Source organism: Phascolarctos cinereus, unplaced genomic scaffold (genome assembly GCF_003287225.1).
Source record: "Phascolarctos cinereus isolate Bilbo 61053 unplaced genomic scaffold, phaCin_HiC Scaffold_3;HRSCAF=262, whole genome shotgun sequence".
Taxonomy (NCBI): Eukaryota; Metazoa; Chordata; class Mammalia; order Diprotodontia; family Phascolarctidae; genus Phascolarctos; species Phascolarctos cinereus.
The window spans coordinates 190,071,543-190,134,872 of NW_027555736.1; the positions used below are offsets into that span (position 1 = coordinate 190,071,543).

The 63,330-nt window shown below is 44.0% G+C and overlaps 1 protein-coding gene and 3 non-coding genes across 6 annotated transcripts; 1 reads left to right on the forward strand and 3 right to left on the reverse strand.

Moving 5' to 3' along the window:
• Positions 1-342: 342 nt before the first annotated feature.
• SHF (Src homology 2 domain containing F) lies at positions 343-28,653 on the reverse strand. Of its 3 annotated transcripts, none has more exons than XM_021009370.2 (7): positions 28,078-28,645; positions 11,357-11,498; positions 9,686-9,892; positions 7,750-7,893; positions 5,840-6,008; positions 5,473-5,592; positions 343-1,564 (listed from the first exon to the last, which is right to left on the reverse strand). In XM_021009370.2, exons 1-7 carry the CDS (start codon positions 28,576-28,578, stop codon positions 1,378-1,380), a joined length of 1,470 nt encoding a protein of 489 aa, XP_020865029.1. In that variant the 5' UTR covers positions 28,579-28,645; the 3' UTR covers positions 343-1,377. The 3 variants fall into 3 exon arrangements, with proteins under 3 accessions (XP_020865029.1, XP_020865030.1, XP_078007514.1); XM_078151388.1 differs by lacking the exon at positions 343-1,564 and adding an exon at positions 2,400-2,511 and having other exon boundaries at positions 28,078-28,653; XM_021009371.2 differs by lacking the exon at positions 7,750-7,893 and having other exon boundaries at positions 28,078-28,639.
• Positions 28,654-38,793: 10,140 nt separating this feature from the next.
• On the reverse strand, positions 38,794-38,865 carry TRNAH-GUG (transfer RNA histidin (anticodon GUG)). Its single transcript has one exon. It is a non-coding gene; the product is annotated as a tRNA-His (tRNA).
• A 1,371-nt stretch (positions 38,866-40,236) lies between these two features.
• TRNAH-GUG (transfer RNA histidin (anticodon GUG)) lies at positions 40,237-40,308 on the reverse strand. The gene has a single exon. It is a non-coding gene; the product is annotated as a tRNA-His (tRNA).
• Positions 40,309-41,717: 1,409 nt separating this feature from the next.
• TRNAH-GUG (transfer RNA histidin (anticodon GUG)) lies at positions 41,718-41,789 on the forward strand. Its single transcript has one exon. It is a non-coding gene; the product is annotated as a tRNA-His (tRNA).
• The last annotated feature ends 21,541 nt before the right edge of the window (positions 41,790-63,330 follow it).

The following is a 63,330-nucleotide window of genomic DNA, read 5'->3' on the forward strand; positions in this document are numbered from 1 at the left end:
CACCCCCGCCCCGGGCCGGATTTCCCCCCTCCCCTGGTGCTGGGCTTTTCGCGTGTCAAGGTCTCCTTCCTTTCCCCTCCTGCCTGCCTACCCTCCTTCCCTCTCCCTGCGTGTCTGTCTCCGGCTCTTTGTCTCTCTCTCCAGCTCCCCCTCCTCCCTAACAAATGATTCTTGGCAGGAAATTGAACGTGCTCCTCGGGGAGTCTTACTCTTACGCGCAGTATCGGAGGCGCGGGCAGCGGGGAGGAAAGGGGGAGCCCCGACACGCCGCCGCCATACGCCTCCCCGACCCCAGCGCAAGCCAGGGTGGGGGCGGCGAGAGGGTAATGTTTTGACATCTAGTCAAGGAAGAACTTGATGCTTCGGGAAAGTGCTTTTCACAGCCGTTCAGTGTCGGCTCCAAAACTGATTTATCAACAGAATCTGTTTGCGCTTCGCTGCTTGCGGATCCCTTCCCACCCCCAGCGCCGTAGTATTTCTTCTCCCCCAAAGTCCTCATCCTAGGGGCGGGAGGGTGCGGATGGGCGCGATGCCCGGGGGGTGGTTAATAATGCTGGAGCTGAGCCAGGGAGGACAACCCGCAGAACTGGCTCCCTCAGTCCCCCCCTCAAATCCTCCTCATTTCCCCTGTCCCCAGGGCCAGGCATTACCAAACACCATCTTCTTCATTTCTGCTTCTTTTTTTCTCCCCTTCACCTCAGAGACTTGGCAAGGGACCTCTTTAGTTTGAGGATGGAGATGAGTGTTGTGGGAGGTTGAGTTAAGACAGAATGCGATGGCCACTTAGTAGTCTGAAAGCCTGCTCCATGCCCATCCCCATCCCCCAACAGACCCCCAAGCGCCTGGGAGCTTCTGCAGGCGCCAGGGCTGAGGTCTGAGGACCTCTTGGCCATTCAGGTTCCAGTCTTGGAAAAGGGCGTGTAGTCGTGCATCCTGGACCTCCTGAAACCTTATCAGGGTGCCATGGAGGCCCAGCACCCCTGATTGCCTGTGAGGCCAAAACTATCCTAGCAGCAGGAGGTGGAGGCGCTTCCAGCTCCAGAGGACCTTAGAAAGGGAAGGATGTCCTACTCATTGCCCAAGGCATTTTCTCTTCTCTCGGGGCATCACCCCTACCCGCAAAACCCGACTGACTTTCCCTTTTAGAATAAATTAAAGAAGCTTTCGTCTCAGCCTCTGGGAGAAAATGGAATGGGAGGGGAACAAGGGGAAAAGAAAGGGATCCCTAGGGGCCGCATAGGTTCTGATTAGGTTCTCTCCCAGGAAGAAACTATAGTTCAACAGCTGGTGGGAGGGGGGCCAGAGGAACTGAAAGAGAATCCTAGGTGGGGGCTCCTTTTCAACCCTGGGTCTGTGATGGCTGCTGATCCTCTGGCCCTACAGAGTTCGAATGGCCACAGGGTAGAGCAGAGACATGTGCTCGGCCCCCTTGATGGGCAGCTTCCGGCTGGCGTAGTGATGTACGATCTCTGGGACGCTGCTGAAGGGCGGGCTGTTCTGGCCCAGCACGTACTTGTGCTCCTTGGTCCGAGACAGTTTCATGTGCATGAAGCCCTGGCTGCTCCTGGAAAGAGGGGAGGAGAGCTTGGTAAACTCCAGTGTGGCTGGCGGGGCCTTCTTCCTGCCCCATGGCTAACAGAGTAGGTTGCTACTCTGGGCGAATCACCTGATCTCCCTAGTCCCAGGGGACTGTGAAGAAGGGGGAAAAGCTGAGAAGGAAAAGAGGTTGGAGAGAGACCTTTGGTCATGGGTCCATGCTGTATGCACAGGTGGTGGAGAAAGATGGGGAAAAGGTGTGAGCGGAGTAGGAGTAGGTAGAAAGAAGTCCCAGCTATGCTCAAAGTTTTGGGTGGGACAGGAATGTGTGAGTATGCAAGATGTGCAAGACCTTAGAGGGTGTGACTAAATGCAGGAAAGACCCAGCGTCTCCCAGCATGGCCACCAGAGAACCAGAACCTCCTCTGCCCTGACCTGTGCTTACAATAGTTCTTTGAGGAGAAAAGGTGAAATAAAAGCTGGGGGTGGTGATAACCAGGAGAATGCTTTGGTGAGTCAAATCAAAACAGGGTTTCTAAAGCTGTTCATTTGTGTCTCCTAGGAGCTGGCACACTCCTTGGGGCTGCAATCAGATGAGACAACTAAACCCTAACATGTAGGAATAAGTCAGAAATAGCTAGCTCTCACTGAAAGACCTGAGCTTTGGGGAAGTTGCTGCATTGCACCCTCCCCCTCCTTCCCCTAGCTTCATGGTCCTGCTATTCCTCTCCCCACCACCTCTGGAGCATACTAACCCTCCCTCCTCCACAGCTGCTCAGGCCCGTCTGCGGCCTCAGATAGCTCCTCCCCACACCCTCCCACTATCTGGCCTGGCCAGGCAGAGAACCTCCCCTGGGCCTCTGTCTACCTCCCCCCCCAATCAGTCTGGGATGATGTCATCTGTTCTCAAGGCTGCAGCTCTTCTCCCTCGGTAGAAGACATACTCCATTGCCTCTCCTGAATCCTGGCCCCAGTCTAGGAAACAAGCAAAAGGAGTGATTGGGGCCTGGTCCCTCATCTACTGCCCTAAAAGAGGAAGAGAGGAGTCCAGGCCTGGACAAGCAACTGAGTCACCAGGAAAAGCAAGGATGCAAAAGTCTAAGACACCATCCTGGAGTTTGTTTTCAACTCTCACTTGAACTTGGCCTGCCCCTGTGTTAAGTACCATGCCTAAAACCCAATGGCAAGAACCCCATAACAGCCTTATTCAGCTGTTGCATGATGTTTTGGGAATGTTAGCATGATGGGGAGGGGAGAAGATATAGTGTACTCCAACCACTGTCATGCATGTGTGCACCAGACTACCCTGGTTAGGATTCAATGGATTTAGAGATTGGAAGAGAGAAAATATAACTTCATCTATCCTCACCTACCCCATAGCAGTTCTGCCCCCTTGAATCTCTGCTTTACTACTCCTTCAAGATCCTTCCCTGGAAGGCTCTATGGGACCAAGGACCCTTTAGTCCCTGGACCCTAATCACCCTTCCTTGGTGAGGTCCAAGGCCCAAAGAATGCCACCTTCTTCCCTCTTCTCCATATTCCCTCCCCTGTTATGTGGAGGTCAGAGTATAAAGTGGCTTCTCTTTAGGCCCCTAACTAAGAAGGACTTCTGAGGGGAGAAAGGAAAGAGAGAGAGAAGGTAGGAAGAAGGGAGAAAGAATAAAATGGAGGAAGAAAAAAAATTCCCTGCAAGCCTTAGTGACAGCTCACCCCTCTCCCCAATCCCACCTCTTCTACTGTGCCCTGAGGCTTTTGCCAGCAGTAAGACAAGTACTCCTGTCTGCCTCAGCTGCCTGTGAGCCTTCAGGACCAGGTGGAGGGGGGTCTTCCATCTGCTAGTTTGAGGAAGACAATGATTGGACCCAGGCTCCAAAGGGGAGAAGCCCAGAAGAAAATAAGGAACTAGGAAAGAGGCTGGTGGTTGGCAGAAGGATGAGGTATATGAAAGGGTGGGAAAGAAATAGAAATAACTATAAACACTCTATTCTGTCCCTAGGACCAAAACACCCTGTTGTTATTCAGGTGTGTCCTATTCTTTGTGATCCTATTTGGGGTTTACTTGGCAAAGATACCGGAGTGGTTTGCCATTTCCTTCTCTAGCTCATTTTACAAATGAGGACACTGAGGCAAACAGGGTGAAGTGATTTGCTCAAAGCTACAGTTAGTAAGTGTCTGAGGCCTGATTTGAACTTGAGTTTTCTTGATTCCAGCCCACCTAGCTGCCTGCCTAAACATCCTGGCCTCATGAGATAGAATCGTTCCTCTCCCAGGGACAGAGTTAATTCCACTGAGGTGCCCCTGACCTCAGCTTCCTTCAACGCCTGGACTGACCAGAGTGAGCTGTCTGGTAGCTGGTGCACTGGAATCTAGGCTCACCTACTGATGCAGTGATGACCCAGCACCTCTCTTGGGTCTCAGTTTCTCCCTTCTGTACAGCATGATTCCCTCTCAGAGACTAAAAGTAAATAAAAGGGAAAGTAGAAGGAGCCTCAGGGAGAAAACCTCCAGGGACTATTACCATATAAATGACCTAGCCCTACCCAGTCCACCTTCTCCTTAGGGAACCAGACCCAGGGAGACTCTGGGACCCCTAGCCCAGAGGCTGGGGATGGCTTTGGGAGGAAGCTTTTTTAATTACCAAAGAAGACCCTTCCATTACAGAGAGTTGGGAAAACCACAATTATATTTCAAAGAAGTCCATATGTATGCAAACGAGGCTCTGTTGGACAGATGCTATAAGGGTCAGATCAGCAACCCCGCCACTACTAACATCAGGCAGCCCCCAGCCAACTCACTCCTACCCTGGGTGTTTGACTCCCAGAAATACCCCTCCCCCAACTGCATCTCCCCCCACCCCAGTCAATAGAGTAGCATTGTTAAAGGGTCAAAGTGTTTCCCTCTCCCCTCCCCCACATATCCCTGAGTTCAGTTCTTCACTTTATGGGATATGGTTTACAAGTCATAATTTTGTTAAGTGCACTCCTAGCCATTGAAATGGCACTGGAGATTGGGAATCCAGGCTCCCCTCTGCCAGAGCCTTGCTGACTAAGTGGCAGTGTTCAGACTAGAGCCCACATCTCTCTGGGTCAGTTTCCTCATCTATATAATGAGGGGGTTAGACTGAAAGACCTTCCCTTCCAGTGCTAAACCTGTGACCTAGTGTTGACTCTACCTGTATGATCTTAGGTGAATGCTTTTGTAAAGCAAACATTTATGTATTTGGTAGATAGGAGTTTTCGTATCTTGTGTTTACTTATAGTAGAGGGAGTATGTCTGGACTATTACTGGGAGTAGTCAGTCTTGAGGAGGGGGTGAGGGAAGACAATGGATAGTGCTGATTAAGTGATTCATCCTGGGCAACTTTTCCTTGATGTGATGTTCTTATAATGGTGATATGGGGGTGGGCAGCACCATCTTCTTTTCTGGCACAGTTTGGCAACTTCTCCTGGTATATGGGCTCTGCCAGGCTTTTGGAGGCCTGGGGCCCAGGTTTGGTGGTCAAAGCCCTGCTTTGACCCTAGATGCCTACCTTCAAGGACTAGTTGTTATGGTCTGCCTTCATGATGACAGGGGAACCAGAGGGAGAAAGAGGGCCAGGTGTCGTCTGCTGCTCACCTGGTACCTCTTCTAGGCCTCATCTTCTAGTGATTAAATGCAAGCTCTTATGGCACCCAGCCATACCCCCTTTTTCTGAGTGAATGAGGGCCCTTTCTTTAGCCCCATGGACACTGCCTTGTGCTTCATCTTCTGGAATTAGAAGAAGGAAAGGTACACCCAAAACTTGGCCTGGCAATGGAGGTAGAAAATTTAGAGACCTTTCCTGCCCCCAATTTGAATGAATGTCAGAGCTGCTCTTTCCTTGAACCCGCCAGGCCCCCCTCCCCTTGCATCACCCTATTATTCACTCAGCCAGCCCACCCACCCACCTACACTCACTTGAGGGAGAGAGAGAAGTCATTCTTGCTGGTCTCACTGTTTCGTACCAAATAGCTGGCTTCCTTGCATAGCCTCAGCAGGTTCTCGGCATCTGTTCGGCTGATGGCCCCATGGTACCAACTGAGGGAGAGAAGGAAGGAGAGCATCTCTGCTTGTCTCCCTCTGGTTACAGCCATCTAGGGAGTACCCACTCAGGGCGCCCCATCCCAAGCCATGCCCCACAGGCTTAGACCTGTTCTCAGGGACCCTGTGGAGGCCTCCCATTTCAGGGTCAGGATTGGGGGGGGCCAAGTACCCAAGTCCAAGAGTCTCGGCAAGACATGAGGGTGATAGTGGGAGGGAGCCCCAATGGGACACAGACACTCACACCTGGTTTTCCAGAGGTAGGGCTGGGTCTGTCCACTCCCCCAGGGGGCTGCTGGGCTCAATGCTCAGGGGCTTCAATGCCTTAGAGTTTCCTCCAGGAAGACGAGGAAGGGGCCGCCCCTTCTCTTCCTTGCTGGGTGACAAACAGTTCTCGGACCCTTCAAACTGGGCTGTGGAGAAGAAATAACACCTATTACAAAAATTGGCTTTATCCAGGTCTGGATGGATGTGGGCAGTATCTCCTATCCCTTAGACTTCCCCCAGGCAGTATAGGGACACCAAAGAACATGCAAGGAGCCTCATGCAGGTCAGGGACCCCATGGTCTCTCCTAGCTGCATCACCAGCTGAAAGAAGACCCTGAGAAAGCTCCTTCCCTGCTCCTTGCCTCAGTTTCTGTATATGTGACATAGGAAAAGTGAGCCTGCCCCCCTTCCAGAATTTGATGGTATTTGATATTATTCCATGCAGGGCCCCCAATTACAATGTTAGGTGGAGGAAGGAAGTGGGGGAGAGGAGAAGGTGGGAAAGAAGAGAAAAGGAACACAAGAAACCACTTAAGCTCTTCCCTCTAGGGTGTCCAGGCAGCCTTCTCTATCCATCCCCCTAAGGGTGGCTTCAGTGCTGATAATACTGTTTCTCTCCCCTTCTCAGAGTTCATTACCGTTCCCCACATCACCCTGCCAAGCCACTCTCCAGAAATGACTTATCGATCTTAGAACAATTACTAGATTCCCTTCAGGGCCATCCTGACAGGCTAATCCTGCCCAGAGCCTCTGTTTGCCTGCCTGCCCTCCCTCCTTTCCCCTGAAGAACTGAAATCACTTTCTTTAGTCTCTTCAGCTCCTCCCCCACATACACATACAGCTGCCAGGGCTGTCTGGTCTGCTTTCTCTTGTCCCAGATCAGGGCAAGCCTGCTGGCCGAGGTTAGCCAGTGTAGATGCTGGTTATACACAAACGCGGATGTCGTGTAGTCTGAGCCACACTGGCCCGTCCTTAAGCACTCGGAAGTACACCTGTCTCTCATGAGATGTGATTCTATTCAAGCAGCGAGTACACAAATGTGTGCACAGGGCAATATTATGAAGGAGGTCACCTCGAGCCTTGGGTGTTCCCCACCTCCCCCTTCTGCCTTCTTTAGCCTCCTCTCAGCAAATACCGGCACTTCTCTTCTCTCCTCAGTCTAGAGGAAGGGTCCAGAACCTTTTGTGTGTCAGGGATCCCCTTTGGCAGGAAGGTGAAACAGACCCCTTCACAGAATAATGATTTTAAATGCATAAAATGAAATACATAGGATTACTAAGGGGTAATTATATTATAATGTAATATAATCATAATAACTATAATATAGTTATCAAAATATTTAAAAAGCAAGTTCATAGGGCCCAGGCTGAGAACTTCTACAATGTGCCCCTCATTCACGATAATTTAACTGGATAAATTCATTCACACATTAAGTTAGGGTCTCAATATATTAGCCCTTCCTGCTCCTCAGAAACATATAGATTTTAAAGGAAGATTTATAATGTGTAACCCAGACAAATGAGTTGGGAGAGGAGTTGGATACTTTTTGTAGTAAGGGTAAGGGTATGTGCCTTGGGCCCCTTCAAAACACTACAAAGCCTTAATGGCTGGCTCTGGGCCATAACAGAGACCTGCCCCTCCACCCAAGGGGGAAGAATTTTGGATCCCTCCTTTCAGCCAATAAATTCCTAGCTGCCTGGAAGAAGGGGGGGATTCCCTATTCACCCTCTATACCCCTTTTCAATACATAGTCCCCTTCTGTTCTATTCTTCCCTCGTCCCCTCCCCCATTCCATATGCTGTTCCAAAGGAAGCAGCCTTGGAACCCTGAGACAGAGCCTACAGGAGGGCCCACCCTTCCCAGCATTCCCCCAGTCTCACAACCCACCACTGCTGTCTTCCAGGCTGGGCTCAGGGAGGAGGGGTGAGACCGGAGCAGAGATGTCCCCATCCCCATCAGGGAGGGAAGGGCTGCTGTCCAGTTGTCCCACAGGTGGTGGCCAAGGTAGGTCTTTGATGACCTTAATGTCAACTGGAGCCAGAGGCAGAGGTAGGGAGACAGAAGCAGACAGAGACAGAGAGAAAGAGAGGTTGAGACACAGAAACCCAGAGTACAGGACAGCCTGAAGGAGGAATATGCAGAGGGCTGAGTGGGAGACAGCCAGAGCATGTGGGCGCAGAGACAGAGGGATTCTCAGGATGGCCTCCTTGATAGAATGGGAGGCCCACTGACTGGGGAGCAGCATTAGTACAAGCTCCTTGGAAGTCACTGGCAAGTACTTCAAGGACTGGTCTGGTCTGTTAGGCTGGAGGTTCAGGGAAGAGGCAAGACATGGGGGCTTTTTGCCAGCCTCGGTTTTCCTCTCTCTTCCCTACCCTACTGTTTGCAAGCCTTTGGGGCTCTGAAGGGCCCACCAGCAGGAGCAGGTAGAAGTATTCAGGCTCAGGGAAAGAGCTGTCTAATCTAGGCACTGATTAATGACTAGGAAAAAAATGATCCAAGGACAAGAGAATGAGGGGAGTCCTCCAAAAGAGGCTTTTGTAACCCATCTCCCTCTCTTTATAACCTCTGCTTTCCCTCTCCCCATACTTAGTTCCAAAGAGTGGGGTTAGGTATCCCAGCCTGTCACTAATACCTGGACTTGGGGAGAAACACATTATTAAAATTTAACTTCCCCCTAGATCCAGAGCATTGCCAATTAGAGGAGTGATGCCACTGGCAGCCACGGGGTTGCTAATGAGGTTTCCTAATGACGAGCATAGATTTTCCCATTAAGCAATACAAACAGTATTGATTCTCCAAGGAGACTTCAGGAGATAAACTGGCTGCACACACACTTGGGCTCCTAGGAAGCAAGTTAGAAACCTGTGGTTTCCCAGTCTAGCTAAGGGCTCAACCCCGGGAGGGTAGAGGAGAAAGAAGGGTGCTGGGCCCATTCCCTTTGGGCTGGGGAGGGGCTGAGAGGAAGAAGGGTGAGTGACAGATGGCTAACAGAATTTAAAGGGCTTGTGTCTTCTCCATAAGTTTAGGACTTAGAGTATACCCCCTTATTCCTTTCCCTTCTCAGGACCTCTTCCCTCCCCCATCCCCCCACTATTTCTCCCTAAGACAGATTCCAGGGTCACTCAGAAGTTAGAGCACATCCGGGATCCAGGAGTCTTCAGCCTCCATACTCTGTGTCTTCTTAACTACCATCTTTCCCTTCGATAATCTTCCTCACACCAGATAAGCAAGCTTGGAGTTCTACAGAAAAACTTTGGAATAAATAATTCTAACATACCTCTAACACCCACTTATCCTCCCTGCCCCCCCCCACTCACACATACCTTTCCACCCCACTATGACACACACTCTGTATTCAGTAAACATTTTCACTGATCACCTTCTCTTTCATTCATTCCAGAGCCCAGCCCCTTTGGCCTCCTGAATCCCTCCATTCCCATACTGACCCTGGCTCAAGGCCTCAGAGTGGTACACCTGATGTGCAGGAGAGAGGAAGGGGTGCTTTTGACACAGCAGTTTAAGAGTACAGAGGCTAGAAGAAAGTGCTAAGAAAGTAACCCCTAACACCCAGAGCTGCCCAACAGCCAGTCTCTGGGGTGCAGGAAGACGTCTCTGCCTCCCTAAGCATCTCATCTCCCCACCTCTCAAATTAAACAGGTGCCCTGCATTGTGGGGTCCTGCTCTGTGCATCTCCACACGTTGGGGTCAGGTAGTAGTTGAGGTTCCAGAGGTTAGCTTTCTAGGAGGGTGCCCACAAGACACCTGAGAGAATACCAAGTCTCCCCTCCCAAGCCTGCCCTTTCTTTGTCCCAGGACTTACCAGCGAAGGCCTTGGAGATTCTCTCCTTTTTCCATTCCCAGGGCTGGTCATACTCCTCAGGTGGTCTCTCATCATCCTCAGGTAGACGGGACTCCCGGGGCCGACCAGCCCCCTCACCTTCAGGGGTGAGCCCTTCCTCTGCTGGTTCATAGGGTGTGTCATAAAGGGGCAGGGGCTTGGCAGTTGCTTCCTTGGAGCCTCGTATCTCTGCCAAGGTGAGGCAGTGAGAGGAAAAGAAAGGGGTATCAAACCCTAGCTGGCTTATAGTCTCACCTCTGGCAGCTAGCCTAAATAATAATAATGATAACAACAACATTTATGCAGCACTTATGATGGCCAGGCACTATGCAATTCTGATCTCGTTTGAGCCTTACAACCTTGGAAGTTGGGGTGCTCTATTATCCCCATTTCACAGATGAGGAAACAGAGGCAGACGTTAAGTTACTTGCCCAGGGTCACGTTGCTAGTAAGCGTCTGCACCTGGATTTGAACTCATGTCTATCCTAACCCTGGCCTAATGTTGCCATTCTAAGGAAGCGATCAAAGTCTCCCACAGAGAAGAAATGGAGTTGGCTCTAGGGTAGAACATCAGAGATACATATTTCCCACACATGGGCTCTGGGAGATTCAAAGAAGGAAAGCCTAGAGAAAAAAGGGCTTGCTGATTGGGTGAGGCGGTCATAGGACCCAGAACTGTCCAGCATAAGGATGTGAAGTTGAAAGCTCCACTTCTGTCCTCATTTTCCTGGGGTACAAGATAGAACCACTGTCACTCACAACCTAAGAATTCCTTGTTGACTGCCAATTGCTACTGCTGATCACCCCCTTTTCATGAAGTTTTTTCTTTATGATGGGAGACAAGAAACTACACCTGTGATTTCACTGGCAAAGAGAACTCCCAGGTGAGGAAAAGCCCTCTCCTAGTCCAGGTTGGCACCTTCTAGTCTTAGAGAGTCAACCAGAGCACTGAGAAATTGAGTGGCTTAGACCAGGGTCATATAGCCAGTCTGTGTCATAGGCAGGATTTGAATCCAAGTCTTCCTGGCTTCGAGGTCAGCTTCCTTTATGCATTTATGCCACACTGGCTTTTCCCCCTCTTGATTAGACTTATATTGATTCTCCCACCTCTCTAATGGCCTCTTCCATGTCTCTTTCATTGTCTTGTCCTTTCCTTCCGCACTCCCAGCAACTATGAATATCCCCAAAGGCCAGACCAATGCTTCTTATCAGTACTACAGCAATTGATTATATCCTATCTTGCATTATTTCTGATGGTATAAATCTCATTTCCCTTTCAAAGGTTAGTGCCAAGGGTCATGTCCTACATTTCTTTTGCATCCCTAATTATCCTAGTACCTGTTGGGCACTGCTACCTGTGCAACTGGGCAAATCAATCAACAGACATTTATTAGGCACCCACCATATGTTAATATGCTATATTAGCACTGTGCAGATCACTTAGCCTTTCCTCATCTGTAAAGTGAGGGGATGAGGCAATGTAAACTTTATGGCCCCTTCCAGCTCTGGACGCTACGACTATGTTACTGTACAAGGCTGGGATAAAGGAGACATAAGGTGCTAAGAACTAGGAAAACCTAGTCTCCCTCAAATCTACTGCCTAACTTGTACTACATCTCTACCATCTGCTGCCCTGCCTCCCCTGATGCTCACCAGCCATCATCTTCTGAGCTTCATAGGGCTCCATGTAGCCATCATTCTCTGGTATCTTCTCTGGTGGCCCTGCTGGCACCACTGTGCCCTCACCTGTTTCTTGAGCATCGAAAGGGTCAGCATAATCCTCTAGGATTGCCAGCTGCAGGGAGAAGGGGGACAGGAGAAGTAGGACAAACAGATTAATAAAAGTAGCCTAGAGAGGCCAACATGCAGACTTATATCATTGGTTTCTTATGTGATCCTATGTATTTTCTGTATTGTAAAACATAATTCTGAAAAGGGTCCACAGGTTCCACCAGATGGCCAAAAGCGGTCTGTGACACCCAAAAGATTAAGAATCGCCTGCTTTAGACAACCACCTAAGCATCTAAAAGTCATTGTGGTACAGTGGAAAGAGCCCGGGGGCACTGAGTCAAGAGAACCTGAGTTTGAATCCTGGCTGACCTTGGGCAGATCACTAGAATTTTCTGGGCTTCAGTTTCTTTCATCTGTAAAATGAGAAGAAGCATGTAAGGACTTCCATGGGACCTTCCAGTTCTAAATCTATGATCCTGACTTCCTTTTTCCTTCCTTCCTCTTCCCCATAAAGCTCCAGACTCCCGGGACACTGGTCCCTTCAGTCCCAGAATCTGCTCCAGCTCCTACCCTAAGCTCAGAAGTACAAGTGCCATTAAGCTCCCACTCCTCCCTGGACCAAATAGTGCTGGGCCATTCCAAAGGGGCTGGCAACCTCAGTGCATCCTAAGACTCTGGGCCTTGCCATGTGCTCTGCAGCTGAACCCTTGGGACTTCCTCGGCCTTCCTAGCTGCCCTGAAGCTTCTACATGCCTTGTCTTTCCCAATTAAGAGTATGAGCTCCTTGAGAACAGGGGCTGCATTCTTTTTCTGTTTATGTCCCCAGTGCTTAGCACAGTAACTGACATTCATCAAATAAGCACTTAATAAATGCTTTTCATTCATTCATTAAGCCCTAGGCCGTGGGCAGTGGATGAATAATAAATACCAGGTTGTAGCCTAAGCCATGTGTCTTTCCTGTCATTGTTCCTGTCTATGATTCCTCGACTCTATCAAGGCCAAGAGCTAGGATATAACTAACTAGCCAGGAAATGGCTATCAGTCTCCATGGAGGGGTAGACAAAGACAGGACTGCTAGGAGCCACTTGTTCAAAGGGGCCATTGTCCCAAGGTTCACTGCTGTCAGGGCCCAACACAAACCACAGGTAGATTCCTTTCGCTTGCTTCCGTTCCTGTTCCCAGTGGCAAAGCTCCACCTGCCCTCTGTCGCTTCAACAAGGGAATATTCACCTAGAAACTGACTCCCAAGAACACCCATGAATTTGCTGCTTGGCCTTGAGGCCACCAGCATCTTAGACCTTTAGGAAGAAACGGCTTTTCTTTGTTTAAGTACTGCTAATGTACCTGGGTTTCTGAGGTGCAACAGCTCCCTCCAGCAGCACAGATTGTAAACCGGGAAAGCCTCCACACACCCCTCCCCACCATGCCTTACTTAGCAAACTGTTACAAGAGTTGCTACAGCCAAATAAATTCACCACTTGGTCTCCAGCCTTCTGCTGAGGAGCCTCCCTGAGCTGTATCATTGGATGACAGTTTGTCATTGAGCCTGTATTTAAAGCCTTTCTACCTTGGTAGGGGCTTGTGTTTTGCTGGCAGGCTTTAGAGGGTCCAAGGTCACTCTCATGACATAAGGCACTGGAACAAAACTTTGAGGGAGGAAAATTCATCATCATCTTCACATAGTGCCTGATGGTTTGCTTTCCTCATGAAACCCTGTAGGTGGGTGGGATAAATAGTATTATCCCCATTTTATAGATGAGAAAATTGAGGCTCAGAGAGATTCAGTTCTTTTCTTCCTAAAGCAAGAAATTTAATAACTTAAACTGCACTAAGATCTTTGGGATACCCTATCTTACATCAATACTATATTAAAAATGTAATATAATATAAAATGTAAAAAATGAGCAATTTTGAAAGATTTAAGAACTCTGATCAATGCAATTATCAACCACAAGAGAAATGATGAATAACACTACCTATCCCCTGACAGACAGGTGATTGACTAACATGCAAAATGAGATACACATTTCAGGAAATGGCCAACATGAGAATTTGTTTTGCTTGATTATACAGATTTAGGGTTTTTTAAATAACATTTTTTCCCAATTAGATGTAAAGACAATTTTTAATGTTCATTTTTTAAAACTTTGAGTTCCAAATTTTCTCCCTCTCTCTTTCACTTCCCCCCCTCCCTAAGATGATAAGCAATTTGATATAGGTTATATATGTGCAATCATGCAAAATGTATCTCCATATTAATCATGTTGTGAAAGATGCGACAGATCAAAAGAAAAAAACAAAAACATAAGGAAAATGAAAAACTGTATGTATGTATTTGTGTTACAAGGGCTGTGTTTTTTCTTTTCTTTTTCAGAGGTGAGATAAAAAGGAAGAACAAATCTTTAATAATTTAAACAAATTTTAATAAATAAAAGAGAAAAAATACAGCAGAGGTTCTTAACCTAGGACCCATGGATTTATTTTTAAAATATTTTGATAGTTGTTTTTCAATATAATTGTTTTCCTTTGAAATTCCAAGTACTTTAGTTTATGCATTTAAAAAGATTATTCTGAGACAGGATCCATGGGATCCACAGGCTTCAGCAGACTGCCAGGGGGTCCATGACACAAAGAAGGTTAACAAATCCTAAGAAAATCCGGTAATCTGCTGGAATGAAGTTAGTAAATGTAACCTGATAAAGGTGCAGGAATATAAGCAGACGTAACCTTTCTGAGGGCAGAGACTATTTTCCATTTTGCCTTTGTATCCCCACTGCCTAACACAATACCTTGTACAGAACAAGTGTTCAATAAATGCTTTTTTAAAAAAGTTGAATGTGTAACAATTTCTTTCACTTTATGAGAGCTCCAAACAGAGTGTGCTGATAAATGTTTAACAACAGGCTCACCTAAGAAAAAAGAAACGTATGTAAGATATATTTTTAAGCTTAATCTGTGTTATAAACATTTTTTCCATGACTTTGTTAAGTCCAGATAATCAACAAATCAATAAATAAATACCTGATTTTAGCATTTGGCAATTTCTGAAACATAAATACTCACAATGAAAATTTAACAATCAGCTCAGAGATAGCACAAGCTGGCTCCAGCGTATGCTGGCATCCACACTGATCATTCTAACAACCAGGGTGGATGTCACTGGCTTTAGCACCAAGTTGGGAGGAGTTGGGAAAGACAGAAGAAAAGATAAAGCGGGAGTTTGGTCGAAGAACTTGGATAGAAGCTGACAGCTGAAATAGAAGTGATATATCTACTTTTACATTAACTTTACCAACTTAAGCTCTAAACTTTCTCTTGTTGTAGGTGACTGGTTCTTTAATTCCATAACAAAATTTTTCAACCCTGACCTTGCTGTGGTTGAATGAAAAAAATTAAAATTAACTGAGTAGCCAGGGAAAAGGAGGCACTGGCCAGTGTTTCTCAGCATCTGGAGCAGAGGAGAAAGGAGACAAGGTCTAGACTACTGGTACTGGTTGTTGTGGTTCAGTTGTCTTCAGTCACGTGGGCAAAGGACTTGCTCCTCATTCATTTCAGTCGTGTCCAACTCTTCTTCATTCCATTTGGAGTTTTCTTAGCAAAGATATTAGAGTGGTTTGTCATTTCCTTCTCCAGCTTATTTTACAGATGAGAAAACTGAGGCCAACAGGGTGAAGTGACAGCTAGTGAGTATCTGAGGCTGGATTTGAACTCAGGTCTCCCTGATTCCAGGCCTGGCACTCTGCTGCCCATTGGCATTAGTAGAGAAGCAAGAAGAAACCCTCTAGTTCAGGGTTTGGGGTACAGACTTTGGGGTATAGTGGTAGGAAGGTGTTCCAGGGCTCTTTTGAGTGTTCAACAAATATTTGTTAGGTAAATGAACTAAGGGACGTGACTCTGGCAGAAGGGGGCATTGGCCCCAGAGAACATGAAAGTGAGGATTAGGGGTATGTATGTTATAATAAATAAAAGAAGAGTTGAGCTTTGCTGATACCTGTTACTCTCACTCCTCCCTCCCTTCCACTCTATTTACTCTATTCTCTGGAGGTTCCAGGGGCAGCTAGGTGGTGCAATGGATAGAGTGCCAGGCCTGGAGTCAGGAAGACTGGAGTTCAAATCTGGCCTCAGACACTTACTAGCTGTGTGATCCTGGGCAAGTCACTTAACCCAGTTTTCTTCAGTTTCCTCATCTGTAAAACGAGCTGCAGAAGGAAATGGCAAACCACTCCAGTATCTTTGCCAAGAAAACCCCAAATGGGATCACAAAGAGTCAGAAACGAATACACAACAACTGGAGATTCCTTTGCCCACATCATCCTTCTTTGTCCCCTACAAAAATGACCCACGATGCCTCTTCTTTCTTGAACTTCTCACACCTGCTGGTCCCATCACCCATCCTGGGAGGAGCTCCATGTTCTCTTCTCAGGAGCCCCAGGGAGAGGCGGGCAGTAGGGCGCAGTCTGGAGTACAATGAAGCCTTTCTGAGAGAGGGGCATAGGAAGGAGAGCAGAAGAAGCAGTCGCACCCAACCCTGCTCCTAGGGGACCAGTGGGAGGTAGAAACAAAAGTGCCTATCCCACCTTGTGGCTGCCAATACCAACAAGCAGCATAAAGAGGGGAGTGGGAAGGGAGGAGAACAAAGCAGAACAGGAAGTGGCTTCAAGGGGCCTGAGGGAATATGAGCGACACCATTCACTTTTTTAGTGGGAACTGAGGCCCAAGGCCAACTACTGGTTTTGTGTCTTGGACAGATCAGGGCTGCATGATCCAGCTGGGTTGGATGGAGGCTTTGGGTGTGATTCAGATTGTACCAGAGTACAGGAGCTGGGATTCAGGTGTCTCTCCTGCCTCTTGACCTCTCTCAGTGGGCCCTCAGCTGGCAAGAGATGGAGAAGGAGATCTCTTCAATTCAGATAGCTCCTCTTGGTTCCTGGACTTCCATAACCTGCCCTTCTGGGAGCTCCCTCAGTGCTGAGGCATCCTGTGCCATAAGACAGGGTTGTTCAGTAACCATAACTCCTGGTTTTATTTTCCCAGGAAGAACTGGGTCTAAGAGTCAAATGAGCTAGTTCTACATCCTGGCTTTGCTACCTAGTAACTATATGCACCTTTGGCAAATCACTTACCTCTCTAGTTTCCTTCTCTAAAATAAAGAGGTTGGATGAGATAACATCTAAGGTCCCTCCCAGCTCTAAAGCCATGAACCCACGAACCTACTCTGTTACATTCATACCAGTTTTAGGCCCTTCAGTTTCTTTATCCCCCCTCTCATCTCTGCACTGAGCTACTCTTTGCTTAGGAAATTGATAGTAAAGGCAAATTTGCCCTAGAAGCTCAGACTGAGTCATACCTCCTCCTCTTTCTTCTCCAAAGAAGCCACCTATCTACCCAGGAAATAGTCCCTATTGTCAGTAAGATAAGGGCCACCCATTGAGAGAAATAGCAGGAGAACATTGTACATAGTAGGAGCAACATTGTATCGATGATCAACTATGAAATACTTGGCTACTCTGACCAAGACCATGATCCAAGACAATTCTGAAGGATCCATGATAAAAATACTATCCGCCTCCAGAGAAAATTGATGACCTCTGAGTACAGATTGAAGTATACTTAAAAAAAACACCCTTTCTTTATTTTTCTTGCTTTTTTGGTGTGTTTTCTTTAGCAACATGGCTAATATGGAAAAGTTTTGCATGACTTCCCATGTATAAGCAGTATCACACTGCTTCCTTTCTCAAGAGCTGGGGGATGGATGACAGGGAAGGAGAGAATCTGGAACGCAAATTTTTTAAAAAATGAATGTTTAAAATTGTTTTTCCTATGTAAATATTTAATGAAATAAATAAAAACAAAATTTTAAATGATAAGGACCATTGAGATACTTATCTCCAGTATGGTGCTTTGTATATGGTAGGTACTCAATAAACATTTGCCAAATAAATGACTCAGAATTCCAATTTAATTTAACTCAGGATTCCCCTCCTATCAAGTGCCTACGGTGAATAGCTTGGTGCTAAACCTTGAAGATACAGATGCATACATATATACATATATATACAAACACACACATATATGTATGTACATATATACATGTATATGTGTATGTGTGTGTATGTGTATGTGTATATATACATATATATACACACACACACATTAGATAAAACAGTCCTTGCTCTCATTGAGCTTACAGTCTATTGGGTAGAGATCATATAAACATAGATAATTATGCAGATGCACACAAGTATTATGTGACAGATGGGTAGTTGTGGGAAAGTCCATTACCAATTCTTCTGGCTGAGGGTGTGGCATTAGGGCTTAAAGTTTCATGACATTTAAATCTGGCTTTAAAGGATATTTGAGATTCTAATATGCAAAAAAAGGGAAAGGAGGTCATTCCAGGCACAGGGAACTAGATGGGCAAAAGTAGGGAGGCAAGAAAGTACCAGATATGTTTAGTAGAGTAGCCCAGCTTGGTGGAAGCATAAAATATGTAAAAGAATGTAAAATGAAATAAGATTGTGAAAGTAGAGTGGTGCCAGATGGTGAAGGGCCTTGAATGCCAAACAAGAAATATGAACTTTCCTTGGTAAGCAACAGGGAAACGGAAATTTTTGAGCAGAGAAGTGACATGATTGGTCAGAAAGAAGACAAGTCTGGCAGCAGCAAGTACATGAAAGAGGCATTGGCTGGGTTGGGAAGAAAATAGAGACATTAAAACTTATTAGAAAGATGCTGTAGAAGTCCAGGAAGGCCTTCATAAGGCCTTTCTCTATTAAAAGGGAAGTTAAGCAGCACAGTAGAGACAGTCTCAGGCCTGGGGTCAGGAAGACCCGAGTTCAAATCCAGTCTCAGATGCTCACTAGCTGTATGACCCTAGACAATTAGCTTAATCTCCTTTTGTTTCAGTTTCCTCATATGCAAAATGGGGATAATAATAGCAGCATCTACTTCCCAGTGTTGTAAGGATCAGATGAGATAATAATTGTAAAGTATTTAGCACAGTGCCCAGCACATAGTAAGAGTTACATAAATGTTAGCTATCGTGATGATGGGGCAAAAAGGAGAGGGTATGAGAATCCCAGGGTGTCAAAGACGTAGATTTCTCTTGAAGACAGCTTATACTTTAAGACATGCATATGACATGGAATGTGAGAAATTTATTTCTCCTCTATTCAAATGAGATAATATATGTAAAGCACCTCACAAACCTTAAAGCCCTATGTAAATGCAAGCTATTACTATCACTACTCTGAGAGCTAGGGCCTCACTTACCCTATGCCGGGGCTATTACTGGGTTTGGAGGTGGAGCTGAACAGAACTGTGGAATGGCAGAAAGAACACTGGATCTGCAATCAAAAGTCCTGGACTGAAATTGTGGCTCTGCCTCCTTCTAGAGGAAGGACACTCTGGGGAAGGTCCCTCATTCCTCTAGGCCTCAGTTTCTTTACCTGTTAAATGAAAGGTTGTACTGGATAAAGCTCTTTCCATTTCTAAAATCCAGATTTCTAGGATAAGACATCAATCCTCCTATTGGATGGACCTCCAATTGTTGTGGTTCAGTCGATCAGGCTCGTCCAACTCTTGACTCTGTGGCCTATCGTGTCAAAAGATACTGGAGTAGTTTGCCATTTCCTTCTCCAGTGGATTAAGGCAAACAGAGGTTAAATGACTTGCCCAAAGTCACACAGCTAGGAAGGGTCTGAATCTGGGTCTCAACTCAGGTCTTCTTGACTCCAGACCCAGTATTCTATCCACTGAGCCACTTAGCTGGCTCCTAGGTAAATGGAGGTTAAGTGACTTGCCCTGAGTCACACAGCCAGTAAGTGTCTGTGGTTGGATTTGAACTCAGGTCTTCCTGACTCCAGGCCCAGAGCTCATTCTACTCAGCCATCTAGCTGCCTCGAGGGTCTCAAACACATCTGCTTAAACATTATGGCATGTGCAGCCATCTTGTAAAGTAACTTGGAACTATACTTCAAATGTCACTCAATAATCTGACCTAGTAATAGCTCTACTAGACCCAAAGAGATCAAGGAGAGGAAAAGGGCCCATATGTTCAAAAATATTTATAGCAGCTCTTATCATAGCAGCAAAGAAGTGGAAACCAAAGGGATGCCCATCAACTGGGGAACAGCTCAACAAACTGTGGTTTATGAATGGAATACTATATATGACGTAAGACATGATGACAGGGACAGTTTCAGAGAAACCTGGGAAGACTTCTATGAATTGATACTGAGGGAAATGAGCAGAACCAGGAGCATAATTTACACAATTAACAACACTGTAAAAGCAAACAATTTTGGAAGACTTAAGAACTCTGATCAAGGCAATGACTAGCCAGTATTCCAGAACACCTATGATGATCTCTGGCAGCCAGATGGCACAGTGGATAGAGGACAGGGCCTGGAGTCAGGAAGACTTGAGTTCAAATCTGGCCTCAGATACTTACTAGCTTTGCGACCCTGGACAAATCATTTAACCCTGTTTGCCTCAGTTCCCACATTTGTAAAATAAGCTGGAGAAGGAAATGGCAAATCACTCCAGTATCTTTGCCAAGCATACCCCAGAATGGGGTCAAGAAGAGTCGGACACCACTGGAAAACAACATGATGAACTATGCTACCCATCCCCTGACAGAGAAGTGATAGATAATGAGACCTATGTTGTTAGACATCAACAATGTAAGAGTTAGTTTTGCTTAAACCATGCACATTTATGACAGAGGTTTTATTTTGTTTCTTTTTAAACGGGGGAGAGGGGAGGAGACAGGAAGGAAAGAAAATAAATGCTTGTTAATTAAAATTTTAATTTAATTTTCAAAAATAAACATTATGGTGCTTTCAACAGCCTACCCATCCATCTCACAGCCAACCCCTTGTTTATTCTACTCCTGTTGTGGGTTCTAGATGAAAGGGAAACACAAAACAGTCCCTAGGGCCTGGTCTGGGTAGGCCTCTCAAAGCCTGGGTCTGGCAGTCATTCTCCCACTCCTGGCAGCCTACTCTCCTCCCACATCCATCCAGTCCTGGGCTGGTGCCCAAAGCCACGACCACTCCCGGAGTGGCAGCATGGGTTTCTATAGCTTCAGCCCCAGACCCTGGTGCCTACAGGCAGAACAGGTGACCAAGTGACAGGTACCTCAATGACTCTACTGTTCAGTTCCCAGCTCCCACACCCTGCTTCTGGAAGTTGCTGCCCCGCTCCCTGTGTTGAGACACTCCATCAGATCCCGCCCACAGAGAAGGGGCCAGCAGGAGCACGGAATGCTTGCTGCCCAAGCTGGCGCAGCAGAGATACCTGACCTGTCCTACCTGTGGGACTTTCCCCACACTTCCCCCTCATGGGCCAGGCAGTAATCTGCCTCCATCTATTTATGCCCATCAACAGTTTGTCTGTTCTCTGCCCCCTCACCATAATAATAACAGCTAGCATTTATATAGTGATTTCATATTTGCAAAGCGCTTTGAACTCTATCTCCATTGATCTGAGGTAGGTACTGTTATTATCCCAATTTTAACAGAGGAGGAAACTGAGGCTGAAAAGCTGAGGTTGAGTGACTTGCCCAGGGAAACACATCTAGTACAAGTTCGTGGTAGGAATCAAAACCCAGTCTTCTTAACTCCAAGTCCAGCACTCTAGCCACTGTGGCCCCTTGTTGCCCTCCTGTTGACTGCCAAGACCCAGGTAAAACTGAAATAGCACAAACCATAGCTACTAGCTCCCAACCTCTGTATAAGTTCCTACATTTAGCATCCATTGTCTTTACTTGGCTACGAAAACCTCTTCCCAGATCCCCAATCACAAAATCTCAGAGTTGGAAAGGAATAACAGACTTCATCATGTCCAACTTTCATGTGAATCATGAATCTTCCCTACAACAGCTACTGGGAATCATTACCACCAAAGAAGCCCAATCCATTTTGGGACAGTTTTTGTTCAGTCATGTTAGTCATGTCCGACTCTTTGTGACCCATGGGATTTTCTTGGTGAAGATGCAGGAGTAGTTTGCCATTTCCTTCTCCAGCTCCTTTTACAGATAAGGAAACTGAGGCAAACAGGGTGAAGTGACTTGCCCAGGGTCACACAGCTAGTAAGTGTCTGAGGCCACATTTGAACACAGGTCTTCCTGACTCTAGACTTAGCACTCCACTGTGCCATCTAGATCCTCCAAAGAACAGATTTAGCTGTCAGGAAATTAATCCTTATATTAAATCTGACTTTTTCTTCTTTATAGCTTACACTGTCCTTAGTTGTGGTCATCACTCTTGATTCTAACCTCCAGGGCCAAGAAGAAACAGGCTTTCTTACCCTCCTCTAGTAAGTGCTTAATTTAATGCCTTTAATGTCTTCAAATAGTTGAAGACAATCAAAATGCTCTCCCACATTATGCCCAAGCAGTTGTTTCTCTAGGATAAACACAAGATCACAGAGCTAGAGTTAAAAGGGACCTTTGAGGCCTTTGAGTCTAACCTCTCATTTTACAGAAAAGAAACTGAGGCACAAAGGAAGGAAAGAAGGAAACATGCATACATTAAGTGCCTACTGAAAGCACTATTAAATGCTGGGCACTGTGCTGAGCACTTTACAAATATCTTATTTGATTCTCACAACAACACTGGGAGGTAGGTACTATTATTATACCCATTGTGCACTTAAAGAAGCTGAGGCAAACAGAATTTAAGTGACTTGCCCAGGGTCACAGAGCTAACATATGTCTGAAACAGGATTTGAATTCTGATATTTCTGACTACAAGTCCAATGCCCTATCCAACCATGGCCAGGCTGCCTCCCCAGGTTCTTCAAATGAAAGTCACAGAATGTGGTTTTGAGTTCCCTCACCATCCAGATCAGGGCAGCTAGGTGGTACCATGGATAGAGTGCTGGGCCTGGAGCCATGAGGATCTGAGTTCAAATGTGACCTCAGATACTCACTAGCAGTATAACCCTGGGCAAGTCACTTAACCTTGTTTGCCTCAGTTTCCTCATCTGTAAAATGACCTAGGGAAGAAAATGGCAAGCCACTCCAGTATCTTTGCCAAAAACAAACAAAAAACCCCAACAAATAACAAACAAACAAACAAACAAACAAAAACTCCTATATGGGTTCACAAAGAGTCTCAAACAACTGAACAACAATTTCCTCACTCAAGTCTGGTGCCCTATCTGCTACAGCACATAGGGTGGGAACCTACTTGTCACTGTTGTTTTTATAAAGCAATGATTGGGGGGCTGGTGAGGTTGAGAAGGGTTATCCCTTAAAGAGTCTGCCCCTGGACTGAGCTGTCTGAGTTCATCTAGCTCTTTGCCAACCACAAAGCCTGCAATATCCCAGCTGTTTCTGGCTCCTGGCTGGCATAACTCCAGGGCTGAGGTGTCATTGTGTTGTTAGCCAGTAGCCTGGCAGCAGATTTCCTCCACCGCTCTGCTGTGTAGGAAAGAATGGGGGTGGGGATAGAGAGATGGAGCAGAGCTAGACAGTCAAGTCATACCTAGCCAGCAACAGGAATGGACAAGAGTTCAGGAAAGTAAATATCCTCCAAAAACCTCCCCTATGGTTACACCCCAGCCTTCTAAGGTAGTCCTCTACACTCACATTCTTCCCTTTGCCCAGTAGTACCCCCTTCCTTTCCTGTTTGTGTCTGGTGAAGGGACCTGTTACACTGAGTAGCTGTACAGGGTAGGGTCCGTGCCAAGTGGAAAAGGCTGGAGGCAATTAGATTAAATGCCTCTTGAGGGCAGAACCCTGTCTGATACTTTTGTATTTATTTCCCTTTCCCCTCACACAGTGTAAATGAATACCTGATGACTAATATAGTCCCCTCGAAGCAATTCTTAATCCCACGTGTCTGTGTGACAATATATGTTTATAGAGATATATGTGTTTATGCACTTATACATACCAGTTGAGAAACAGTATGAGGTCATAGAGAGGGCCAGTCTAGCTTCAGGTTCTTCCTGGTTACTGTCATATACTGGCTGGCTCTGACCTAGGCCAAGTCCCTTAACCTCTTCATGCTCCAGGGAACCAAGGCTATCAACAGCAAAGGGTGTTCCCCTAACCCAGGAGTTCCATATGCCAATGAAAATCACTTTTTACTTTCAAACTCTCCCTTGCACTGGAATGACAAGACTGGTTAGATCTCTTAGATTCTTATCTAATCACAGCCCCCTTTCTCCAATCCATTACATCCCATTGCTGAACCTTGTTTGGTTCTAGGGTCTTTCTGGATAAAGTCTCAGACTCATAAGCTGAGTATTATCCTTGACCCACTCTCACCCATTCCATTGCCAGATCTTATTATTTCTACCTTCACATCTCTGAAACATCTCACCCTTTTCACCTGGACCACTGCAATGGGTCTCCCTACCATAAGCCTCTCCACCCTCCAATCCAGCCTTGGGAGACCAAGCTGCCAAGGTGGTTTTTCTAATGTGTGTGTGTGTATGTGTGTGTGTGTATGTATATGTATACACACACACACACACACACACACACACACACATCCCTCCCCTACTCAATGGGTTCCAGTGGCTCCCTATTACTGCCAGGATCAAATATAAAATTTTTTGTCATTTAAATCTCTTCGTAACCTGTCCCCTTCCTGGTTTCTTACACTCTGCTACCCTACATGTGCTCTTACACAACACTTCATCTCTACCTCCATTCCTTTGCAATGCCAAATGTCTTCTATGCCCAGCATGTTCTACTCCCTTGCATCTACCTTAGTGTCTCTGCCTTCCTTCCTGTTGTTGTTCTTGTTCAGTTTGTGATTCCATTTTGGGATTTTCTTGGTTACTGGAGAGATTTGCCATTTCCTTCTCCAGCTCATTTTACAGATGAGGAAACTGAGGCAAACAGAGTTAAGTGACTTACCCAGGTCACACAGCTAGTAAGTGTCTGAGGCTGCTTTTGAACTCAAGTCTTCCTGACTCCAGGCCTGGTGCTCTATCCATTTCACCATCTAGCTGCCCCCATATATAAATATTGCGTGTTCCTATATGTTGCACTTGTCTCCTCTATTAGAATGTAAGCTTTTTGAGGATAGAGATTAGCTGTTTGCTTTTTTCCGCTTTCTTTTATCTCTAGGGCTTAGTTCAATACAAGACACATTGTAATCACCTAACAAATGCTTGTAGATTGACCGTCTGAGAAAAGAGGAAGAAAGAAGACGAAAAGGTTTCCCTGCTCTGTAGTTAGGACAAGCTTAGAGGCAAAAACTGTTCCCAACCTCCCACCTTCACATGGACAGATTGTTAGGCCCTATTTGCTTCCATGACATAAATAGCTCCCGCTGCACCGCCAACTGCCCAGTCCAGCCCACCCACCTGGATGGTGTCTCCATGCCAGCTGCAGGAAGTGATACTCTTCCACAGGAAAAAAGACTAGATGGATGGTCCTAAGGCTGTCAGAGCCTCACGAGTAGGAAGCACCCCTTTCAAACATCTCCGCATTCCATCAAGAGTCAAGGACAGCACTTGCCTGGGAAGAGCTGAGTGGCCCAGGTTCCCTATGTCCTGTCCTGACTCTATATCGATACTCACATTCCCTCTTAACCTCTTCAGCCGCAGGAATATTTCTATTCTCAAACCTCAGGCAAAGCCCTGGGGGAGTCCTGAGCTGCCCCTACAACTCCAGTCACAGGGAACTGGAAGAGTGAGGGAATCAGGCCTCTCGAGACTAGGATGGGCCAGGGCAGCATACTAGCCTAGTCACTATCTTGCTTTAGGAGCTGACAAGACAGTGCAGAGGAGATCTGCAGGATTAAGAGGGGGCAGAGAGAGAAGAAAGGGGAAAGAAGATGCCAAACATATGGCAGACAGAACCTCTTTTTGAGCTCCCCTGGGCAAAGATACTGGCACAGGCCTGAGGGAGAGTCAGAACTACAGGTATGGAAAGAGACAGTCTATCCAAGGCCACAGCATTCCTGAAAGCCACCAGCAGATCCTCCATTCAACTTGGGCCCAGGAGACATCAAACTCCTTCAGTTTGAGGGGCAAAAAGATTCAGAGAGCTTCTATTCGTTCTTATCTCTGACTCGGGGGTAGTCTCTAGATGTCTTTAGCTCTTGAAGGAGGTTAAGGGGAATACTCTTCCAGAATGGTGGGAAGTACAGGGTGGCTGAAGTCTGAGTATTTAGGGACTTCTTTACTTTTATTGAGTACCAAACAACAATAAAACAGAGACAAGAACACAAGACCCAGGTCCTAACTTCGGATCCCAGTGTTAGCTGATGAAATAAATGTCCCTGGTCCATCTCCTCACACCTAAAAATGAGAAATGATCCAAATGGGATTTTTGGGAGCTCTTAGGAAGCTGTGGTAGAAGGGGAAGAACACAGGAGCCCAAAGACCTGGGGGTGAGTTCACTTCTGCTATTTAGTAGCTGTGTGGCCTTGGGCAGATCACCTAACAACTCTAAACCTCATTCCACACCTATAAAATCAGGATAATAGTTGCACTGCTTATCTCATGAAAATTAAATGAGATAGTGAATGTAAACTTCTTTGCAAATTAAGTAGGGTCATATAAGCACCAGCTGATTACTGTTATTATCTTGCCAAATCTTATTCCTATCCCTTGCACCTCAAAATTGACATGGGAACTGTGAACTGGATTTTTCTCAGCTAAAAGGTCCAAACAGAGAGAACAATGCAACACATAGTAGAAGTGGGTGCAGGAATTCCCTGCTCCCTTTTATATTCCTGCCTCATTGCCCCAGCCTCCCCCAAAGGCCAAGGCCCCGGGAAGAAATCCTCAGAGAAAGGGTTGTGTCTACTCTGCTACCAGGAACGGGACTGAACCCCTGCCCCTGAGGTGGGCCTAGCAATGCCATAGACTAGACAGTAGTATCTGGCTGTTACAATCATCTGCAGGAGGGAGGAAATCCAGAGGCCAGAAACAGGGCATGTGTTAGAAGCAAAGCGTTTTGATGTGGGGAGAAAGAGTAGGAGCTATTCTGTGAATGAGATGGTCCAGATGATGGCCACAACAGGGCTCACTTTCCTCCTCCCAGCTTTCGCAACTACTCTCCTCTACCCCCTGGAAGGACCTGCCCCCTTCATACACCATCTAACCACTGCAAACCTTGGGAAATTAGACAAAGACTCTTGGTGATTCTGGGGAATAGTCTCCTAGAAAAGCCTTCCCCTACCCAGGCCTTCTGGTTCCAAGAGTTTATGGTTAGGAAATGTAGCTATGCCCCGTAGTGGGAACTAAGAGGGGAAAAAAAGCTTTCTATTCAAACCTTGAGAAATCTTTCTCATCCAGAAACTAACCACCATACTTATTTCCTCTGAAATCACCAACACCAGGGATCTGATGGACAGCAACTTTGCTCTCAATTCAAATAATAAAACACATTCCCTCCTGCTGAAGTGAAAGGAGAAAGCTTCAGAGAGGACCCTGAACCAGGGGGGGATAACCACGGGGGAGAAATGAGCTGTGGGAAATTGAAATGAACACTGGGACAATCCAGGCTGAATCTTGGCAGTTAACTTTCTGACCGGGAGGGGCCAGGCTGGAATTGCTTGCAAGAAATGGGCTCTCAACTAGGGGCTGAGGATGCTGTTTAGAGTACCGGATTGCCTTGGCCCTTGGAAAAAGTGAACCTCCTTGCCCTGTTCTTCTTCCCCACCCAAATACCTGGATTTGCAAGAAATAATTCTCTTCTGATTTGCTCCCTAGACTGCCCCTCCACGTCTACCGCACCTACCCCTCAGAATTAATCAAAGAAAAATCGACTTCACTTCCTCTGCTTCAGCTGTAGGCAAAGGGAAGAGAAAAATCACAACAGAAGGTGAAAGTAATGGGCACAGATACTCAGCCCAACCTCGGCAACAGGTCCCAAGATTTGATCTTCCCTAGGCCACTGAGAAAGACAAAGAATAGGGAGCAGGGGGTGTAGCTGACCAGGCATGGGTCCCAGGATAAGGCTCGGACAGCTGCTCACCACAATAGGGTGTCCCCTACATTTTGCCCTCCTTTTCCAGGCTACTAATACGCTTTCCTTTTCACCCAGGCAGTTCAAAGCCTTAGTTTTTGCTTCAGCGCCAAAGTGAGAAGCCTCATTCATGCCTTAACCTTTTTTTCTCCCACTGACGGAACCATTACCTGGTGGGGGGTGGAAGGGGGAGGTAGGATCTGAAAGAGAGGAAGGAAACGCTCCAGGGCTTTGTGCCGTTTCTGACCTGGGGTAGGGGGTGAGTGACCACAATGTGTATGTGCATGGGTGTTTTGGGGGATGGGGGGGCGAAGAAACAACAACTGTGACGTTGCTCCTTCCAGAGCACAGAGAAGGCACAACAAACTGGGTTTCGGGTACTCTGGTCCGTTAGAAAAGGCTCTCTTCAGAGGCGGAGATGCACAGAGAGCAGAGAATGAGGGGAGCAAGGTGGGCCTTGAGCTGACTACTGTAGCCCAGGAGTGGGTAGAGTTGGGGATTCTGGTCCCAGATTTGTCAGCTCAGACTCAGAACAAAGCTTGGAGCCCTGGGGGCAGTCACGGGGCCAGACACAAAGCTCGCCTTTCCTGGGCCAGCAGTGACACTAGAGACCCGGAGGCCACCTTTGTCCCAAACACATTAAGCGGACCTCCCCGCCTCCCACCTCTCCCTTGTGGCCGCCCCCGATCCCAGCACTTACCCTGTCCCCACCAGCCGCGAGTCTCTCCTCCGGCGGAGGCGCCGGGGGCCCGGGGGTCTCGACCCGGATCAGACGGTGTGGGGGCGAGCCGTGGCGCGGAGGTGGCGTGGGGCCGGGGGCGGCTGGGGCCGCGGGGGTGGCGGGGCCCGACGGCCCCCCGGAGTAGGGGTCTTCGAAGTCGCGCTCACGCTGCAGTCTATAGGCGGCCAGGATGTCGGGGGGTGGTGCGGGGGGAGAGGCTGGAGCGGGCGCGGGGGACCGGTAGTCGGGCTCTGGGGGTGCGGGCTTGGTACCCCCGCCGCCGCCGCTCCCCCCGCGGAAACCCAGGTGCTCCCGGAGCCACTTGGCCACACCCCCGCCGCCACCGCCGCCGCTCCCCCCAGGGCCGGCCCCTGCGCCCCCAGCGCCCCGGCGGGCCCCCCCCGGGCCGCTCCCCGCACCCCCCTGCGCTCCCCGCGGCCCGGGGCCCGAGCCCGCGGGAGGAGCTCCGCTCAGTAACATGGGGCCGGCCAGACTGAGCCGAGGGGGGAGAGGGGAGCGCCGAGAGGGGAGGGGGTGCTGTGGGGCGGGGAGAGAAGCCGGAGGCGGAGCTCCGCTCGGTAACACCGGGTTGGCGGGGGAGGGGGCGGAGAGAGGGGGCGGGGTGGGGCTCTGCTCAATAGCCAGGGGCCGGACTCGGCTCTTAGGAGGCGGGGAAAGGGGGGCGCCGGCCTTGGATTAGAAAGCAGAGTGAGTGGAACCCGGCTCCTGTAATAGAACCTCTTTGGCAAATGAGTCTACCCGGGACTCGCGCTTCAGAGTCACAGGCTGCCCTCAACACTCCCACGACATCGCCCCCATCCCGCACTGAGCATCTGGGAGATGCAGGTAGCAGAGTCCACCCAATGTCCTGGGCTCAGCGGGTTCCTTCAGCCTGACCCTACCGGCCAAATGTCGGAAACACGTCCAAAGAGGGATTGGGGGAGGAGAAGGCGGCGACGCTAGGTAGAATCTTTCTTTCCCCGTATTTCCCTCTACAAACAGTCTCATCTGCTGTTGTTTTTGGAACCCTACTCCATATGCCCCCCTCCACAAAACATACCAACCCAACACAGCTCACATCCAGATTCTCGGGTGCACCCACGTATACGCTGCTTACATCTAATTCTCAGATATACATCCTATACCTACATGGCACTCATTGACACACCACACAGACGTATAGACCAGTCACACGTAGTGACCATTCATTCACATGCACATGGGATGCTCATGCCTACACCAGCGCACGCACAAATTCCCTTTAAATAATATTCCAGTCTTCACTGTCAATCAGATCAGTGACAGACTGAAACAGACAAGTCAATAAATCAAGTCTAGAAGCGGTTCTAAGGCTGTCTATCATAAAGCCTTTTCCACCAGGGACTCTGGATACTACGCACTTTAGGCTATAGGTATTTCCCGGTTATAGAAATAAAATTCCTTCTTCAAAGCTGTTTGATTAGTGTTTATCCAATGCTCCCAGCTGCTCATTGGAACTGTGCTTCAGTCGAGAAAACAGATTCCTACAGCCTCGTTCCCAGACTAAACACCTAAATAGCTGTCACTAAACTGACCTTTCCTCTCCCCTGCCCTTTAGAAGTGAGAAGCCCAGTATTCCAGTAGTTAAGAGCTAATGAGAGAAGTACCAGAAGAGTGGAGGAGGGTGTCAGGGGAGTAAGGGACCCCAGAGGTAATTATGCAGACGGGGAGAAGAACAGAGGAATGGTGTAATGGCAAACCTAAAAATCCTGGACTAGGATTCTCAAGGTCCCTGCGACTTAGAGACTTTCTTTTGTACACAATTGCTAATTGCTATTTTGATCACTTGCTTTAAGCCATTCTGCTCTCGCTCTCTCTCTGAGGTGCTCTCTTCTTGCACCCTCTCCCTAGCCATTATTTTCTTTAAACAACAGCAACACACAAGTCAAAGCTGTCTTGGGTTGCATTAGGAAAGACCTAGCTTATGGTAATAAGGCCTTAGTACCAAAGTACTCTGCCTTAGTCAAGACCACCTCCGAACGCCCTGTGTTCAGTTGTGGCCCACACATTTTTGGAAGGACACGGATAAACTGGAGCTGATCCAGAGGAGCACTACCAGGATAGGAAAGTCATTTAACTCTTTACTGTCCCAGGCAGGGCTCTAAGACAAGCTCCATTTGTTTTGTGGAAGGCATTTCCTCATTTGTAAATACCCTAAACACGTACACTGTATGATATTTATATGGCCCTTTACAAAGTACATCTCTTTATGTGATTTGATTGTCACCACAATCAAGTGAGGTAGGTTGTGAGAATATTATCATTCCCATTAGACAGACCAGGAAACTGAGGTTTATGGAGGATAAGTGATTGGTCAAAGACATGTTTATAGGTAATAGGGAGAAGCTGAAGATCAGACTGAGGGGAGAAGATGATCCATGGGATAAATTCCTGGAAGGGATGAAAAGGTGGGAATCAAGGATACCAGTAAGCAAGTTGGAATTGTCATGGAGAAAGGAATATTGTGTAAGCCAGTTTGACTAAGATACAAAATGCGTGAATGAGAATAATTAGCGATAAGTACAGAAAGGGAGGCCAGAGCCCAAACTGTGAAAGACCTTAATTGCCAAACGGCATGGTTTGTATTTTATCCTATATGCAATAGGGAGAGAGAGAAACTTCTTGAGTCAGGGAATGGCCATTATCAAGTCTTCTATTTAGAATAAAAAACACAGAAGTGCTTAGAGTGTGGGTGTTCCCCTCAGGGCAAAGGCCAGAAGTTAAGCTCCCCTACCTCCTACCTAGGCATGCCTGAGGATGAAAAGTAGAAATCTAGGATGAAGGGTACTTGTTAATGATTGCTCCTCGGGAATTTCAGAGGGCATAATGGAAAGGGAAGGCAAAGGAGGAAAGGAACTGGGCAAGAGTAGGCCTAAGCTAGGTCAGGATGACAGTAAGAGGCCATGTGGAGCAGGGGAAGGGACTTAATTTCTGGTAGTCAGAGGCTAACTCACTGGGATATTAGGGTAGCTGAGAGGTACATATTTGCTAGCCAGAGGGCCTTTGATATTAGATCACTGTGCTAGATGGCAAAGTTGATGTTTCCAATCCAAACCATGGAAAGGTGATGGTGGTGGTGATTGAAAATTCCACAGCATATCTTGGTCCCTGAAGATTGTACTAAACTCATTTATGGCACCAGCTTGGTAGTTACACCCTCAAGATGGTAGGGGATGGGGCACACAAAAAAGATATCTATATCTGGAGCGTATGTTCAGTTCTGGTTCAGGTCTGGTGCCCCAAGGCAGCTGCTTCCTTCTCCCTCAGCCCCTGTGGCCCTCTTCTCTATGGGTGAACTCTTTCTAAAATCTTCATTTTGAGGAAGAGCCAAACCAATCATCCTTAATTTTTCCAGATTTTGCCACCATGCCTCAGCTGCCTCCTTCTCTCATCACTCCTGTGTCTTCCTTCTCCCTTTGCTGAGTTCTTTCCAGAGTTCCATTTTTTAAAATTAATTTTTTTGAGTTATCAACAATCACTTCCATAAGCTTTTGAGTTTTAAATTTTTCTCCTCCTCCCTTCCCACCTCCCTCCCCAAGACGGCATACAATCTGATATAGGTACTACATATACATTCCTATTAAACATATTTTCACATTAGTCATGTTGTAAGGAAGAATTAGAACCAATAGGGGGAACCACAAGAAAGAGAAAACAAAACAAAACAGAAGGGAAAAAAAAGGGCAAATAGTATGCTTTGATCTGCATTCAAACTCCATAGTTCTTTCTTTGGACGTGGATAGCATTTTCCATCATGGGACTTTTGGAGATGTCTTAGATACTTGCATTGCTGAGAAGAGCCAAGTTTACCAAAGTTAGTCATCATACAATGTGGCTGTTACTGTATACAATGTTCTCTTGGTTCTGCTTGCTTCACTCAGCATCAGTCCATCCAAGTTTTTCCAGGTTTTTCTGAAGTCTGCCTGCTCATCGTTTCTTATAGAACAATAGTATTCCATTACATTCATATACCACAACTTTTGTTCAGCTATTACCCAATTGATGGACATCCCCTCAATGGAAGTTCCATTTTGAGGAAGAGCCTAGACCAGGTCTCATTCATTCTCTGGTCTTCTACACCATGACCACTCTAGAGTACTTCCTCCCCCTCCACTCTACTCTACTGGACAATGCCTGACACATTATAAGCTTTAAAAAAATTTTTTTTAATTTTTAGGCGGTTGGGGTTAAGTGACTTGGCCAGGGTCACACAGCTAGTAAGTGTCAAGTGTTTGGTCTGAAGCCGCATTTAAACTCAGGTCCTCCTGACTCCAGGGCTGATGCTCTATCCACTGCACCAGGGAATGCCTGGCTTTTAATAATAATAAGCTTTTAATAAAACACTGACTGACTTGACACAGCTTGTCTGAGGTTCTGCTTGAGGTCTCAGTCATTCTGACTCCTGGTAGGGTGTCTAAGGCCCCATTCAGGGAAGAATTAGGTCCAGGCATTCCTTGGCTCTTCTCAGTTTGATGGCAATATATCTTTATAGCCTTCTCTCACAATGCTCCTTATCACTACAGTCCAGACAAACTGAACTGCTCGCTACCACCAATCTATGTATCACCACTGCTCAGGCACCCTGTACATGTCTTTGTCTGAGTCTGACTGCTGTTCAAAATACTGTGTGTTCTTTCCCTTGCATTATTCATCTATTGAATGCCTAGCTCTTCTTGGAGACTGAACTCAGTTGCCATGTCTTCCATGAAGCCTTCCCTGGTCTGCCTAGAAATGATCCTGTCCCAGGTTTTGGATCTTTTCCTATTTACTTTTTTCCTATTTTGTGCAATAGTTATTTGAGCACATCTATTCTTTTTAAGTAAGTTTAGGAGGGCAGAGACCCTATGTTGTGGATTTTCTATCTCCCTTAGCATTTGGCATAGTGACCTGTACACAGTAGAGATGAAGGAAGTAAACAAGCACTTACTAAGCACCTACTATGTGCCAAGTGATTTAAAAATCTGACCTTATTTGATCCTCACTAGAACCTTGGGAGGTAGGTGCTATTATTGTCCTCAACTGACAGTTGAAGGAACTGAGGCAGACAGAGGCAAAGTGACTTGTTCAGGATCTGATCTCAACCCAAGTCTTCCTGACTTCATGTCTAGTATTCTACCTACTATGCCACCAAGGCACTTAATAAATTGAAAGGCTCACTAGGTCCTGACCAAGATATTCCATTATCAAAATAAGAAAGGAACCATATGCAACACAATTTTGAATTTTGCTGATTAAATAAAAAAAGAATGAAAACAAATTGATAGAATCTATCAATCAACAAGGGTTTATTAAGTACTTACTATATTTCAGACACTGGGCTAAACATCGGTGATATAAAAACAAAAGCAAAATAATCTCTACCTTTCAGGAGTTTATATTCAAATGGGGAGACACGTACATGTATAAGTATATATATGGGACACACACAAAACAGACACAAAGTAACCTTGCATGAGAAGGCAGGTTTTCCTTTCTTAAAATAAGCTTATTATTTAAAGCTTAGGAAAAAATAAATTTTAAAAATTTCATTAATTTGTTAATGTTGTTAATTAAATACAATTTAAGCTTAGAAAGCAGACATATTAGGTAATGAGCTTCTACCTTAAAGAAAGTTTTCTCCAGAGTTTTATTTTCATAATTTCCCCCAGGTTCATTTCAAGTATTATTTAATTTATCTCTAAATCATGCAAGTTTTTCAGGAACACATTTATTGTATAAAGTGGAATATATCTATGCAGTCAAAAAAATTGACTGAATTTAGTCATTCTAGATTCAGAGAGGCCCTTTAAGTAAGTTTGACATTGTAGGCCTCATTTTTCCCTTTGGGACGCTTGCTTAACCTGGCTTTAACTTCTTTCTATGTTCACCTGGGGGTGAGTGGGAAGAGGAATTGGACAGTTTGGTCATTCTGCTTGGCTTCCAAGGCTTGCCACCATCTGGCCCCACCCAGTCTGACATTCCCGAGCTCTCATACAAAGCACCTTCCATTCTCTAGAAGGAAGGTTTGTCAACAGGGAAACATTTTATAGGAAAGTCATCAGATAGGGCTTAAGAAAGGGGGACTTTCTTAGTGGGTAATGGGAAAGTCCCTTTCTCCACAAAAACATCATTTTGAATAAAGCAATCTCCCATTTCTTCCCACCCTACCCCTTCTCTTCAAACAACTAACAATTGCCTTCCCTAGTTTGAGGAAAGAGAAGAGATGAAGACTGGGGACATTCATTCATTCATGAAACATTTAAGGTTTATGTTATGTACACTGTTGGACCCTGAGAAATCTACAAAGGTAATTCAGGCATTGCCCTGGCTCTGTAGAAGATCAAGAGGATGAGCATATGTATGTACACAAATAACTATTACACCCAAAAGAACAAAAAACATAGGAAAAAGAATAAACAGACTGCTCTGCAGGTCTGAGGAAAGAAGGCTCTTTTCCTCTTCTTCTTCTTTTTTTGTTTTTTAACAGGAAGAGAAGAACAGAGAACAGTGACCCAAGGGCACTAATGAAAAACTTGAAGGATTTTAAGTTTTGTTGGGCATCGTCCTGGTCAGCTGTGGATGGACAAACAGAAGCTTTGCGAGAATGATATTTATCTTGGCCAGAAGGAGCTTACAGGAACAGTTCAACTAGAAGCATATTCTTGTATAATTCTTGTGGAAGATTAAAAGAATAATAAAGCAGTTCCTGACCTGAAGAAGTTTATAATTTCTTTGGAGAGACAAAATAGAATTCTGTGAGACAATTAAAGAGCCAGATATATCTCAGGTCTCACCTATGCTTTAAAAACCAGTACTTGAACTTGGCCAGCCCCTCAAGCTATCATCCTATACATATATATCTCCTCCTTTTCTTTGCCAAACTCCTAGACCTAGAATCGTCTATATTTGAATCCTTCATTGTCTCACTACTCACCCCTTTTCTCAATCTGGTTTCTATCCAGGAACCTATGGAAATTACATTTTTATGTACCAATGGTTGAACCAATGGTTCTTTCTCAATCTTTATTCTCCTGGACTCCCTCTGCTTTGTGTTATTATCACCTCTCCTTAGCTTCTCTTTCCTTTGTCAGCTTTCTTGATACCTCTCTCCAAGTTCTTTTTCTATCAACTACAACAATTGCTGGCTTACTTGTCCATTCCATTCTCTTTTGTTGATTCACTGGGGGCTATCTCCAGTCATCCTTGATCTATATCTGGACCCAGATGGTCCAGGGGAGAAAGTGAGGCTGGTGACTTAGCAGAGCCCTCCCTCACTTAAATCCAGTTCACTGGGAAGTCATGGCATCACCTTCCTGATGTCATGGTCCTCTTGGAGAATGAAGGACAAACAAAAACAGCAATAACAACAACTCATTGATTCATTATCCATCTTTCACTATCTAAATCTGAGCTCCCTGCAAAGCTCTTTCCTGGGCCCTCTTCTCATCTTCTTCTATAACCTCTTCCTTGTTATCTTTTCTTATGGGTTCAATTACCAATTTTAAATTCATATTTACAGCTGCCAAATATTCGTATTCAATTCTAATCTTTCTCCTAAACTCAACCCAAATGTCTCTCAGACACCTTCCTTAAGCATCTCAAACTCAACATGTCCCAAAAAACCCACATTATCTTCCTCAATAAATCTGTCCTCCTAAATTTTCCTATTTCTGTTGCGGGTATCATTATTCTCCTCGTTACTAACATTTAAAACCTCTGAATTATCTTTAACTCTTTTTAAAAAAGTTTTAGTGATAACCCCCCTTTTAAAACATGGCTATCACTTTTTAATGCACCCTACCCTAAGGGCCCTTCCTTGTAGCAAAGCAATAGTTAAGCAAAATGAATCTACACATTGGCCATGTCTGAACATTGATGCCCCATTCCTTACCTGTAGTCCACCACCTTTCTGAAGCAAAGTGGAAGGCATGCTTTATTGTTAGATCATAACATATGTTATGATCAGTCACTGCATTCATCAAAATCCTGAAGCCCTTCAATGTTGTTTTCCTCTATATTATTGTGTTATCTTTAACTATTCTCTCCCCTTTAAACTCCATTTCCACCATGAAGTTTTTGCTAAACCTTCTCTCCTGTCTCAAATAGTTTGATGTTAAAAGTACCAAAAAGACTTGTCCTAGCAATCATGTTATAGGAATTCAGAGAAAGGCTGTTTCAAGGGAAGGCAATCTGGCATAGGTATCTGTGTACCTATCTCTAGTACAGCAGGGTCTGAGTTTGAATTCTACCTCTGATGCTTGCTCGACTCTAACTGTGGGCAAGCCACTTAATCTCTCTGGGCCTCAGTTTCATCACCTGTAAAATGAGAGAATTAGACTGGATAATCTTTATGATCTTAAGGGGGTAAGAACAATTTCTTAGAGATATCCAGAGTCTAAAATGTCTGACTGTAGGAATAGTTCTGTAGTCTTTGCTGACTGTCATTAGCTTTTCCCCTCTCCTTTTTCACTCTGTCTTCCATTCACCCCTTCAAAAACAAAAACAGAAAACCTCTTTCCTTTCCATTGCTCTCATATTTAGACCACTTCTAGTCTTTAGTCCACAGCACATTACTTCCTCACACTCCTCTCCTCCCCAGCAGGGAAACTTGGGTTGTTCCCCTCCCCCCATGTTGTGCCCTACATCCTTTTCCAGTGACAGGCCCTGCAGTTAAACAAGTTTATCCAAGAAATCCTAGATTCCTTTGGACACTGGTATTAACTTCTCCCAAAGTTAGGAAAAAAGAGGAAGTATTTGTAGCCAGGGCACCAAAAGCATTGTTAGTCTGAGCAGCTGCTTTGCCCCAATTAAAGGCTGGACCATAAATAGGCATTTGTTTCTTTTGTCTAGCCCGTTTCGCTTTTCTCTTTATCTCAGTGTAACTCCTGCCTCTTAGTCCAGATTGGGAAGCCAGTAGGTCCATATGCCTGCTGGCTCCCAAAAGTTGGGTTTCTCTACAGAAGGAGAATCCCTCTTCATCAAAGTCTATTCAAAGTCTATTTCAGGTAACTCCACCCTTACCCTAGCCCAACCTTCTCAACCCTTAGACCACTCTTCTTTTTTTTTTTTTGCTTTCAAAGGAAAAAAAATACAGAAGCTTGTTTCCTGAGTTTAAATTTTGTTTATTTATGTTGTGAAGAAATGTTTCTCTTTGAAGTGCTTTGAGATTGTTATGGAATCTGCTGGAGTAAAGATGGAAAGGGATGGGAGCAAGAAGGGCTGATCTTGACAAGGACTGAAGGAGATAGTGGAGACGGATGTCTGAATAATGTGAAATGAAGAGATGCTTAATAAGAGCACTTTGAATTGAATTGAATTGTTTAATTCAATAATTAGGCAGCTACGAGTAGTGAAATGAGTCCTGTAGTACTTTGTATCAGAAGACCTAAAATTGTCTTGATTCTGACCCTTACTAATTGCATGATGTTGGTCAGAACCTCTCTGAGACACAAGTACTTTGTCTGGAATATGGAAAGGATAATACAAAAGCTACTTCTCTTCCTGTGTGATTGTGAGAAAATCCTGTGAGCTATTATTGTTAATTGGGAAGTAGAGGTGAGAAATGGTGGCAGGGACAGACTCCCAAATAATATATCTCTGGGACATCCGGAATCCTAGAGTTCATTCAGAGCCCTTTAAGCAGGTGTGAGAGTGGAGCTACTCTCTAGAAACCTCCGCTGTCAAAAGATAACTAACACCCTGCTACAGTGTAATGCTAGTCAATTACAACGACTTGGAGAAGATACAAAATCTCCCACTGTCAAGCTTATAAAATAAATTTTGTGCAATGGAAAAGTGGAAAACCTGCTAGATTTGGAGAAAGATTCTTGATTTAGTCCCCCCAGTTTCCACTCACAGCTCAGACTTCAGAGTAGCCCTAACCTAAATCCTCTGGCTCCAACTCTTCTAGTTGCAACTAGCAGGGTTAGAAAGGTTATTCGATTCAATAAAAAGTCGTTGAGCAACTACATATGCAAAACAAAATGGGGCTGCAAAGATGAATGACACAAAGGTGGTGGAGAAGTGTGATGTATTGTAAAAAACTTGGTACCACTTGACTGTATGACCTTGGGCAAATCCTGTCACCTCTCTGGTCCTAGGTTTCATGAGATAAATGGACCCTAGATTTAGAGCTAGGAAGAGACCTATGGCTCTAGTTCTTTTACAAATGAGGAAACAGGGAGATGAAGTGATTTGTCTCAAGTAGCAAGCCCAAGAGATAGATTCAAACTCTGATTCCTTGATTCCAAATCCAGCATCTTTCCTCCTCTGTACAATGAGAGGTTTGGAGTGTAAGATATCTTCTAACTCTAAATGTTATTCTTTGTGTCTAAAAAGATCCAACCTTGCCTCAAATGAGGTTGCAATTGGTCTAGGGATCGGACTATTCGCTGTAGAGGAATCTGTTACAAGGATCTCTTCCTTGTAAAGGTTTCAGACCATTGAAAATACAAGGGAGATTGTGGGGAGCTGTTTCCCGTTGGGGTATACAGGAAACATTTTGGAAGAATGAGTGATCCCATTCTGAGGCAGAGGAATAAACAACACCAATGATTCAAATACTTTAAAGATCATTTTTGGGGTTCTGCTCCATTGTAAATAATAGTGGGTGCTTTAGCTCGTGTTTTGCGGGGTGAAACAAAAACCGAATCCCTTGCCGTGCCATTGCTTCCACAATGCCGTGACTCGGATTCGAACCGAGGTTGCTGCGGCCACAACGCAGAGTACTAACCACTATACGATCACGGCGAGCTAACCGGGACCCGTAGACGTCTTTTGCCTGTTACTCTCTTCTTTAGCGATAGACCCTCCCTGTCAGTACGTCATCCTACGTTCCAGCTTTGGGGGAGGCGTTCCAAACGGAGGTTGATGCCGAGAGCGCAGGCGCAGATCTCTCCCAGAACCGAACGTGTGGCATTTCTTGCCTGTGACTCCGAAGCTACCGAACAGTGTTCCGCTTCGAATGATTCGTACTAGTGGAAGGACCGCTTTAGGTGGCTGAGAGAAGGTTCCTGGGGTTACACAACCCTTTTCAGGATTCTCCCTAAGTGCAGAATTCCCTCTAAGCCACTGGGAGACTAGAGAAATTCTGCTGTGCATCGCTATTAAGGGAAAACAGAACTATCAACCAAACTGCATTTATTAAGCGCCTACTGTAATGATGACAGGCTCTGAGGTGGGTGTTGGCAGTACAAATACAAAGGATAAAACGATCATTTCAAGGAGATTACATTCTCACACAAACAAAAACCGGGTCCCTAGAAAGGAGTCGAGGAGGATTTTCTATGTCTCCTATTGAGAAAATCGTACAGTAATAATAATGAGCATTTATGTAGCTCTTTAAAGGTTTGCAAGCATTGTGTTTATGTTATCACTTTTGAGTAATTGTCCTGTGTCTGTACCTATGGGAGGCATGGGGGATCCAGTGCCATCCAACAAACATTTATTAAGCGCCTACTGTACGACAGGCAACGGAGTAGGCAATGGGGGTACAGATGCAAAGAATAAAACAGTCCTCTCAAAGGAGCCTACATTCTTACACAAACAAAAATTGGGTGCCTAGAAAGAAGTCAAGAGGATTTTTTGTCTCCCGTGGAAAAAGTGGCAGCAACAAAAAACCTAGTATTTATATAGCTCTTTAAAGGTTTGCAAAGCATTTGTTATCTCATTTGATCCATCCATCCATCCATGCATCCATCCATCCATGCATCCATTCATCTATCCATCCAGTGTCTGTACTTGTGGGAAGTATAGGGGATCCAATCCTATGCAACAAGCACTTATTAAACGCCTATAGGTGCAAGCACTGTGTTAGGCCTTGGGGATAGCAAGGCAAAACAAAAGTCTCTGCCTTCAAAGGAGCCCACGTTCTCCTGTTGAGGACAGAGCACACACACACACATCGGATAATACCTGCAAAAGGGACCTGGTCATTGCCCATCAGGGACAAGCGGTTACCACGCGTCAATTTCATAGCTTCCTTTTTTTCTTTTAGGAAAGCTCAGCTGTCAGGGTGACTGGGGATTCCTCGCCTTGAACCCGGTGAGCGCGTGATTACTAAGGTAAAAGACAGCGAGATGAAAAATTTAAACTCCCTTGCCGTGCCATTGTTTTCCACAATGCCGTGACTCGGATTCGAACCGAGGTTGCTGCGGCCACAACGCAGAGTACTAACCACTATACGATCACGGCAAGCTACCAGGGAGTTGGTAATAAAATTTGTCACTCAAGCTTTTCTAGGTATGAAGCCACGCCCCTGCCCCGCTGACGTGTTCCCCGTAAGTCATAGCCGCCGCGCTTCTGCTTGTTGCTTCCTCCTCCCGTTCTCTTTGCAACACGCAGGCCCGCGGCTCTCCGGTAGCCTTGGTCAGTCCTTGCTCCGCCTTGGCGGGCGTGCCGCCTCCTTTGGCCACGGGTGGGCGGCTTTCCCTTTCGCGCCTCTGGGTTTGGCAAGACCTTTTACTTGGAACATTTTCCACCCAGGACCCGAGATGAGGGTGGGGCTGGGAGGGGAGGACTCTCTCTGCGCCTTCCCCTCTCCCCCGCCCCCCGCAGCTAGGAACGCCAGGCGGGGGCGGGAAGCGCCCCCCACGTGATCACTCGTCTCGGAACCTGGGTGGGGGGAGACCTTGCTCAGCCCCCGCCACGTGGGCTGCGTGGGGGAGCTTCCGTGCCGGACAAGTCCACGGAAGCCTTCGCGCCCCCGCTGTGACTTGCCCGAGGAGCTTTGGGAAGTTCTTGCTGTAAGGGGGTGTATGTGTGAAATGGCAGGGCGTGGGCGTGTCTTCTCCCCGAAGTAAACCTTGCTTTTCCCCCAATTGGTAACGAGCTTCGGAAGGAGCAGTTTGTCGTGCCCTTCTTCCAGCTTTGTCCATTCATTCACTTTTAAAGCCCTTGCAACCTGCAGCGCTCCTACCTTTCCAATCTTCTTACATTTTACGCACCCCCAAGGACTTTATCATCCGGTGACATCGACATTCTTGCTGTTTCTCATAGAAGAAACCGCTTCTCCCGACTCCAGGCATTTTTGCTGGCTGTTTCCCCATATGCATAGAACTCTCCCTTATCTGCCTTCCTTCAAGTTCGAGCTAAAATCCCACAAACAAAGAAGCCTTTCCTGATCCCCCTTAATGTTAGTACCTTCTCTCTGTTGACTATCTCCAATTTTATCCTATCTATAGCTTGGCCTCATGCAATATTCTGTACCATAGTTATTTGTGTATGTTCCTTTCCCCTACCAGATTCCAGAAGGGAGTATGTCTTATTTAAATCTTGTAGCGCTTCTCTCTTCCCCTTCCCCCTCCCCCATGCACCTGGTGTTTGATAAATACTTGTTCTTTCTCTCGCTACACTTCGTGTTCCCAGGTCCTACAGGTTTCCTATCAGTCTGTCCTGGAGGGGGCTGTCATAGGGTTGGTTTCAGTTCCACCGGTGAGAGTAGGATGGGGAATAGGGACCACGGGATGATGCTTGATAGTTAAGAATGATTTTTGTTCACAATGACCTTCAATGAACTTGAAAAGAGCAAGACTAGAACATGTGATGAAATAGCTGAAAAGAAATACTGGCAAGAACATGCACTCGCAGCGCTCCGGTGGCTCGCCGTGATCGTATAGTGGTTAGTACTCTGCGTTGTGGCCGCAGCAACCTCGGTTCGAATCCGAGTCACGGCATTGTGGAAAACAATGGCACGGCAAGGAGTGTGTGTTTTGCTTCCTATTTGTATCTTAAACTCAAAAGCACTTCCTCCTAAAGAAGTATCACATAAGCCAATTTTAAAATCTTTAACTTGATCAAACCTATTTGTCACTCCACCGTACTTATGGCTTTTCAGGACTATGCTTTGCTGTTTTTCCTTATTTCTTCACTTAACGTGTTTTTCTCCCCAATAAGACTAAGTTTTTCATATTAGTATCCTTGGAGAAATGCCTGTGCTCTTATCACATTTATTTGTTTTATTAAAAAAAACCCTTGATATTGAACCAATCAAACTTGCTTAGTAACTATTTACAATTAAATTAATTTCTATGTGTAAAGTATTAGAAATTTTACCCAACAGGATTTTGTGTTTGTCCTTTCATTCTCATTCTCTTTTCCCTCTTAAATGGTCATAGCACATTCTAAATTATTTTCTTTTTTTCTTTATTAGCTTCTGATTACTACTTTGTATTCCTTATGCATTATAGTATTCAGTTATATCAATATAGCACAACGTTTGGTAATTACATATGAGGTGGCTAATGTTAAAATCTTTGAACAGAAAATCCCTCTACAGAACAATTTGTAATGACCATCTTATTTGTTTGTTCAGAGTAAGTTTTATCGTTGTCTTCTGTTTCTTGGATCATCGTAGTAATCCCAAGTTTCCCTTCCCTGTCCCTCCTAAAGAGCTGTCCTGTATTTTGTAAATGGAGGGGGTTGGGTGGGGATCAGCATAACTGATCAACACGTTGAAACAGTTTGAAAACAGGTGCAATATATAACACCTTCGAGCTCCAGCCTGCAGGAAGGGGTTATGGACATCCTTCATTTGAGTCCTGATTGATTTTTATTACATTCACTTTTAATTTTTTGTTGGTTATTCTTTCCATTAACATTGTTATTTATTCTCTGTGTGTTTATATTTGTCTCTGCTTACTTTGCTCTGTATCAGTTCACATAGATTTTTTCCATGTTTCTTCGAATTGATCACATAATTTTTTTTAATATTCTACATTAATGTTACATTAATGTTTGTACCACAATTTGTTTAGCCATTCCCCAATGGATGGGCATCTACTTTATTTCCAATTCTTTGCTATCAAAATGCTGCTTTAAATATTTTGGTGTATTTGGGGACTTTTTTCTAATTAAAGGCTTCCTTAGGGTAAAAGCCCAGGTGTGGACATGTGTCACTTTATTTGCATAATTCTAAATTGCTTTCCAAAATGGTTCTACCATTTCACAGCTCCATTAACGATGTATTATTAGTATGCCTGTCTTCCCACAATCCTTCCAACACTAACTGTTGCCATTATTTTGTCATCTTTGCCAATTTACAGGCTGTGAGGTGAAACCTCAGGGTTATTTCTATTGTCATTTCTCTTATTGTTAGAGATTTAGAGCATTCTTTTCTGTGGTTGTGAATACTTTGCAGTGCTTTTGAGAACTGTTCATATCCTTTGATCATTTATCCATTGGGGAATAACTGTTTGTCTTAATATATATTTATTAATTGTTTACATACTTTGTATACCAAAACCTTATCAGGAAAATTCGATACAAAGATTTCTTCCCAAAATTTGACCACTTCGATTCTTATCTTGGGTGCATTAATTTTGTCTCTGCAGAAGCTTTTCAGTTTCACATAATTGAAGTTACCAGTTTTATCTTTTGTAATTGCCTTTGTCTTTTGTTTGTTTAGAAATATATCTCCTACCCATAGCTGTGAGAAGTATATGATCTGCTTCTCTTCTAATTTTTTTGGTAGTTTTATCATTAATGTTAAAGTTATATATCCATTTAGAATGTATTGAGGAATATGGTGTAAAGGGTAGTCTAAGTCTAATTTCTTCCAGATTGCTTTCTAGTTTTACTTATGGGGAGGCACGCCTGTATCAAGTGCCTGTTTTTCTGATGGAGTGTGAGTGATATGAACAATGGGAGTTTTCTACTTTTGTGCTGTATTTAACTATTGGAGGGGAAGTGTTTTGTGGTAAATCATTCTTTTTGCTAAAGTAAAAAGAAGAAGTGTTTGATCTGACATTGAGCTTCTTATATATATATATATATCTTCCATAGTCCTACTGAAGTTTAAACTTGAAATTAAATAATAGAGATGGAATGCCTCCACCCCGCCTCACCCCCACCCCCATCGACCAAAACAGGTCACACTGAGAGAAGATAGTGGGTGTTAAGCCATGTTAAAAGGTTGGGGTTGAAGTTTTGAGAGTTTTCAGATAAATTAATCTGTCTCAGATTGAAGGCAAAGTTTGTGAGGGTTTGTGAGCTTTAAAAAAATAGTAAATTTAGTTCTACTATTTAGAATTTGGTGAAATTGAAATTATTTCTAAGTATTTGGTTTTACTAACAGGAGACTTTTTTTTTTTGCCATTGGGGTTAAGTGACTTGCCCAGGGTCACACAGCTAGTAAGTGTCAAGTGTTTGGTCTGAGGCCGGATTTGAATTCAGGTCCTCCTGACTCCAGGGCTGGTGCTCTATCCACTGTGCCACCTAGCTGCCCCTCAGATAGGAGACTTTCCAGGTGATCATCATGTCATGGAGGGAATGTAGTAGGAAATGTAGAGAGTGTTTGGCTTCTCTATCCCCTAGAGGGTAGTTATAAAGACACCATGGGACAGACACTGGACTTTTCCATTACTGTGAACTTGAAGGAGCCTCGATTATGTGGCAAAGTGGATAGAACACTGGGCCTAGGGTCAAACCTTAGTTCAAATACTCCCTCAGATACCTACTTGCTGTGTCATCCTGAGCAAGTCACTTAACCTGTCTGCCTTATTTTTCTCATTCTTCTCTGTAAAATGGGGGTAATAATAGCACCTGCCTCCTAGAGTTGTGAGAATTAAGTGAGATAAAATTTGTAAAGGCTTTGGCCTTTAACAAATGCTTATTCCTTCTTTCCTTCAAGGAGCACATTTTGGTGAAATGGGAAAGGATGGGGACTGTTCTCCAGCCGATTACCTATGCTGTGTTCTGACAATTCCCAGGCCATTGCTTTCTGCTATACCACAAGACTTTTCATAAGAACTTACACTATAGCAAACACTGAGTTTTTGAAAGCTGTCAGGTGGCTAGTATATTATTCCCATTTTTCAGATGAAGAAGCTGAGGCTAAGAGGGGCTTTGCCATTTGTTCACAGTCACGAAGTAAGTCCCTAAACAAGGATTTAAACATAGGTCTTCTGATTCCAAGTTCAGTGTTATTTCCATTCTATCTCCCTGCAAAAACCTGTTTCCATAAAAGGAAGAAACCAGCATGCTGGGTGGAGGAAGTGCTGAGGGGAAAAGAGAGGATTTCTCCCCCAAATAATCATGATGAAGTTCTTAAGTGCAATGAAAACGATTAAGATCTGTCACCTGTCGGGGGTTTAGGAGTGAGCAGCAATGACTGACATCTTCTCGACTTAGTTTTACAGCGCTCGATGCTGGGAATTTAGTATTTGTCTTTGCAACGCACCGCTTCCCTCATTCTGTTTTATTGGTAGTGTTCCTAGAAGCAGAGGATCTTTGGAGTTGTACGTAATCAGAGATGGTGTATTCTAAACCCTCTCATTTCACAAAGAAAATTAAGAATGATAATAGCTAATATTTATGTAGCACTTATGTGCCAGGCACCGTGCTAAGCACTTTACGATTATTATTTCACTTGATCCTCACAATAACCCTGGGAAGTAGGTGCTATTATTACCCCCATTTTAGGCGGAGCCAAGATGGCGGAGTGAAAGCAGTGACTTGCTTGACCTCTCCCCCAAACCCCTCCAAATACTCATAAAAAATGGCTCTAAACAAATTCTGAAGCAGCAGAACACACAAAAAGACAGAGTGAAACAAATTTCCAGCCCAAGACAACCTGGAGGATTGATCAGAAAGGGGTATCGCACCGTCTGGGAGCGCAGCGCAGCGTGGGCGTGCAGGCCGCAGCAAACCTGGAGCAGGTCTCAGAGGACTGAATTGCCGGCAGCTGTGGAGATTTGCAGACTCCTCAATCCGCGAATGCCAAAGACAATTTAGAAGGCCAGGAAAGGAGTAAACACCTCGCCCCTTATCATACCACCTTGGAAGAATTGAAAATTTATAGGTCCCTACAAGTATCTCTGAAAACAGCTACACAAACCCCTGAAGCTTCGGACAATACACTCTCCACATTGGAAGCAGACCCTTACCTTAACAGAGAGTTTAAAACTCAAGTAATTGTCTGGGATCATGAGCAAGCAGTGCAAAAAGAGTCAGACTACATTATCTTACTTTGGTGAAAAAGAATATCAAAATATACAACCAGAAGAAGACAACAAAATCAAAGCTCCTACATCCAAAGCCTCCAAGAAAAATATGAATTAGTCCCAGGCCTTGGAAGAGCTCAAAAGGGATTTTGAGAAGCAAGTAAGGGAAGTAGAGGAAAAACTGGGGGAGAGAAATGAGAGTGATGCAAGAAAATCATGAAAAACAAGTCAACAGCTTGCTAAAGGAGACCCCAAAAAATACTGAAGAAAATAACGCCTTAAAAAACAGCCTAACCCAAATGGCAAAAGAGGTCCAAAAAGCCAATGAGGAGAAAAATGTCCTAAAAAGAAAAATTGGCCAAATGGAAAAGGAAGTCCAAAAGATTACTGAAGAAAATACTTCCTTAAAAATGAGGATAGAGCAATTGGAAGCTAGTGACTTTATGAGAAATCAAGACACTGTAAAACAAATCCAAAAGAATGAAAAATTAGAAAACAATATTATTACCCCCATTTTACCGATGAGGAGACTGTGGCAAACAGGGGTTAAGTAATTTCCCCTAGAGTCATACACCGAGTAGATGAGGTCAAATTTGAACTCCTAATTCCAGGCACATCACTCTAATCCATTGTTGTGTCACCTAGCTGCAGATCCCATTTCTTGTCCAAGCAGGGGAACCTATGCAGAGCCAAGTGGTATATAGGCCCTATGCCAAATCCATCTGGCTAATGCTGGATCAGTTAGTGAGCTGTAATGTATCTGACCTTTGACTCATTTCTTTCCCAGAGACACTTTCAGGAGACATCTGAGGGACTGCAGCCAAAGCAAACCCATCCTCCCTTTAAGGATTCTTTACCTTTTTTGTGTGTGTCTAGACCCCTTTGACAGTCTGGCAAGGCCTATGGACACCTCTAGGAATAACGTTTGTTAAAATCATAACATAAAACACATTGGATTGCACAATTGCACAACCCTCCCCCCCAATTCTACTGAAATATATTTGTCAAAAATATTTCAAGAAAAGTTCAGAGACCTAGGCTAAGAACCATGTTTTAGTCCATTTAAGTAATCAGACTGATTTCCCCCCCTTCTTTTTAAATGAACTTAAAAATTAAAAACAAAAAATCTGTTCTTTTGGAATTGTCTTAGAACCAGTTTACAATCCACAAGGGAAAACTAGCCCCATTACTTTATGGTCACATACTATTTAGTACCAACCCCTCTCACTTCCCCATAGCCCTCCTCCCTCCCTTTCCCCCCTCCTTTAAAAAAAAAAGAAGCTTAGACTCCTAAATTAGCATTACAAACTTTGATCACTTAGTTCCCTTACTCTCCAGACTTGGGTTCTTTTGACTCATTTGCATTCTGTTTCCAAAACTGCCAGTGAAGTTGTTCAAAAGAAAATGGAATTCTTTTAAAAGGATATCCAAAAGAATGTTGGTTGATATTCAAAAGAACAAAAATACAGTTGCTAGCATTGAAAAACAGGTATAAAAGAGGAATTTCAAAGGATTTCGAGAAAAATCATCATTCTGAGAGGCAGCATGATTTAGTTGAAAGAAAACCAGGCTTGGAGTCAGAGAACCTGAGTTGGAAACCTAGTTATGTCAGCCAAATATTTTATGTTTCACTTTCTTTCCCCTTCCTCCTTTCTTCTCCATTATAGTGAGGTCTTCCACTACAAATAAGTTTCTGCTGTCAAGGAGCTCGAAGTCTAATGGGGGAGAAAATATGTAAACAACTGCATACAGGGCAGCTAGGTGGCACAGTGGATAGAGCACCGGCCCTGGAGAGAGGAGGACCTGAGTTCAAATTAGACTTCAGACCAAACACTTAACACGTATTAGCTGTGTGACCCTGGGCAAGTCACTTAACCCCAATTGCCTCACCAAAAAGAAAAAAAACCCCAACAACTACATACAAAAAAGACATATACTTGGCAAATTGGGGGTAATCAAGAGACAGAAGGCACTAGAATTAAGGGGGATTGGGAAAGGTTTCCTATAGAAGGCAGGATTTTAGCTGGGACTTGAAGGAAGCCAGGGAAGCTAGGAAGTAGAGATGAGGAGGGGGAGAGTTCCATGTATGGAGAAAAATCAGTGAAAATGTCAAAAGTCAGGAAATGGAGTGTCTTGTGAGAGATGGCAGAGAGGCCAATGTCAATGGATCCCAGAGAATGTGTGGGGAGGGGAAGTTGTAATGTGTTAGAAAACTAGAAAGATTAGAAAGGTAGAGTGTGAGGCTACATTGGGAAGGGCTTTGAACACCAAAGAATTTTACATTTCATCCTGAAGGTGATAGGGAGCTATTGGGGTTCACTGAGTTGGAGGGTGGTGGTGATAGTGGTAGTAGTAACATGTTGAGAGCTGAGCTTTAGTAACATCAGTTTAACAGCTGCATGGAGGAGGATTGACTTGGAACAAGGAGAGTCTGGAGGAGGTCAGAGCCACCAGAAAGCTATTGCTACAGTCCAGGTGTGAGATGATAAGACCCAGCACTAGAGTGGTGTCAGTGTCAGAGGGAAGAAGGAGAGATTTTATGAAGCTAAAATCGACAGGCTTTGGCAATAGATGGACATGGAGGTGAGAAAAAGTGAGGAGTAAAGATTTTGAGCAGGTAGGAACAGGTAGATTCTTGACCCTTCGTGACTGAGAAAATGGTGGTACCCTCAACAGTAATAGGGCAGTTAGAAAGAGGGTCAGTTTTAGGGAGAGGGAAATGATGAGTTCACTTTTGGATATTTTCAGTTTAAGATATTGTAACCCCTGCCTCAAAGCCCATTGGTATGGGAATCCCTCCTTATTGGTAGAGATGAAAGTCCTGCCTTTTGTGAGAGACCAGAGAACTCCAGTCTTCACTTGTCCCTTTTGGGATTCTTCAGGGTGAGTACCCTTTGGGGACTTTTCAAGTTTCAGTCAAGTCACTTCGGTGCTTCTAACTTCTCAGCTTTTAGAAGGAAGATGGAAGAGGCCAATCCTTATGGAATGCGTGGGTGCCTGTGCAATTTCTCCCTGGCCTCAGAAACACTATCTCTGAAAGTTTCCGAGTACAAGCACCCCATCAATCCCACTTCCGGCTGCTGAAGGAAAAGATTGTAAGAAGACATGAGAGGAGCTGGTAGTTTCTATCATGGCTACACTAGAGATTTTCCCCTTGAGTGTGATCTAGGACACTCTCTCTGTGTTGTCTGTTATATATTCCTGATGCATGCTTTCTTTGATTTCTCATTAGCATAAATGAATTTTCTTTTTAAAAAAAGTTTTCTTTGCTAATGGTTACACATGTTCTTTGTGGAACTGGTATTAGGTGGGGAAGGTGTCAAACCTTGGATTCTTCCTTAACTATTTCTCCACCCTCAGCCCCAATCAGAAAAAACAATCAGAAGTTAGAATGAACCTGATATGTCCTCTAGACTAATAATACTTAAGGGAGCAGGTAGATGTACTTCTCTCCCTCCCACTCCAAGGAGAGCAAAGTAGTCTTTGGCCCCAACTTCTTCTCCTCCTGGCAGGACTTACTCTCTCTTGGAGAAGGGTGGGAGAAGAGGAGGGGAAAGAGGCTAAACATGTCTAGTCTACCTCCCTTTAAGCCATGCAAGGACAAGTCCTTGCCTTACATGGAGTGGGTTCCTCTCAGGTCTCTCTACACATGTGGTGCGCTCTCTCTCTCTCTCTCTCTCTCTCTCTCTCTCTCTCTCTCTCTCTCTCTCTCTGTCTGTCTCTCTCTGTCTCTGTCTCTCTCTCCCTCTCTCTGTCTCTGTCTCTGTCTCTCTCTCTGTCTCTCTCTCTCTCTCTTTCTTTCTCTCTCTCTCTCCCTCCCTCTCCCTCCCTCCCTCTCTCCCTTTCTCTTTCTCCACTATATATGGGACATCCAGTTTGAGATGTCCAATAAGTAGATGAAGATGCAAGTCTGAAGGTCAACCAAGATGTTGGAGATGGATAAAAAGATTTGAGAATCACCAGCATAGAGATAATAATTGAATCCATGGGAGTTAATGAGATCACCACATGAGATACGTCCAGAGGGAGGAGAGAAGAAAGTTCAGGACAGAGCCCTGTGGGACACTTGTGGTTATCAGGCATCTAGATGAAGATCCAACAAAGGAGAAGGCATAGTCAGATGAATATGAGAAGAACCAGCAGAAAGGAATGTTATGAAGACCTAGAGAAAAGAGTATCAGGGAGAAGATGATTGACATTATCAGAGGTTGCAGAGAGGTCAAGAAGGATGAGGATTGAGAAAAAGCCATTAGATTTGCCAATTAGGAGATATTTTAGCAATTTTTTGGAAAGAGCAGTTCCAGTTGAATAGCAAGGTTGGGGTCAGACTTGAGAAGTCTGTGAAGAAGAAATTGAAGGGAAAGGAAGTGAAAACGTTTAATATAGATGTTCTTATGGAGTTTGGCCACAAAAGGGAGGAGAGACATGGGATGATAGCTAGCAGAGATGGATGGATCAAATAAGGGTTCTTTGAGGATGGGGAAGACATAGACATATTTGTAGGCAATAGGGAAGCAGCCAGTAGACAAAGAGAGATTAAAGATAAGTAAGAGAGTGTGTATGATAGAGAAGGCTTTCTGATGGAGAGTAGAGGATGTAGCGGGACCACTTGTGCACGTAAAGGTGTTGGTCTTGGCAACCCTCTCATCATGTAAGATTAGGGAAGGAGGAGGTAGTAGCAGAAGGCATCTGGGTGATATGAGATGAGGAGGAGGGGAGAAGAGGGAGCTCTCTGTGAATGACTTCAATTTTTTTTCAGTAAAACATGAGGAAAAGTTGTCAACTGAGAGGTTGGGGGTTGGGGAGGCCATGTATTTGCTTTGAACATATTTATCACCCACTTGTATGTGTACATACTATTTTCTCAGATAAAATATAAGGTCCCTTACACTTTGACTCAACAATACCACTAGTAGGTTTCTACCCCAAAGAGAAAAAAGAAAAAGGAAAAGGACCCACATGTACGAAAGTATTTATAGCAGCTCCTTTTGTGGTGGCAAAGAATTGGAAATTGAGGGGATGCCCATCAATTAGAGAATGGCTGAAGAAGCTGTGGTATGTGATTGTGATAGGATACTATTCAAATTACGAGCAGGATACTTTCAGCAAAACCTGGGAAGACTTATATGGACTGATACAAAGTGAAATGAGCAAAACCAGGAGAACATTGTGCATAGTAATAGCAATATTGCAGGATGACCTACTGTGAATGACTTAGCTATTCTCAGCAATATAACGATCCAAGACAATTCCAAAGTACTCATGCTACAATTCCAAAGGACTCATGATGAAAAATGTTCTTCATCTCCAGAGAAAGAACTGATGGGAGTCTGAATGCAGATTGAAGCATACTTTTAAATCTTTATTTTTCTTGAATTTTTTTGTCTGGTTTTCTTTTGTAACATGGCTAAGATGGAACTATTTTACTTGACTGCACATGTATAATCTATATCAGATTGCTTGCCTTGAAAGGCAAAAGGGAGGGAGAGAATTTGGAACTCAAAATTAAAACAAAAGTTAAAAAATTTTGTTTACATGTCATTGAAAATAAATTAAAAATTAGATGTAAAAAAAAAAGAATGCAAGCCCCTTGAAGGCAGGTGCCGGGGGCATAGGTACTTTAATAAATACCTGACAGTTGATTGATTGGTTGATTGAGTAGTGTCTGTCCAGTGGATCAGATTTTCACTTGCAGAGTCATAAGTACAAGTTGAACATTTTGGGGAAAAATTTAAATAGAAATTGTGATCACAGCTTTTCATTCAGTGAAAGAGCACTGCAGTTATTGAAAATTGTATCAATGTTCTTTTGTATCCTTGTAGCATATAATTTGATTCTCATAAGGATTGAGACAAAAGTAACTTGAATCTCAGTTTCATCATCTGTAAAATGGGAGTGGGATAAATTGGAATGGATACATTTTAAGATCTCTTCTAGTTCTAAATCTTAGCTCCTGGGAATAATCTCTCAAATGATTAAAAAAAAAAAAGGCTGAGGTGTCCCTGTTTCACCCAGGCTGGAAGTATAGTGTCAACTTACAGGCCTGATCTCAATAATGACCTGCTTTAAACAGCTCTGACCTGGGATGGTTCCCTTCTCCTTAATCAACCCAGTGGCTCTTTACTCTGAAGGGCTCACTGTATTGGTGTCCAGCTTAGTGCAGACATTAGTCTGGCTTTAGCTCTGCTGTAGCTCCAAACTCTGTAGGTCAGGCCATGCACCAAATCTCAGCCATTGCAGTAGCAAACTTTAAAGCCATGTGCCACCACACCTGGCCAAAGTAAATGTTTTGAAGGGGCAGAGTGGCTCTCTATACTAACTTAGATTTTAAATACTGCTTCTGCTCACTGCTCTTCACAATTCTGTTTGGGAGGTGTTGCTGATGGCCACCACAGGGAGGCAGCACAGACTCACAGGATGGCGGAGATGGATGGGGTGGAGTGGGGCAACAAGGACAAGGTTCTGGGGTTGGATCATAGAACTGACAGGTTCTCATTTGCCCACTAATTGCTCAACTTTAGGAACATTCACTTGAGTAATGAAGTCAGCAGTGGGCTCCCCATGAGTCCAAAGGAACTCCTAACCAACTTGTCTGGAGGTGGGAGATGAGGTTTCTTGGGGGTGTTGGGATGGCCTCATAGAAAAGAGAGTATGGAATGGGGAGAAAGCTCGGATTCCAGTCTCTATTGTAGAGGCTCAGTGATGAAGGAGGCATAGGATTACAAATCTAAGAATATCAGACCTCGAAAGGGTCATCTAATCTAATCCTGGACAATGTGGAAATATTTTGCCCCTTAGAGTTTAAGGACATTTAAAAACAGTTTTAATGATGCCTTAAAAAAAACCCCAAAACGTTATTATTTAGGGATGTCCTCCCAATCTTTTCTGTTCCAGAAATGAACTCTTCCTTATAACAAAGAATGTCAGTTAAATAAAAACAAATGAGGATGTTATCGAGTCTGGCACTAGATGAAACATTCAGCTTTTGTAGTGCTCTTCTTTTGATCTGTTCTCTCAGACAATTATTGTTTTTTCCAATAACTCAGAATTTGGCTTCTTAACGGGACTTAGTATGCTCACCCTCATCTCTTGCCATAGACGCAGGACTGCCAACCAGCAAATTCATCAATTCTAGTAGAGGCAAAGGATTGTAGTGGAGTGTGACAATTTCTCTTGGACTCTAAGTCACAACTTGCCATAGCATACCCGTAATAGTATCCAGGAAAGTTTGAAGCTTAAGGAGGTAGAATCCTAACTCAGCCACTTACCACCTGTGTATTTAGTTAACCGTTTCTGAATCTCAGTTTGTTCCTGACTCTCTATACTTTTTTACCTTCCTTCAGGATGGGTACATAACCCCCGACCCCAGCTCTCTAGTGCCCTTTTCTGTTATCTTCCCCCATTAGAATGTAAGCTCCTTGAGGGTAGGGACTTTTTTGGTTGTAATTATATTCTTAACACTCAGCCTAGTGCCCAGCACAAGGTAAGTGCTTAATAAATTCTTTCTTTCCCACTGTCACCTTGACCATCATTTTTTCTGATGAAAGTCTGCAACTCTGAGCTTGGGGGAATAGCAATGTTTCCAGGCCATTAACTTGAGCCCTTGTCCTAGGGGAAGCAACCCCTGTGGAAATGCAGCATAGCAATTACTCCTGTTGTTGTTCAGTTGTGTGTGACTCTTTGTGACCCTTCTGGACCATAGCACGCCAGGCCCCTCTATCCACTCTCTCTCAAAGTCTGTCCAGGTTCATGTTTATTGTTTCCATGACACTATCTAGCCATCTCATCCTCTACTGTTTCCCCATCTGCTTGCAGTCACCTTCAATCTTTCCCAACATCAGGGTCTTTCCCAGTGAATTGCTTCTTCTCATTATATGGCCAAACTGTTTAAGCTTCAGCTTCAGCGTTTGACCTTTTGGTGAATAGCCGGAATGAATTTCTTTAAGTATTGGCTGATTTGATTTCTTTTCTGTCCAAGTGATGCTTAAAAGTCTTCTCCAGAACCACAATTCAAAAACGTTCATTCTATAGCACTCAGCTTTCCTTATAGTCCAGCTCTCATGGCCATACACTGCTACTGGAAACCATAGCTTTGACTATACGGACATTTTTCAGCAAAGTGATGTTTCTGCTTTTTAGTATGCTGTCCAGATTTGCCATAGCTTTCCTTCCAAGGAGCAAGCGTCTTTTAATTTCGTGGCTGTAGTCACTCTGTGCAGTGATCTTTGAGCCCAAGAATATAAAATCTGACACTGCTTCCATTTCTTCTCCTTCTACTTGCTAGGAAGTGATGGGACCGGTGGCCAAGATCTTAACTTTTTGGATGTTAAGCTTCAAGTCGGCTTTTACACTCTCCTCTTTCACCCTCATCAAGAGGCCTCTTAATTCTTCACTCTCTGCCATCAGAGTGGTGTCATCAGCATATCTGAGATTGTTGATGTTTCTCTCAGCAGCTTTGATTCCAGCTTTTGATTCATCCAGCCTGATATTTTCATTTATTTATTTGTTTGTTTGTTTGTTTTGGCGAGGTAATTGGAGTTAAGTGACTTGCGTAGGGTCACACAGCTAGTAAGTGTCATGTGTCTGAGACCAGATTTGAACTCAGGTCCTCCTGACTCCAAGACCAGACCTCTATCTACTGTACCACCTAGCTGCCCCCAGCCTGACATTTTAAAAAAAAAATTTAAAATTTTTTTTAGCAACATTATGATTTGATATTTTATTTTCCCCCAATGACATGTAAAACTAATTTTAACATTCTTTTTTCAGATTTTGAGTTTTAAATTCTACCCCTCTTCTCCCCTCTCCCTCCCCTAGCCCCAGATTGAGAACAGCCTGGTATTTTGCATGAAGTACTCAGCTCCTCCAGGTGCCATAGCCTCAGCTACTGATAACCCAGAAAAGAAAGTTCTTGCCACCAAAACTCTTGGTACCATCAAGTTGTTCAACATTAGAAACTGATATGATTTTGTTAGTAGAAATGCCATTAAAGAAGAAGCATGCCCGTGTCCTTTGCAGCTGTACCCTAAAAATCATGGACCTTTCCACGTGACTTGTAGGCAAACCCTTCCATGAGTATTGTCGCCCTCATTAGAATGTGAGTTCTCTGAGAGTAAGTGTGGATATTGCTTTTTCGACTGCATCCCTTTAACACAGTGCTTTGCACATGGTAAGCACTTAACAAATGCTTAATTCATTGATTTTGCATGTCCCTCTCTGTTTCTCTCTCCTCCTGTAACCCCTTCCCCAGGGCATCATTCTGTGGAGGGCTTGGATGCTACTTGAACTCTCATTTTCATACTCCAGAGCCAATACTTAGTATGGCATCTCCTTGAATAAAGGCTTGTTGGACTGGATTTGATATGCTTTTCAAACCTCAAAGTGCTATAGAAATGTGGGCTCTTAATATAAATCCTGATTCTGCTACTACCTTTGTGACATTGGGCAAGTTATCTCTAGCCGTAATTGTAGCATTGGAGTCAGAAAGGCTCATCTTCCAGAGTTCAAATCTAGTCTCAGATATTTAGTAGCTGAGTGATCCTGGACTGGTCACTTAACCCTGTTTGCCTTAGTTTCCTCATTTGTAAAATGAGCTGGAGAAGAAAATGGCAAACCACTTTAGCATCTCTGCTAAGAAAACCCCAAATGGGGTTATGAAGAATTGGACATGACTGAAACAACTGAACAACAAAAATAGTTGAGAAAACTGAGGCTCACAGTAGGAGTGTGCTGGTAAATGTTTAGTAGCTAGCTGTCTGGGAAAAATATACCTGACACATTTTTAAAGTTTAATCTACATTATTAACATTTTCTCCATCACTTTCTTAAGTCTAGAGTTCAGGGGTGGAAAACCTGCAGCCTTAAGGCCACATGTGGCCCTCTAGGTCCTCAAGTGCAGCCCTTTGAATCCAAACTTCACAGAACAAATCCCCTTAATGAAAGGGGATAATAAAAATCTATTACAGATTTTGCTGTTCAGTCATGTCTGACTCTTTGTGACTCCATTTGGAGTTTCCTCGACAAAGATACTGGAGTGGTTTGCCATTTCCTTCTCTGGCTCATTTTACAGATGAGTAAACTGAGGCAGACAGGGTTAAGTGACTTGTCTAATTAGTAAGAGTCTGAGGTCAGATTTGACCTCAGGAAGATGAGCCTTTCTGATTCAAGAACTCAGGAAGATGAGTCAGAAACTCCAGGCTCAGCACTTGAATCCACTTCTCCATCAAATGTGACCTCAGACACACTAGCTGTGTGACCCTGGGCAAATCCCTTAATCCCTGCCTTCATAAAACTGGAGAAGGGAATGGCAAACCACTCTGTATCTTTTCCAAGGAAATGCCATGGACAGTTGGTCCACAAGGTCATGAGGAGTCAGAAACGACTGAACAACAAGGTCAAATCAGCCTTTTTTAGCTGCCATATCACCTGGTGATGCACATATTGAGTTTATAATCGACAAAACACCCTGGCTCTTTTTTCGATTAAATGCTATTCGGCTATTCCTCTTCAGTCTTCTGGAGTTGATTTTTTTAAAAAAGTGTAAGACTTTACACTTTTATCTTATTAAATTTGGTCCTTTGTTCTAACCTGTTGAGATTTGTTAGGCTCCTGACTTGGTCATTAAACATTTTATTCTTCCCAGGTTTATGTCACCCACCTATTTGAAAAATCATGTCATTTATGCCTTGAAGGCATTTAAAAAAATGTTAACAGTGCAGGGCTTAGGAGGAGTACCCTGGGGCACTGCTAAGCTAGACACCTGCCTCGAAGCTGATTTTGTTTCATTAATGACTATTTGAGTCTGGTTGTTCAAGAAGTCCAAAGCCACCTAACTTTATTATCATCCAGATAGCACTCCTCAAATTTATTTTTTTATGTTTTTATCTCAGGACCATTTTACACTCTTAAAAATAATTCAGGATCCCTTTACAATCCCCAAAGACCCCAAAGGGCTTTTTCCTATATTAGCAATTAAATTGATAAAATTTAAAATATATATGAATTCACTAAAAATAATAAACTTTACATGGTAAGTGATATATTTTTATAAATGGCATTGCTTTGCATACTTCTGCAGATCTCTATTAGAGAGACAATAAGTCTGGCTTCATAGAAGACAGCTGGATTCTCATATCTGCTTCTGCATTTGTGTGTTGCAATATGTTGTTTTGATGGAAACATATAAAGAGAATCTATCCTTATACAGATGTATAGTTGGAAAAAGGAAGAGTATTTTAATAGGCAAATAAACTTTTAGTATAACCATGAAAATAATTTTGACCTTGCAAAGGATCTTGGGGACCCCTAGGGGTCTGTGGATAAAACTTCTGAGAACCGCTGATCTAGACCTTATCCCTCTATAATGTTCACATGAAATCTGCCAGAAACTCTATATTTGCAACTTTTAAATCTGGCCCATTTTGCATAAGAGTCTCTTAAATGGCAGCGAGAATGATGACTTGATGATGAGTGCGTTCATGAGAGGCAAAGGTGGCAGGAAAGTATGGGAGAGGGGAGCGATTCTTCTTTCCTCCTTCAAGAGCAAGAAGCACACAGTTCCAGACTCTCTTCAAGACTGACTCCGAGGATGAGAAACGGTAGATTCTCTTGTAAGGACACTCTCAACATGTCCCTGACTTCTAACTTGCTTCTGTAGAGACTTTGGGTCAGATTGGGGATTCTGGTTGAGCTGAGATATCTCACGCCCTAAAGCTCTTTCATTCTTGGGTATTTTCTGGTGTGTTCTAACCTGTAGAACATCTCCAACTTTATTTGCTCTCTGCTTAGATCAATGCATTTACTGGGTACTGATTATTTATAATGCTTTTCTGTGTAACTAGCATTTGGTGGGAAGGAGTCAAATATGAAGTCCTGAAACCGTGGTAACTTCTACCTTTAAGAGACAGCAGTTAGAGAAGGGACTTGAACTTAAAAAAAAAATCCTGAGGGGCAGCTGGGTGGTACAGTGGATAGAGTACTGGCCCTGGAGTCAGGAGGACTTGAGTTCAAATCCAGCCTTGATACTTACTAGCTGTGTGACCCTGGGCAAGTCACTTAACCCCAATTGTCTTAAAAAAAAGTCCTGCCCCTAGATGGGTAACATTATTGGTGAAGATAAAATATAAGCTACTTTCTTAACAGTGTGCTGAAATGTTTCTCTCTAAAGCCCTCCTTCTACCTCTTAAGCCAATTTCCTCTAGTCAGCTGATTCATCTTTCCAGGTCTCACTGTTCTATTTGACATGATTGACCATCTCCTCCTAGAACTTCCCTCAATGATCTCTGGCTCTGCTCCCACTTCTCTTACCCATATTTCTCTGTCTCCTTTACTACTTCCTAACTGCTAATTCAAGATTCCTTGCAAACTTGGAACAGTGGTCACCAATTAACTTGTAACCTATTCAGTCACCACAATAAAATTCTTTCTAATAATTTAACAATGGATAGGTAGATAGAACATTTATTAAGCACTTGCAGTGTGCCAGACACTATGCTAAAATTGGGGATGTAAATAAAAAATGAGTCCCTGTCCTCAAGGGGCTGACATTCTAATGAAGGAAGGCCACACATAAAGGGGACCTGTTTGGGGGGAGGGGTAGAGTACATGGCTGGAGATTTCCAAGGAAGGTGACAGTGACCTTGAACAGAGCAAAGTTCCATGGAATTCTGATGTCTTGGAGCTTTCTCCAGTGAATAACAGTTCCCTTATCTCATCACCATGGGGACTTGGAGGTGTGCCAGAGAGCTCCCATGAAACCTACTCTTTTTAATCTCTATTTTGATTTTCATAGATACTAGTCTGTAATTAGTTTCTAGTAGAGGTGGTAGTAGGGAATAGTCCCCTCTCATTACCTGGTAAAATTAAAGCATTGTAATGACATCACATTCATGCATTACATACAGCGTCCCCTCAGGTCATTCCAAAGGTGCTTGGTACCAGGACTCTAGAAGTGCACACATACTAACCACACTCTCCTCCCACTGAAACTATGCACTCAGTTGTGCCAGGGAAAGTTGTGTAAGATGAACAGGGGATGTGTAGAATTATGAAGTAGGCAAATTGGTCTTTGGTATTTTTCATGTCTCTCTCTTCTCATTCCTGGATTCACCTTCTTTTTCTCTTCCAAAGCGGCTGGAGCCCTCTAAAAAAAACTCCTTTCCTTTCCCTGTGCTCCAACCAGAATTCCTCTTTCCTCAATGTCTTGGTATCAAGGATTGTTACTGGAGGAAATGATCTCATAAATTAATTCACACAAGGGCATGAAATAGGAAAAATTATTAGAAATAGCTTTGTGCTATCCTCTCCCTTTGAAAAACCCTCAAGGGGCAAAGTCTCTAGTCATTAATGGTAAAATTTCAAGCACTCAGTCTACTGAGGGAAAGATTTGGGGATATCAGGGCTGATCTAATGTTCCTCATGTATCACATAGGTGACTCTATTCCATTTATCTATAAAACATACCTACTGTGGAATATGAAACTATTTATACTGTCAAGATATTAGGAGACATCCTGTTTTCTAGTGCTAAGGCCCAGCAAATAAGCTGTGCCCTGAGCTTGGCATAACAACAATCCTTTGTGCTCACCCTCTGGATGATCTCAGCCAAAGCAAAATCCCAAAATTGTTTCATGTGATTATTGTATTGCTTTGACCAGCACCACATGTTCTCTATGTTCATGTTCCGGTGGTGAAGCCCTGCTGTAAATCAAACTTGTCACATTGTTACTGTTACCCCTCATTGTCAGGGCTATAGCTCACCAAACAAACATTGCTATAAGTATTGAGATCTCCCCACACTACCTCAGGATCCCCTTTACTCCCCTACTAGGAGTGGGACTGTGGTACATATCTTTGCAAGCCATTTCCCTCACTTTGAGATTAAACTTCTGTTTGATTCCTCACTCTCCTGTCTGAAGCCTGCTCTGTTCGGCTCACCCACAGGTGAGAGGCTGGTTCCATCTGGCTGACAATACTTTTGCAAAGGTGGCAACAAATACACAAGAAATCTGAGTAATTCTTTTCTTTTTTTGGTGAGGCAATCGGGGTTAAGTGACTTGCCCAGGGTCACACAGCTAGTAAGTGTCAAGTGTTTGGTCTGAGGTGGGATTTGAACTCAGGTCCTCAGGACTTCAGGGCCGATGCACTAAACACTGAGCCACCTAGCTGCCCCCTGAATAATTGGTTTTAAACAAAAGTGTGAAGTTTCCTTTGAAAGTTAATGAAGAGTGAATCAGAAGAGGTTTTGAAAATATGCACTTTTTGTCCCAGGGGATTAAGTTGGATACAAAAAAAAGCTGAAGAGAGCTTCTACTTCCCTTTATTAGTTAAGGAAGATCATAGATTTAGATATTATTAAGCACCAGTAACAGGAAGAAATGGTGAAGTCAAAGTATCAGGGGTGGGGAACTTATAGACCACATTTGGCCCTTGCCTCATTCCACTTGTCCTTGGAACAAACATTATAATAGCTGATATAGCAGATGTTTTGTTTTGTGGAAAGTGTGGGTGGGGTTCCAATAAAAACCCAGGTGTGTGATTGGGTCCAGAACTAGGGGTCCCTTGAAAGGGAGAGAGTGAACATCATAGTCCTCCAGAGACTGCAGTTGTGTGTTATATTTGCTAACATATAAAGTGCTGCTGTGAATATTTTGGGATTTATGCCCATCAGAGAGATTTCTGGGTTGAAAGGCATGGACATTTTCATCACCTTTAAATTAGAATTTCAAATGGCTTTCCAGATCGGTTGGACCAATTTACAGCTCTCCCAACATGTGCCTGACACTGTATAGCCCCTCTAGATTTGTTACATTTCTAACCAAATTTATTTTTTGGGGAAAAAAATTCATATCTCATAGCCTTTAGAAGCCCTTGTGCTTTCTACCTATATAAAATTCTGAGGAAGTATTTTATTTTCCCCTCTAGGCTTATCTTGCATAACAGGTCTCTTTCTTTTTAAATTAAAAATGACAATTTATTAAGCAATTAACTTTAAACAAACAACAAAGTCAAATAAAAATACATTTACAATGATTTACACTTTAAAATAGTTCCTATGTACTATATGCCCATAATAGCTTGTTAGCTGTTTTCTGTTCATTCCATTCTCTGTTCACTCATCTCTGTACTTGTATATACATTTTTCCTTTTATGTAGTCCTAGTTAATATGTATATTTTTATGGTTCTGTTTGTTTTGCCTTGCATAATTCCTTATTTGTTTTTCCATGTTTCTTTATATTCCTCAAATTTATCATTTTAATGGCTTTACTGTATCTTGTTACATTGATATACTCTAGTTCATTAGCTATTCACCAACTGTTGGACGTTTAGATTGTTTCCAGTTCTTTGAATTTCAAATAATTCTGTTATAGCATTTTAAAAAATTTAATTTATTTTTTTATTACATTTTTAAGCTCCAAACTCTCTTCCTCCCTCCCCATCCTGCAGTATAGAAGGCCACTATTTCACTATTTCACACACACACACACACACACACACACACACACACACACAAAATTATGCTATACATGCTTCGTTTATCATTTCTCTGGATAGCATCTTCATTCATAGGTCCTTTGTAGATGATTTGAGTATTGATGATATGTAGAATAACTTAGTTGTTCACAGTTATTCTTCAAACAATACTGCTGTTAGCTGTATGCATTTTAACAGATATAATTTTTTTCTTTAAATGACGTGTTTAGGGTCCCAATAATGGGTTATTGGATCAAAGTGTATGATCATTTTTGTGGCTGTGTATTGTGCTCTAAAGAGATCCTACACATTTGCACAGCAATGTACAGAACGTGCTTTTCCCCCCAATCCCAGCATCATTGAATTTCTTTTAAAAAAATTCTTTTCAAACAAAAATCTGTCTTTTTTCTCTCTCATCTTCCATACTAGCCTCTCCTTCCAGTCAAACCCCCATTTACAAACACGTAGAGTCGAGCAAAACAAATCCCCGCATTGGCCATGTTCAAAAAAAAAAGCCTCAATCAGCATGCTGTGTTCATCACCTCTGTCTCAGGAGGTGGGTAGTACAGCAATGAATTTCATCACTTCCTAGTCACACTAGTAGATCTCTTTCAAAGTATATTGACTCTGAGAATGATTGGCATGGTAAGAGAGTAAGGATTTATATATGGCTGATGAGCAACATCTGTTCTGTTGGCAGCAGTAGAATAGTGTTGAACGCTTATTTAGTTTTCAAAGAATATTTGGTGATTGATTGGTAGAGTCCTAGGTACCAAGCATTTATTGTGTAGTAGTTTAAAATATACATAATTAACAGATGATGCAAGCCAGCCATGATTATGTAAAGGAGATTTAATAGGCCAAAGAGACTCTGTAGGATCGGGTTCCTAAATCAGGGCCACTTTGAGCTTACCTTTCTCTGTAAGATGAGTAAGAAGCAAAAGAAAAAAAAAGATAGGCAGATTATCTGGACTAAATTCCTCTTTTATGACTTTGAGATGGCATCAAGGTATAGTGGAAAAAACAGTGGTGGTGAAGTCAGGAATAGGTAGGTTTAAATCTTATCTCTGATATTTATTATCATGAAGGTTATTTAATCTTTTTTTAAGCCTCAGTTTTCTCATTTGTAAAATGGGGATAATCATACCTATCTCACAGGGTTGTTGTAAACTTTAAAGATGAGAGATAGTATATGTGCAATGAGGGTTGGACTAGAGCACTTCCCAAATTGCTGAGCATGTACTCTAGCCTCTTCTGGTGGGATACATAAGCCCTGGCTTTGCATTGAAGGGCTTATACAGCAATACCTTATTGGTCTCCATGGCTATTTGGCTATGACCAAAAGGAATGGCAATTGATCAGGAAAAGCTAACTGCTGTTGGGCTAGGAGGAGCAAGAAGAAATAATTTTTGGCCTTTTTTGAGGTAGCGTCTTTGTGAGGACATAGTCAAAGCCAGCTCTCCCTTGGACCTTGGGCAACATCAGGAAGGGGCCTTCTGCGACCCTACCTCCCTCCTCCCTGGCAGCAGCAAAAATGATTTTATGCAAGAACATGGGATGCTCTTTCTGTTTTGTGTGTGTGTGTGTGTGTGTGTGTGTGTGTGTGTGTGTGTGTATGTATGTTTTTCTCTGAGAACAAGTAACCAAACAGTGATCCTGAGAAATGGAGGTTTACAACCTTGGCAATTACCTTGTGAGTTTGAGAGTTGCTGGGGATGTACTACTTCTCCAGCCGGAGGAGATTTCTGCAAGAGCTTCATGGAGGAGAAGGGAACCTCTACCAGTAAGATTCTAGGAGTACAG

Excerpts from the sequence above, each read along its gene's own strand:
- SHF (XM_021009370.2), bottom strand. The coding sequence starts at position 28,578 with ATGTTACTGAGCGGAGCTCCTCCCGCGGGCTCGGGCCCCGGGCCGCGG. Across the intron at positions 7,894-9,685 it reads AATCTCCAAGGCCTTCGCTG|TTGACATTAAGGTCATCAAA; the intron begins GTAAGTCCTGGG and ends CTCTGGCTCCAG. Across the intron at positions 1,565-5,472 it reads GACTTCTCTCTCTCCCTCAA|GAGCAGCCAGGGCTTCATGC; the intron begins GTGAGTGTAGGT and ends CCCTCTTTCCAG.